This window comes from Peromyscus maniculatus, chromosome X (assembly GCF_049852395.1).
Source record: "Peromyscus maniculatus bairdii isolate BWxNUB_F1_BW_parent chromosome X, HU_Pman_BW_mat_3.1, whole genome shotgun sequence".
NCBI classification, from domain to species: Eukaryota; Metazoa; Chordata; class Mammalia; order Rodentia; family Cricetidae; genus Peromyscus; species Peromyscus maniculatus.
Window position 1 is genome coordinate 13,751,364 of NC_134875.1, and position 72,089 is coordinate 13,823,452.

The window sequence follows — 72,089 nt, forward strand, 5'->3', positions numbered from 1 at the left end:
AGGGGGAAGAACAAGGGAATCTGTAGCTGATATGTAGCTGATATGTAAAATTAAATTAAATTATAAAATAAATAAATAATAATAAATGCGCAAAACAGTTTACTTGACCTGAAACTAACTCACAAAAAGAAGAAAAGAAAGAATAAGTCCTTGCTTATATTAATCCCCTAAATTTTGAGTTCTTTATCACTTAAATAATAATATCACAATTTATTTTGAAATAATCACCAATTTTATTTAATATTTAGTATTTCTATTTGTGTCATGCAACATAAAATGATGGCTCAAACTCATAATTCCAGGCATTCACAAGCTTGAGTGTGGACAAGAATTGTATCTTGCTTCTAAATAATAATAATAAAACATAGCAAACACTATGTAACATTTTCTATACAAACTTTCCTTATTGATTTGTTAGAATCTGAAATAAATTTTGGGGGAGACTAATGTCTTAGTTTGTTCTCCAATTTCTCTGAAAAAATATTTTAACACAATGTGTTTAAATGAGGAAGAAATTAGTTTGATCCATGTTTTGAAGTTATTGTCTGTCATGGTGAGGTAGCAGTAGCAGGAGATTGAGGTTTCTGGTCATGCTGTATTCCATTTGGGAAGTGGAGAGTGAGTAATGTTTGTGAGCTCAGCTCACCTTCACCCTTTTTGAATCTTTTACATTCAGTTCATTATCCCAGCCAAGGAAATGCCTCTCATCATATGTGGGTCTTTCCATCTCAATTAATCTTATAAGTAATCCCACACAGACAAGCACAAAGGCCGATCTCCCAGGTGTCTCTACAGCACATCCAACTGCCAATTGAGATTAACCATCAAGCCTATGTACTGTGAGCACAGTCTAGTAACTAAATATGCTCTTTAGCCATGAAAGGGCCTCAAACCAATATGTCATAAAATGTCAAAGCACACAACACTGCATTATAATAAATCATCACTTTTGACAACTTGGCTGAACTTAAACTTTTTCCCTCTTGAACTCTTGAATAGGTGATAAAGCCCATTGGACACTGATTTCAACCTAAGAAATATAAGAGAAGTGTTACCTAGGCCAATCCTGGATTTATGAAAACCTTCATCCCAAAATTGTAAAATAGTAAGTGAATGTTTTTAAGTCAGTAACATACTGATAATTTGTTACATAGACATAGAAAATCAATTAATTAGAAATAAAAGTAGTCTTTTTGGGAAATTTAGTGAGTTTCTACAACAAAATATTTAGTTTATGATTCCTATTTTAGTCAGAAAACATACATTTTATTTATAAAATTGTTGTATATTTTGTTCCTACATATTATCCATATCTTTAGTAATTTGTATATATTACAATGTTCATTTGAAACTTTGTATCCTAGGTTTCTGAATACCTGTCATAGAGTATTCTTTCCACTTCTGTGTGGTGAGTTCCTTGAGACATGAAAATTATTTGTTTCCTTTTAGTCCTTATAATTTTTACTAGAACATATCATATCAATTTCCAAAATTTCTATTTAAGCAATAGGAGCTGTTTCTTGTGCCACCTACTATGGTGCTATCACTTTTTACAAACTTTTTCTATTATAAGTGGAAAAAATATATCATGTAAAAATTTCATTTAACCTATTACTAGTGACTTAAACATATTAATAAATATTTAATGACTTTCAATACTTCCTTCTTTTAAAATTTCTCTTTAAATATTTCACATGGATACTTTATTTGTATCGTTTCCACCTTTCTGTCTCAGTCTTGAACTTCATTGCTCCTCCAGTTCTCAAATTCATGGCTTATTCTACAATTTTCACACACACACACACACACACACACACACACACACACACACACACACAGCCCATTTATTGTTGGTATGCACATGGTTGAGTGTTGATCACTTGGATTTGGCTAACATACCAAGGGTCTTTTCTCTAGAGCAAATTTATTATCCCTTTCTCAGCAGCAAGTGGTTTTCTATAGGTCTTCTCCTGGGGGTAGGACATGAAATTTTCCCCATCCACATTGGCATGTCTACTGGTGTTGTTATTTTGCAGGTCTTGTTTAGGCAACAATAGTGTTGAAATGTTATAGACAGACCTTCTCTATCATATATACATAATATCTTATAGCAGGCATCCTAATTCTTTAGATTTTCCACTCTTTGTGCTCCTATTTTACAATGTTCTCTTAACTTTAGTAATGTAGGAGTTGCATTGTAAATGTACCAATTGGGCTGGGTACCCCAATGGTAACAAAATCTCTACATTTTGATCAGTTGTGGATTGACCTGGTCAAACTGGTCAATTTTGATGATGAGGTCCTATAAGTGGGAGATGGAAAGGAAATATGAAATATATAAAAGATAAAAGCTGGGATTGAGAGATCTTTCAAAAGTTATGTCTTATGTCAAGCAAACTTATTAAAAAAGTACACCACCTCATATACCATCTCCAGGGGAGAAATGGGACAAAGTCAGCAGAAACTATAATACAATGTGATGATGTCAGCAGGAAACTAATCAAACAATGTTGCACAGAGGGAACATGGGATATCTCAAGGTCTTCACATGCCAGCACATAGTGGCCTTGGCACTGATAAGCATAGCCCTGTATGGAGGGAGTAGTTGAGTTCTCAGGATCTGAAGCAACAGCTCTCCCAAAGTCCCTGACATCAGGCCATTAAGGAACCTGCCAAGCATGTTCCTGCTATGTGAAGGAGCTAAGTTTCTTCTCTATAAATCAGGATTTCTGGGAATGACTTTTGCAGTCTGGCACTCAAACTTAGATCTCTAGACTAACCCTTGTTTGCCTCAAAAAGAAGTTTCTTTGATGAGGCATGAGATCTATACTTACTGGTAGATTATACATATAGAATACAGGTAGAAATTGCATTGATTTAGGAAAATCACAGTTTTAGGCTAGCCTCTGTAAATGTGCTGGGGATGGCATATAAGATGCCTAATGTGCTGCCAGCAGAGATTGGCAAAAAGGGGACCCAAGATTGTGGACAATGAACCGTCTGTGCACTCCCCTCTGGATCTTCTGCTTAGCATGCCTCTAGAGGGCCAAGGCAGAAATGCCTAGGTGTCCCAAGGTCATGGTTTATGGCATGCACATGTCATGTTCTCCTCCATGTAATTACGTATTGTAATGCTAGACTTTTTCTTCTATCTGATCTTCATGTTGTGTTCCTAGATCAATGGTGATTTCTGTGATACAGGAAAGGAGTGAAATAAATTTCATAGGAAATTATACAGAGAGGATCACCCAGGCTGGGATTTAGGCAGTTATGCAGGTCATGGGAAAAAACCTGCAACCTGAGGAAGCTTTTCAGGCTTGGATAAACTGTACCGAATGTGTGGTCAACTATAGCACATGGTATGATGTGTATTAACACACTGAATTCAAATTGGCCATTTAACACCAAAGCAAGCATAATCAGTTTTTATTATTAATGATTATGCAATCTTCTGAGCACTTGACCCAGAGACTAGCAACATGCAATTTCACAAAAAAGTAAAATTAAGAACAGTGGTCAATGTACCAGACAGTCATTTCCTTCTCACACAGTCTACTCTGACTTCAAGACCCCTGCAGCTGCCTAAGTTCCTCCTCAGCCCCCTGTAAAAACCAAGCCCTGTGACTGGTGGGCCACAATGACCTCAGACAAGAAATCTGTCCCTGCAAGTCAGCAACGTTTGTCTTTCTTATCCCAACAATTCCAAAGAAGACCTGATCCAGTTTTTCAGAGCTTCCTTAAAAGGAAGCTCACCTCTTCTGGCAGCTCTTTTTAATCTAGGAACCCAATAAAACTTGCAGCAATCACTCCAACCATTGCCACATTGTCTCCACACTCCTTCAGGAGGAATCAAAATATCAGGATTAAAGTTGCCATCTCACCTTTCTTGGTGGAGGCCACCATTTCCCTCCTATTCTAGGTTCCCACACTTGTAGTTTGTCATCCCATCTATATGTTACTCCATCCACAGTCTTTAGCCAATACCCCTTAGGGCCTCAAGTTTTACACAATGCCCTTGAAATATCCTCAGAAACTGAATTATTCACCACGATTCAGAATATATACATGCATGAAATAATTAAAGAAGAGGACATAATTTTTTTTAAAAAAGAGCAAAGAAAAGATATATGAGAGGGTTTGGAAGGATGAAAGGGAAGGAAAAAATACAATTTCAAAAATAAAAGAAAAATACAACAATAAAAACATGAAAAATAAAATTAAAAACCACAATATACAAGTAAAAGACAACTAAGTACAAAAAAAATGCCTCTGAAAGCAATATTAGCAAAAAAGTCTTCAAAATATTATTGATTTTGTTTTGTTCTGGCCATCTACTAAGTATGAGACCTACAGTTAAGTGTGATTAATATATCCAATAAGACTTCATTGAAAGAAAGGGCATGGGGTTTGGTGGGTGAGGAGTTGGGGAGGATCTTAGAGGAATTGGGGTGAGGTTAAACTTTGACTATACTATATCATACAAAACTTTTTTTTTCAATTAAAATTAAAAATTAATCCATTATTTGCTCACAAAATAACTTTTAAGAACTTGAAGTTGGGGTTGTGAGGATCAGTAAAAGGAAGCAGTGGTGGATAGATATGATCAAAATACACTGCATGCATGAAACTTTTCAAAAAATTAATAAAAATACTATAAAGTTTTTTAACTCTTGGAAATATACCCAGAAAACACAACACCCTACCATAGGCATATTTACACCCCCATGCTTATTGCGGCTCTAGTTACCACACCAAATAAATGAAACCAACATAGCTCCCCATCAATGGATGAAAGGATAATGAAAACATGGTTCATATAAAATGAAGTATTATTCAACTCTAAAAAATGAAATCATTAAATTTGAAAGAATGTTGATGGTCTTAGAATCCATTATATGAGGCAAGATCAATAAATCTCATAAAGAAAAAAATCCCTGCATGTTCTTCTGTATGTAGAAGTTTCTGTCCTGCCCACCATTTCCCAAATAACTGACATGGAGGCTTACTATTAATTCTAAACACTCAGCTGACACCTCAGGCTTATTACTAACTAGCTCTTACAACTTAAATTAAACCATTTCTATTAATCTACATTCTGCCATGTGGCTTTTACTTCTATCCCATTTTGTGTGTCTGACTCATTATACATCTGACTGGAGACTCCTCTCTTTTCATCCTCCATTTTCCCAGCCTCCTCTGTGTCTGGCTGCCCTATATTTTCTGTCTAGCTACTGGCCAATCAGCTTTTTATTAAACAAATCTGAGTAACAAACCTTCACTGTGTACAAAAGATTATTTTACAACATTCTTCCTCATATGTATACATGTATGTATGTATGTATGATGTATGTATGTATGTAAAGAAATATATGTATAGGTATAATATAACATACAGAAAAGATAACAAGAAAGGGTAATTAAAAATAGGCAAAATACAGCCGGGCGGTGGTGGCACAAGGCTTTAATCCCAGCACTTGAGAGGCAGAGTCAGGCGGATCTCTGTGAGTTCAAGGCCAGCCTAGTCTACAGAGCGAGATCCAGGACAGGCACCAAAATACACAGAAAACTGGCGCACGCCTTTAATCCCAGCACTCGGGAGGCAGAGCCAGGCGGATCTCTGTGAGTTCGAGGCCAGCCTGGGCTACCAAGTGAGCTCCAGGAAAGGCGCAAAGCTACACAGAGAAACCCTGTCTCGAAAAACCAAAAAAAAAAAAAAAAAAAAATACACAGAAAACTGCTGTCTCACCCCCCCCAAAAAAAATAGGCAAGATACAAATGTTATTAGATATGTAGTATACTTCTTGTAAATCCTTTGAATGATCCCTCAAGGTAAAACACATTTTCAATGTATAGTAAGTCTTTAATTGGTAGTGTTTGCATATGGTCCATGAGGGGATGTTTCCTTACTTGGAGATCAGAATTATTATGTTTTTCCTTGTTTGCATATTAAAAACCACAGTTTTTAAAGTACAAACAAAATTAGTGTATTTTGCTCTTTTGTTCCACTCCCACTGCACCAACCCCCCATCACCTCCTCCAACAGGGTAAGGGCTCCCATGGGGGGGACAGCTAAGCGTGGTATATTGAGTTAAAGCAGGAACAAGCCCCTCCCTGCTTTATTAGGGGTGAGAAAGGTATCTGACCTTGGTTATTTAAATAATAGAGTGTGAAAATTGTTAGAAGTATGTCTAAAATAGTGATAATTCCTGAATTTTTTTCATTTAAAATGAAGTAGGAACATGTTTCTTTATTAGGATGCTCAAGAATGAACAACATTATTATCACTCTATTGGAGAAATTATTTTGGCCACTCCACGTAGTTAAAAGGATATTTATTTAATGGCGTAACTCACAAATTAAGTAATGGGTAGGTCGCAGGGACTGGGGAAGGTGTAACGCAGTCCAGCGGTGTTCTCCGGAGCTCTGCACAGTCAATCTGCACCGGTCAGCGTCCTGGCACTGAGAGAGCGCCCAGAGAGAGCGCTGACCCATCCAGCTCTCGGGTCCCCCTCGCCCCGCCTCGTAGGAGTGACAGTTGCCAGAGTCTCAATGGGGGTTGGAACTTCCAGAACCAAGCTGGAATGGCTACCCACTACATCACTCTCTTCATGTGATATACATCTGACCCATGTTGTGGGAGGAAAAGGAAAAGCCTCCCTCCCAAAGTGGGTATCAAATGGCTCCACAAAAAAATCCCCATTCAACCAAGGACAGGATGTCCCTGATAGCATTGTCTCTGCTGTAAATTCCAGCCCTAGAATCCTTTATTCCAGCATGAACTTACTATTTTGTCCTTGTCACTCTTCAGATCCAGGCAGTCAAACTCATCCAGGCTGCCCGAGTCTGCAGACCATCCCTTTGACTTGTTACTGTCTTCATTCCCTCAGTAGGGAATGGGGTGAGAATATAAGGTTACACATATCAAAAACACACAAACATTAATAAAGGGCACTTGGACATAGGCTTAACATTATCAAACTTCCTCTACAAATGATGGTAGGTGGGAGGGATTACTCCCCAAAGAAATATCTTCTGTCCTGTTAACATTTATGGAGATCTTGTATGCAAAGGCATGAGGGACCAGTGTTCCTTCATTTCACCCTGCACAGAAGAATGAGTTTGCAGGTGAAAATAGACACTATCCCTGGCTTAGGTTTTTCCTGGTTATTCCTGCTGTTAAATGGTGACATTCTGCCTCTCACCTGTCTTAGGTATCATTTCACTTTTTTAAAAGATGATTAAAAAATGGTAGAAGAGAGGATGAGGAGATGGGGGCAAAACAACTCTTTAAAACAAATTAAAAATACAAAAACCGAGCCGGGAGGTGGTGGCACACGCCTTTAATCCCAGCACTTGGGAGGCAGAGCCAGGAGGATCTCTGTGAGTTTGAGGCCAGCCTAGTCTACAAAGTGAGTTCCAGGAAAGGCACAAAGCTAAACAGAGAAACCCTGTCTCAAAAAACCAAAAAAAAAAAAAATACAAAAACTGGATGGAATACAATATTCATGATAGAAACTGGCTGAAAATACCACATGCTAACAGACAATATGATACACAAGTGGGGTGGGAGTAAACAGGAAAGGGCAGAGGCCACAGGCCTACACCAGGAGCCTTTCAATAGACTGCTAGATGGACTGGATCTGCTGCTTTAGCTGGGACCTTTCTTTGATGGTAATCAAACAGGCAAAGACAGGTCTGGAGACCCCACAGGCCTGTCCCAGGGCCTACTTGGAGCACACAAATACATAGGGGACATACTTGTCTTCACATAGCAGTGGGAGGTGCAGGATGATCTCCAAGGGCTCAGTGTCTGCTGCCATCACAATGAACTCAGAGATGCCCCTGTTGAGGGTTTTGGTGGCTTCGTTGGCTCCTTTCCGAAGCTGCTTGTAGTTACATGACTGAGGTCCAGCAGCTTTTGGTGAGGTGGGCATCTGCGAGGGGATAGGCCTCTGTCATGGCTGCAGTGCGCCTGAGTCGCCGCGATTCGAGAACAGCCCACCTCAGACAGGCCCGAAACGCGGCACAGAAAGAGGAGCAGAAATCACTGCCTGTGCGGGAGGAAGCAGAAGTCAATTCCTGAAATGTTAATAATTCCTAAGAATAGAATAGTGGGAGATCTCAACAACACCCCACTTTCACCACTGGACAGATCTCCCAAATTGAAACTTAACAGAGAAATAAAAGACTTAACTGATGTCATGACCCAATTGGACCTAATAGATATCTACAGAACATTCCATCCTAACAAGAAAGAATATACCTTCTTCTCAGCACCCCATGGAACCTTCTCTAAAACTGACCACATACTTGGCCACAAAGCAAATCTCAACAGATACAAAACAATTAGAATAACCTCCTGTGTTCTATCAGACCACCATGGTTTAAAGTTAGATTTCAACAACAAAAACTACAGAAAACCTACAATCTCATGGAAACTGAATAATGCTCAACTGAATCACCAATGGGTTAAGGAAGAAATAAAGAAAGAAATTAAAGTCTTCCTAGAGATCAATGAAAATGAAGACACCACATACCCAAACTTATGGGACACTATGAAAGCAGTGCTAAGAGGGAAATTCATAGCACTAAATGCCCACATAAAGAAGTTGGAGAAATCCCACACTAGTGACTTAACAGTACACCTGAAAGCTCTAGAACAAGAAGAAGCAAAGTCTCCCAGGAAGAATAGACGCCAGGAAATTATCAAAGTGAGAGGTGAAATTAATAAATTAGAAACTAAGAGAATAATACAAAAAATTAATGAAACAAAGAGTTGGTTCTTTGAGAAAATCAACAAGATAGACAAGCCCTTATCCAAACTAACCAAAAGACAGAGAGAGAGAATCCAAATCAACAAAATCAGAAATGAAAAGGGGGACATAACAACAGACATTGAGGAAATCCAGAGAATTATAAGGTCATATTTCAAAAAACTCTACTCCACAAAACTAGAAAACCTAAAAGAAATGGACATCTTTCTGGATAAGTACCACATACCTAAGTTAAATCAAGACCAGATAAACTATTTAAATAGCCCAATAACACCTAAGGAAATAGAAACAGTCATTAAAAGTCTCCCAACCAAAAAAAGCCCAGGACCAGATGGTTTCAGCGCAGAATTCTACCAGATCTTCAAAGAAGAGTTAATACCAATATTCTCTAAATTGTTCCACATAATAGAAACAGAAGGAACATTACCAAACTCCTTCTATGAGGCTACAATTACCCTGATTCTTAAACCAAACAAGGACACAACAAAGAAAGAGAACTACAGACCGATCTCCCTCATGAACATTGATACAAAAATACTCAATAAAATATTGGCAAACAGACTCCAAGAACACAACAGAACAATTATCCACCATGATCAAGCAGGCTTCATCCCAGGGATGCAAGGGTGGTTCAACATACGAAAGTCCATCAACGTAATACACCATATAAACAAACTCAAAGAAAAAAAACCACATGATCATCTCACTAGATGCAGAAAAGGCATTTGACAAAATCCAACACCCCTTCATGATAAAAAGTCTTGGAGCGATCAGGAATACGGGGAACATACCTAAACATAATAAAGGCAATATATAGCAAATCAACAGCCAACATCAAATTAAATGGAGAGAAACTCAAAGCAATTCCACTAAAATCAGGAACGAGGCAAGGCTGTCCACTCTCCTCATACTTATTCAATATAGTACTTGAAGTTCTAGCCAGAGCAATAAGACAACATAAGGAGATTAAGGGGATACAAATTGGAAAGGAAGAAGTCAAGCTTTCCCTATTTGCAGATGACATTATAGTATACTTGAGTGACCACAAAGATTCCACCCAGGAATTGATAAAGCTTATAAACACCTTCAGCAACATAGCAGGATACAAGATCAACTCAAAAAAATCAGTAGCCCTCCTATATACAATGGACAAAGAAGCTGAGAAGACAATTATAGATACATCACCCTTTACAATAGCCAAAAATGACATAAAATACCTTGGGGTAACACTAACCAAGCAAGTGAAGGACCTATATGACAAGAACTTTAAATCCCTGAAAAAAGAAATTGAAGAAGATGTCAGAAAATGGAAAGATCTCCATGCTCATGGATAGGCAGGGTTAACATAGTAAAAATGGCAATCTTACCAAAAGCAATTTACAGAATCAGTGCAATCCCCATCAAAATACCAACACAATTCTTCACAGACCTGGAAAGAATAATACTCAACTTCATATGGAAAAACAAAAAACCCAGGACAGCTAAAAGAAACCTGTACAATAAAACAACTTCTGGAGGCATCACAATCCCTGACTTCAAGTTCTACTATAGAGCTACAGTAATAAAAACAGCTTGGTATTGGCATAAAAACCGACATGTGGACCAATGGAATCGAATTGAAGACCCTGACATTAACCCACACACCTATGGACATATAATTTTTGACAAAGAAGCCAAAAGTGTACAATGGAAAAAAGAAAGCATCTTCAACAAATGGTGCTGGCATAACTGAATATCAACGTGTAGAAGGCTGCAAATAGTTCCATATCTGTCACCGTGCACAAAACTTAAGTCCAAGTGGATCAAAGACCTCAACATAAATCCAGCTACTCTGAACCTGCTAGAAGAGAAAGTAGGAAGTAGTCTTGAACGCATTGGCATAGGAGATCAATTCCTAAATATAACACCAGTAGCGCAGGCACTGAGACAATCAATCAATCAATGGGACCTCTTGAAACTGAGAAGCTTTTGTAGAGCAAAGGATATGGTCAACAAGGCAAAGCGACAGCCTACCGAATGGGAAAAGATCTTCACCAACCCCACATCTGACAGAGGACTGATATCTAGAATATATAAGGAACTCAAGAAATTAGACATCAAAACGACCAACAGTCCAATTGAGAAATGGGCTTTAGAACTAAACAGAGAATTCTCAACAGAGGAAACCCAAATGGCTGAAAGATATTTAAGGAATTGCTCAACATCCCTAATCATCAGGGAAATGCAAATCAAAACAACTCTGAGATACCACCTTACGCCTGTCAGAGTGGCTAAGATCAAAAACACTGAAGACACTTTATGCTGGAGAGATTGTGGAACTAGGGGAACTCTCCTCCACTGCTGGTGGGAATGCAAGCTTGTACAACCACTTTGGAAATCAATATGGCGCTTTCTTAGAAAATTGGGAATCAATCTCCCCCAAGATCCAGCTATACCACTCCTGGGCATATACCCAAGAAATGATCAATCATACCACAAGAGCACTTGCTCAGCTATGTTCATATCAGCATTGTTTGTAATAGCCAAAACCTGGAAACAACCTAGATGCCCTTCAACTGAAGAATGGATAAATAAATTGTGGCACATATACACAATGGAATACTACTCAGCAAAGAAAAAACAATGACATCATACGGTTTGCAGACAAATGGATCGATCTAGAAAAAATCATCCTGAGTGAGGTGACCCAGACTCAGAAAGACAAATATGGTATGTACTCACTCATAGGAAGATGCTAGATGTGGAACAAGGATGACTGGACTGCTACTGACACCACCAGTGAGGCTACCTGGAAAACGGGACCCTAAAAACGACACGGAGAAATGGATGAGATCTACATGAACAGCCTGGTCATGAGTGGGAACAATGAAGGGCGACGGTCGAGGGAAAGAGAGTGGGAGATCCTAGCTGGATCAAGAACAGAGAGGGAGAACAAGGAATAGGAAACCATGGTAAATGAAGACCACATGAGAAGGGGAGGAAGCAGAGAGCTAGGGAGGCCCACGGAGATCCACAAAAATACCCCCACAAAAGACTGCTGGCAATGGTCGAGAGACGGCAGGAACTGACCTACTCTGGTGATGGGATGGCCAGACACCCTGTTAGTTGTGCCATAAACCCCATCCAAGGAAGGTCTAAGGAATCTGGATGCAGACATCCATGGCTGGGCCCCTGGTGGAGCACTGGGAGTCTAATTAGTGAGAAAGAAGAGGGTTTATATGAGCGAGAATTGTTGAAGCCAATGTTGGATAAAGCACAGGGACAAATAACCAAATGAATGGAAGCACAGGATCTATGAACCAAAGGCTGAGGGGCCCCCAACTGGATCAGGCCCCCTGAACGGGTGAGACAGTCATTTGGCTTGATCTGTTTGGGAGGCAGCTGTGTGTTGGTGCTGGGTCCTGGGCTTGTTGCATGAGTTGGCTGTTTGAATCCTGGGACTTATGCAGTGACGCTTGGCTCAGTCTGGGAGGGGGGGACTGGAACTGGCGGGACTGAGTCTACCAGGTCGATCTCGGTCCTCGGGGGAGACCGTTATCTGGAGGAGGTGGGAATGGGGGGTGGGGTGGGGGGGAGGGGGAGGGGGGCGAGAGTGGGAGAACAGGGGAATCTGTGGCTATTATGTTGAACTGAATGATGTTGTAAAATAAATTTACTAAATAATAATAATAATAATAATAATAATAATAATAATAATAATAATTCCTAAGAATAGGATGTATCTTCCCAGACTCTCAAAGAGCAACTTGGCAGGAATTTGAAAACACAGGCAACTTTTTTTTTCCACTGTAACTTATCATTGTTGATAATCAAAATTACTTTAAAAAAAGAAATAAATGCTCAGTATACTATTGAATTTAATATGAATAATATATGAACATGAGTTATTAAATGTAGTTAAAGATTTTGACTAGATGAATAGACAAATCCAACTGCTACATATATACATAAAATGATTTCTGGTATTACCAGTATTTGGATGGTGTTGAAATTTTTTTACTTCATTATATGTTAATTTTGATATATTTTTATCAGACAATTATTTAAATTGAGACTTTAGAGAAATAGTCCATATTGAAAATTAATACTGGTGATATTGTTAGAAACATAGAAGTGACAGTTAAAATAATAGACGTATATTTTCATGTACTCTTGAGTATAGTCAAAGATGAGAAGATCTCTAAGTATGAGATATGGATATTTGCAATATTAACAGTATATAGAAAAGAGGGCCCAAGGAAGAAGAAAGATGGTAAAATAGCCAAAGGGGGAATGGATATAAGTATTACCATAGGTCATGATTTTTATGTAAAGAAACCATAAAAATGAAAAAAAGTGACATGATTGAAAAGTGAATAAAGGGGACAGAGAGTATCTTGGTGGCATAACCATAGCAGATCTTTCAGAAGAGCGTTGATAAGATCATACTTGAAAATAATCTGAAAATAATAAGAGAAATGTATATCAGCAGGTATGAGTAACTGAAGAAGACTGACTTTACAGGGCAGCAGAGGTAAGTAAGTTCACTACTACATATTTTATGGGCTTGCTGTGAAACTCCACTGAGTTATCACATTTGAAAGAGGGCTATAGAGTATCAAGCATTAATTATCAATGTATCATCTTATGTTTTTTAAATTATAATGAAGCAATTTTTACCTCAAAAATCAATCTATGTGGATGTAAAACACCTCGTTGTTAATGAATAATCTTATTTCCAAATTACCTCACAGTAATGCTAGTTCAATCTTCTGCTTATTAAATCATTGTATTTTGGTGGCTGGAGAGATGATTCAGCAGTTAAGAGCATTGTCTGTTAATGCAGAGGGCCTGGGTTCTGTTTGAATCTCCCACACAGCAGCTCACAACTATCTGTAAGTCCAATCCCAGGGGACTGGACACACTCTTATGAAAAATACCATGCACACATGTGGCACGGAGACAAACAAGCAGGCAAAACACCCATATACTTAAAATTAAAATAAATATTATTTTAAATGAAAAAAATCTTTGAAAACAGCAGTAGCATCAAAAAGATTGTAGTCTTTTATATATGTATTTACCTTCTCAACTAGTCTTGTTCTCCTTACAGGGAGAATTAAAGTTAGGTCATATACTTACCATTACTGCCTTGCACATGATCAGGTATTAAGAATTTCTACAATAACTATTTACTGAATAAATTAGTGAATGATGTAGTGAATATTATTGCAAATATGACTAAAAGGATGAAGACTAAGTAGGCACCTTAGTATCATACTGAAGTTTTATAGTGTGTGGTGATGTTTTATTTGTGCTAAAATGTGATTTTATTTGTTTTGTTTTGTTTTTTTTTTTTTGGTTTTTCGAGACAGGGTTTCTCTGTGTAGCTTTGCGCCTTTCCTGGAACTCACTTGGTAGCCCAGGCTGGCCTCGAACTCACAAAGATCCGCCTGCCTCTGCCTCCCGAGTGCTGGGATTAAAGGCGTGTGCCACCACCGCCCGGCTTTATTTGTATGTTAATAAATAAAGTTTGCCTATAGATCAGAGTTCATAGCGAGCCAGGAACAGAAGTCAGGTATTGGTAGCCCATGCCCTTAATCCAATCACATGGCAGGCAGAGTCTCTGTGTAGTTAAGGACACAGGCAAGCATGGTGACACGAGCCTTTAATCCCAGTACCAACCATAGAGACCTGGAGGTCTGTATAGACAGTCAGTGACGAGGATATCATGTGGCTGGGCTTACAGCCAATGAGAAGGCAGAACAGGAAAGCAATAAAAGTGCAAGTTAGACAGGAAGAAGTGCTCTTGTGTGGGAAACTACGGCTTGACTGTCAGTGGCTCTTTGCTAATTCTCTGATCTCTTTGGCTATTATCCCTGTATTTGGCTCTGTGTTTCTTATTTACTAAGATTGTTTAGTATTTCAACTACAATAGTGCTTTTGTTTTCTGTGATGATATTGGATGACTGTTGGCATCTTAAACAGCTTGCCAATAAAACCAAAATATGCTTGCACAGTTTTTGTTTGTAATAATCTCAGATGAACATGCAATAAATAGTGCCACTCCAAATCAATGAAACTTGCCACAGCAAAAATTACACTGCCCTTTCCTTGTATAACACAAAGTAAGTTCAACTAAACTTTAAGGAAATACACTATTGTATCCAGATATAATGTCAGACTTCTGATCAAAACATTATACAGTTGCCACTGCTATTTCTACTTGAATTCCTTTTCCAGTAGTAAACACAATAAAATATGGTACCGTTGGAATATTGGTTGTGATTTGAGATAATATTTGTATGATGGATTTGGCTATGCCCCATATCTATCAACCCAACTATTAAAATTTATTGATTAATACTGAAAGTAGTGATATTTTAACCATTTAAACTACAGAATCATTCAATTTTGAGAAAATTTTATAAGCATTAATTTTAATAATTTTCAGTGTGTTTATAAGTGGCTAATGCCAACTACATAGTTCTTTTCTTTTGTTTTGGCAAATAGTTACTTCATCTCATATGAATACCTGGAAATAATTTATTCGTAGGCTGGTAAGAAAATTTCATTTTCTCTACATGAAAGTGAGAGATAAGCTGCTATACATTTCTTTTCAACACCAAATTGAAAATCATGGCCAATTTTTCTGTGTGTCATTTTCAGAGTCACCTCTAACTACATGTCCCTAGTTTACTTACCATGTATCAATTATTTACCCTAAGGAACAAATCCACTAGCCAAAAATCCATATTTTCTCTTAAGCTTTGGAAATGTTTTCTGTGATTATGGCAGTAGGTATTACCTCAAAATTTTGTTTCTTTATATCTCTTGAATATGCCAACTGGGAAAGGGCAGTCAGGTCTATTGAAGAGAGGATTACAAATGAACTCAATTGCTTCAGAAAAGATGGTGAGAAGAGAGTGTAAAGGAGTATGCATCAAATAGAAGTAACTTTAATTTGGTAATTGGTAAAACCAGGTGATATGTACATATCAATTTTTCCTACCCTTTTATGTGCTTGAAATTTCAAACAATGTTATTTTCTAAACATGTAACCTGTAAAGTACAATATGCATGTTGATATGTGTTTGAGCACTTATAATTTTCCAGATCTTGTGGGCACCAAGGAAAGCTAAATAAGTGAATATATCTAATCCAGAAGAGATAACAGCATTGCAGGTTTAATTTTAAAAAGACCTCAAAACTGCTGGTGGGAGGATTAATAAAGATCACTGCATAGTAGTATCTCCATCATATACAAAATGATTTAGCTGCTCATTCATCATCACCTACACACATGTATCTCTAACACACACACACACACACACACACACACACACATATAAACACACACACTCATATACATGTACACTCTTGCATCTTCCTCACAGTAAGTTGTACCAAGATTTGAGGAAAAGAGAACATGTAATCTGAAATCAAATGACTATTAGTGACCTTTTATTTGGCCTGTAATAAAAATTTACAATTGTAGAATTTTTTATTCTTATAAGGAAAAATAAAAATCAGATTTTAAAAAATAAATTATAAAACTATTGAATTTAGCAGTTATTATAGAGTTTATCTCATTTAAGGGACACAATAAGTGTTCATTAACTTGTTATTGCCATAACAGAGGCTCAAAACTGACTTTCATGATTTAATACACCAGGTGCTCTGTACCATCAGGATCCTGCTGCATCTCAAGGGCAAAAGCAATGAAGCACGGAATACACCTCTGAAACCATGACCCATGGGATGATCTTTATACCTTTATTTATGTAGGGTGTTTTGTCTCCGCCATGGACATGAACACAAATATACACAATTACAATTATTTCATTAGTAGAACGAATCTAAGGCAAAGAAACACACTATAAGAAACACAAATAGCCATACAGTTTTATGTGTGCTTTGCTCTTTTTAAATCCAGCATAAATCCACAATATTAACGTATTTGATTAAAAAATGAAGACAACCTAGTTCTCATAGTGGACATATATGTCATGGAAGTAAGATAATGTTTCCCGAACGCAAGAGAATCAAATAACCTCTAATTACTCAAGTAACTTATGTGTTCTTTATATCCCCCAAATAAGTTAAAATCCCATCTAAAGTAGAAAATATGAAATCCAACAAATAATACTATTGTTATTATTCATGGTATTTTTCTTATTGTTTTTAATAACCTGAAAACACACCTTGTTCAGTTTCAATCTGTACTTATGTTCTGAAAATGTTTGATTTGAATTTAGTAGACTGTGCTTTCAAACAATACACAAATCAATTGATTAAAAATGTCCTCTTCCAACTAATTCCAAGCCAAATCTTCACAAAACAATAAAATCTTATCAGCTTCTTCCCAGCATAACCATAATTAGAACCACTATCTTTAAAGCACTTCATTTTCTTCTTGTGGAAAATTTTATCTATTATTTAAACATATACACAAATAATATATGTTGCAAACATGCTTTCAGCAACAACAACTGAAAGAGTGTTTTCAAATGTGTAAAGAAAGAATAAATACACGTTAACAAAAAGTAAAAAATAAAATAAAATGAGCTTTAGACAAGATGATGATCAACTTGAAAGTATCAGAAATTCCAGTACACATACAATTGTGCTTATAGAAGATCAAATAACCATAAAATATAAAATAATGTGTTTTTCAGGGAAAAAAAGCATGATTTTCTTTTTAAAATGTGCCAATGTCTCTTTTACAATAAACTCTAGAACAAAAACTCCAAAGATAATATTGTGTATCTAAGGCAGAACATATTATAACACGGTGAAAGTTCTGCATTGGTAAACAGTTCCTTTGTATCCAATATTACAGAACTGAAGCAGCATTTAGATAGCCAGGTTACAATTTCATACAATCCAATGTAATAAACCAGCTTTATTAAAAACACAGCAATCTTCTTTAGCACTTTTAATTTCCATGACAAAAATGTGTTCCACCCACTAGCCTACCCCAACTACTGATGTCATGACATTGAAAGGGAAAGAGATACAGGTAACTTTTTATGAATGTAGAAAAGCTAAATCAAGCACACAACTTCATGCACTCTTGTACCAAATACTGATTAACTTATAAAGGATTTCTCACTATGTAATGTTCTCTGATGTAACATTTCAGTCAATTCCTGTCTCCCATAAATAAAGCTGTTTTTCTTTAGAAGTGTATGCATTCTTTTTCTCAGTTTTCATGAGCATGTATTGTATATTGAGCATACCCCCGCTAAGCCTCTCTACTTTTTGTCCTCACATACCTGTTTATTAGCTCCCTGTAGATGCCTGGACAATTGCCCTTTTACATTTATCTGACAAAGTTCTTGACCATAATATTCTTGTTTTGATTTGTTTCTTTTTATTTTATAATTATAATATAATTACAGAATTTGCCCCTTTCTTTCATATATCTAATTCCTCCCATATATCCTTCTCTGCATCTTTTTCACCAATTGTTATTGCATGCATGTATGTGTATGTATATACATACATATCCCTAAACATAATTTGTTCAGTTTGTATAATGTTACTTGTTTACCATCTCGGGTGACAATTTTTAATGTATTTTTGGCCCTCATCTTCCTCGGCTGTTTTGCACTGGATTTCAAACCATCTAGTCCCCCTACCCACCATGTATGGCACATTTATGATAGATCATTTTTTGGATCTTGATTATATGTGACAATATTTAAATAATATTTACAACATTATTCAATTATATTTCATTTCCTTTTTTGTGAGTACTTTGAAGTCATTGTGATCATTCATGTTGCCCTTTCCAGCTAGTGGTCAGTAGTGTTTAGTGAGGTGTTTAGGTGTCTTGTCTTATACTATTTTAAACAGCATAGTCATTTTTAGCCATTATCTTTTCATATTTTTTTCTGTGCAATTCTCTCCACTCCATTGCAACACATGCATGCATTTGTTTATATTTACTGGAGTTATATATTATATATTATAATTTGAAGAGCTTTGATTTTTTTTTCTTTAAGGTTGCTCTTTTGGAATTTGATTTATTTCTATTGCTCTTTCTTCTTTCCAATGAACCTTCTGAAATCTTCAGCAAGCTTCCAACAGAATAACTGATGAATTCCTGTTTACAGCATTTGAGGGATTTCCTAGGCTGTTTCCATACTCTGTATAGTTCTCCCAGGAACAAATTCCAAAAACCTAAGATTACCTGCTTATGTGTATCAAAGGAATGATCCCACTTCTCTGTACCAATTTTCTTTCTTTTTTACTGTTGCTAAGACAAAAATACTATAACAAACCAACCAAAGAAGAAAGGACTGTTTTTAACACACAATTCAAGTGTAGAATACATCATGATGTGAATATTGGGGTAGGAATAGCTTGGGAAAAAAGGTGACCTGAGCACTGTTATTCATTGATTTCTTTTTGTAAATTGTGGACATGATATGACCAGATGTTTCAAGCTATTCTTACCTTGATATTCCCAGAGAATTTAACAAATCTTTTATATGATGTCATTTATTTGTAATCTGTTGCATACTTAGACCTTACTTAACTTTAAAAAAAAATCTGTGGCATAACTCTTATTGAATATTTAAGACAAATGAGGCCCAATAATTTAAAGTCTGTTTGTTCACAAACTTTCTTAAGTTCTATTTTAATTTCTATCTGGATGATTACAAAGGACATTTCAATAATTTCCATAATGTATGTTTGTCTATCATGTAAGTGCTGATATGTCCAGAGATAGTTATAGAAAATTGTATGGTTGTGTTTCATAGACGATGAGACTGACAAAGATCAGTAATGTTAGATTATATTAAGTAAAAGTCACTATGAAATCTCAGCAACTTGATTAATGAGTGTATAATTCTGGTAATTTTTAAATGTACTTGGAGTTAATTACATTAGAGAACACTTCCATTGATCTCATATAATAATAAAGTCCTGGAATTAATATAATTTTTCATCAAAGGTATCATCTTAATGACAATATTTCAGAAAGTAAGCAATGAATAAATAAAGGGCTTCATGTAGTCAAGTCCTGGCTTAACAGTTACAAGATATAAGATTGATTAATCTAGTATACAAATTGATCACTTTCTTTTGATTCCAAGCAATAGATGTATTGTATAATGTTCCTATAGTAAGTTTATGGAATTTAAGTATATATTTGCAAATCACTTCATTTTTCAAAATATGAATCAAGTAACCTAAAATTTAATTGATTTTTTTAAATAATTTATCAGCAAAACTTATTTTCATAGCTACCAATACTAAGAAAGGAAAAAATTTATCTGGGGTGTAAAAAAAAATCATCCATGCAGAGTACAATTGGGAAATCTATAACGTGATTATTATTTTAAAAGGAAATAGTATTATTAGAGAAAATATTGGTGTTAATTCAATTAAATGTACTAATATTTCCAGTTTCACTTTTGACATGTAAAGTGTGTCAACATCACTTCTGTTCATCCTACAATGAAAACACTGAACAAATTTAAAACCAATAATTTCAGACAAAATCAGAGAACAGAGGTCTCAAGAAAAGCTATCATTGCAAAATCTACTATAGTAGAAGCCTTAATGAAAAACAAGTGACTATTCACTCACCTAGAAAATAATCCCTGTAATTTTTAAGCTGCAATAGTTAAATGGTAACTGACAAATTGAGGACATATGAATACTGACTGGCATTTAAAAAAATAATGCTGATAGGCATCATGGTCCTAAGAGATACCACAGAACTTTTCAAGATTTATAGGAACAGTGTCATGTTCTTTTAATATTTATTTTGATAATAACAAACTTTTGGTGGAAGCATAACGATTTTGAAATATATCCGTGGTCTCTTCTATTTCAAAAAAAAAATAACTCACTAGGATAAAAAAGATTTGGCAGTTCTTTATCCCTTCACAGGAAGAGATTTGTTTTTCTGTTCCTACTTCTTCCACTCTTCCAATCTCACCTAAAAGGGGAACAAACTAGCATAATTGAGATGGAAGAGTTAGAGGAGAATCAGGATATAGATTGAAATGATATGTTCAAGGAATGGAGAACAAGAAGAGGGAAAAAACTACATTGGTATAGAAATACGAAGGCCACTGCCCAGCAACATAAATCTATTAATAGGATAAAATACAAGGCTTGAGAATACGTCAGCTAGTAGAATGCTTACTTAGTACGCATGATACCTTTAGTTTAATCCCAAGTATTTTCATAAGCATAGTGTGGTAGAACATGCTTGTAACATGTCTACAAACCCAAACTCTAGCACTCCGGAGGTGGAGGCATGGGGATCAGAAGTCTGAAATCACTCTCCAGACCTAGAGGCAGTATACAACATGTGAGATCCTCTCCCAAAAATAACACAGAAAAAGGCTGAAGTAAAACTATAATTAGAAAATATGAACGCCCTTCAACCCCACAGTTTTCATTATAACACTGAAATATATTTGAAAGATATGGAAGATAGACTATTTTGGGGAAAGTATCTAGGAGAGAACAAAGTCATCATGGGAAATGAAAATAAGTACATAATGAAAAATCAAAATATGCAAATATATCTAAAGTGAACATTAAATACAGCCTAATTCCTACACAGATAAACTGAAATCCTCATATTAAATGTATGTTTGCTATAATGGTAATAATTCAATATAAAATTTCTGATGTTTAAGTAAATGCTATAATATACATCAAATGGAATATAATATACAATAAATGGAACAGCATGTGCACACACACACACACACACACACACAAACATACACACCACATTCCCTATACAGACATAATTTTCAGAGGCATAGGAAACATGATTTTTTTAGTATGAGACAGAGAATTTAAAATAAAAAAAACATGTTAATGCTTCTATAGGAACCCTAAGAATAACAGACATCAGAAATATTGTAACAGAAATCAAGATTACTTTGACAAGCTCACTGGTAAACATCACATGGATGATTAGAGAATCACTGAAATTCTCCAAATTTAATTGCAAAAATAATTTTACAAAGAAGTAGAAAATTCAAGAATTGTAGATTATATGTTTGTATGTATATTAGGAATTTCAGAAAGAGACTAAAGAGAACATGAGCTAGAAAAAATATTTTTAGCTAGTATACGAAAACCTTGTAAAATTAGTGACAGACACAAAGCTACAGTTCTATGAAGGTTGTGGAACTTAGGAAAAAATGAAGAACAAATAAAACTTGTACTATAAAAAGGCGTATAATATTCAGGTTATAGAAAATTAAAGATGGACTAAAATTCTGGAAAGAATGTGTTGTCAAACAGAAAGTACCAACACTTATAAAAATAAAATTGTCATAATGACATATTATTCACTTCAAAATTCTATGGGAGGTCTTAATACAGGAAAATTTATTCACATAATTTACCACAATAATAAATCAAAGAAATGAAGACAAATGGTAAATCTAACATTTAATGAATCTTATGAATTCATTTATTAAATAAACTCATTGAAAAATACATGGATATTTTACAAGAGAATTATTTTATAAAGTTTTGTAGCTTAAAGTAGAAGGAATAATTTTATTTAAAGATATATTGGAATAATTGTTCTCAAAGTTTAATGTTGATTGAAATCATCAAAGAAGTCTCACAGAATGAATTATTTAGATTGCTCTACTAATGTTTGAGTGTATGTTTCCAGGAGATATTCAGAAATATGTGGTGATATATATTGTGCATCAGAGGACAGAGCCAGCCACTAGATGAGACATAGAGGCCAGATAGTAGTGGCATATAACTTTAATCCTATCACTCCAGATGGATCTCTGTAAGTTCAAGGCCACACTGTAAACAGAGGCAGGCAGGGGTGGCACATATCTTTAATCCCAGCACTTGAAATCTCATGCCTTTGCTTGGAAAACACACACACTTTTAATCCCAGGAAGTGGCATGGCTGGGTGGAGAATGGTATATAAGGCACAAGGAGACCGGAACTAAGCAGCAGTTCAACTGAGATGCTCAGGGGTGAGGACTCAGAGGTGTTCAGTCTAAAGATTTGTGGAAACAGGATCAGCTGAGGAGTTAGTGCAGTGAGGTTGGCTGTGGCTGGCTCTGTTTCTCTGATCTTTTAGCTTTCATCCCAATATCTGGCTCCAGATTTTTTTTATTATAAGACCTTTTAAGATTCATGTTACAGAAATATGTATTTTATTAATTTTCCAAGCGATACTGTCTTAGTGGTATATTTATTTTCTTTGAGACTCTATATTAGAAGCATCACTTTCAGTTATTAGTATGAAAGACAGTTCTGTGTGGTAGTGAAGACAATAGCCTTCAAAGTCAGTTTGCTTATTGAAAATTCATATAGAGTTGTTTAGCAGTTTCATTAAACTAATCCAGAAAACTACTGAGAATAGTGTTGAGCATTTGGAACCTTTCTTAAGAAATATTATTATTGATGTCTCTTTTACTACTCTCCTTTAACATTGTTCTTTAAAATCAGTTATCTATCACAGCAAAATAAAAAGTATTAGAGATGATGAGGCAATATGAACATAAGCACTATTTGGTTATCATATTATGTTGCAGCTGTAAACAAAATAGTAAGCAGTAAACCTATTAGAAAGATTCTAGTACATGTTTAATTTCTAAATTTATACATATAAATTGACATTATATCTAAAAACAGTAATCAAAAAATAAGTATTGACATACATACTCTTTAGAAAAGGAACTAAATAAAGACAATTAGCAATTAATTTACAATAAATGTGAAGAAAAACTTGATATGTCACTTCAAATACATAATCTACACATAAATAAATAGAAATATGTGGTGGTATTGTGTTCCCCAAAATATTGTGCACACTAATAAACTTATCTGGAGTCAGAGAACAGGACAGCCGCAATATTAAACATAGAGGATAGGCAGTGGTAGCACATGCCTTTAATCCTAGCATTCCAGAGGCAGAAATCCCTCTGGATCTCTGTGGGTTCAAGGCCACATTGGAAACAGCCAGGCATGGTGACTCATGCCTTTAATCCCTGGGAGTGATGGCAGAAAGCAGAAAGATATATAAGTCATGAGGACCAGAAACTAGAAGCATTTGGCTGATTAAGCATTTAGGCTTTTGAGCAGCACAGTTCAGCTGAGATTCATTTGGGAGAGGAATCAGAGGCTTCCAGTCTGAGGAAACAGGATCAGCTGAGGAACTGGCAAGGTGAGGTAGCTGTGGCTTGTTCTGCTTCTCTGATCTTACAGCATTCACCCCAATAACTGGCCTCAGGTTTGATTTTATTAATAAAAACTTCTAAGATTCTTGCTACAGAAAGATACACCTTGTCCTTGATCAAGAAGACAGTATATTGCAAAGTTTCATTGTCCTTAATTTCTGAACTGAATTTTGCCTTAAAATGTTAATATAACTGTGAGATGTCTTTAAAAAACAGTATTAAATACTTCTATAATGAGTATGTAAGCATTTATATTTATATAGTTTACACTGAGTGTCTTAGAGTTTAATTTCTGTGAACAGACATCATGACTCTGGCAGCTCTCATAAAGGAAAGAATTTAATTGGGGCTGCATTATAGTTTGGAGGTTTAGTCCCTTATCATCATGATGAAAAGCACAGCAGCATGCAGGCACACATGGTGGTGGAGAGATAGCTGAGGGTTTTACATCTGAATCATCAGAAAGCAGGAAGAGAGAATGACACTGGACCTGGCTTGAACATTTGAAACCTCAACGCCCATTTCCAGTGGCAAACTTCCTCCAACAAGGCCACACATACTCCAAAAAGACCATAGCTCCTAATAGTGCCACTCCCTATGAGATATGGTGGTCATTTTCATTCAAACAACCACATGGAATTTTGTCATAAGGGTAATAATTCTCCCCAGAAGAACGATAGACTACCTAATAACAACCCCAGTGCCATTCATGGAAAACCTCTCTTCTAGTTGTTGGTTGTGAATGTCCAAGAGACTCTTCAAATAGTATTGATTATTGCTTTTTCTCTTGGTTGTTTTTCAAAAAGTGAATAGAAGACCTAATTTTTGGAGACATCATACTCTGAAGATACAGACATTCAAGGAATGAAGCTTGTACTCTCCTGGAAACCGCCTCTCTGGAGACTAGCTATCATAGTATCTGAAGGTGCTATGTAAGCTACCAAGGGATGAAAAAACAATCAGTAGTTCTACCCAGCTATGAAGCATATGAGCAATGATGCTGACTGGCATTACAGGATATCCTCAGTGGTATAAAGTAGGTATAATTATATTGGGTGTAACAAAAAACTTTCTAATTGGACTTAAGTCCTGTTCAATAGGAAGGAACTCATGTCTGGCAATGTAACTCTTACAAGCTAATAGTGACTAGAAAGGTCATAGGCCCTAGAGGAGCGGTTCTCAATCTGTGGGTCACAACCCATTTGGAAGTATACGGGTTGCATAACATATATTCTGCATATCAGATATTTACTGTGCAATTAATAAGAATTACAAAATTATAGTTATGAAGTAACAATGAAAATAATTTTAAGATTGATGATCACCACAACATAAGGAAATTTATTAAAGGGTTGTAGCATTAGAAAGATTGAGAACCACTGGTCTAGAGGACAGTTTACTACTGCTGCTTCATTAAATCAATCTAACTTGTGACTTCTTCTAACTATGTATCCTTATACCCACAGATAACTATAACTCTTCCAAGTCATCAAGAAAGCTTCTTTTGCAGCAAAAAGAAATTAAAGAAAGGAATCAGTGATTGTGTGTAGTGGATATCTTTCCATCTATGACTTGAAATACCAGTCCCTGGGGCATGGTCTCAGAGCTACCCTTAAGACCTGAGAGGCACTTACACTGCGTACTTCTCTCACTCCTGCAGTTGAGTGGGACTGGTTCAGGCAGCAGGAGCAGCTTGGGACAGGACCTCAGCCTTCCAGAACCCTGTGACAATTCGCCTATTCTGTTTAGTGAGTTGTCTTTTCTTATTTATCTCCTAATAAATTCCTTATAACTCTTAGGCAGACTCCCCTGGATTTCTCACTATATCTCAGGAGTGTCAAATTACAACTGATATATCTATAATACTACCTCTACCTGTAAGGCTCAGATAATACCAGAATAAAGGTGGCATAATGACTGTAAGAGCTGGAAAACCAGGACATCTGCTGTGAGATAGTGTCTTATACATATGACAGAAATATAGTACCCATGAAATTTCAGTAAGATCTGCCAATTTGGATAGGGAAAATTTCACAAGGCATCACTTATAGATGAAGATCTACAGGCAATCAATGGTTACTGAGATAGGAAGGCTCTGTTTTCGCCAGGGGTGACCCCCTGATAAGCAGTCAATCTTAAGCACACACATATATGAGCAACAATAAAAAAGTATGTAGGCTTTTTACACTAGTATGTATATGTATATGTTCTTAAAAATAATTATAGAAAAAGAGATCATGAACTTTGAGAGGATGTGGGGAAATGGAGCTGAATGGAGGAAAACAATGGGGGGATTAAATGATGCAAGTACTGTATTCATGAATAAAATCATAAAAAAATTAACAATGAAAGAAAATGTTTTGCAGATATGGCTTTTTTCATAGAATACATGCTTAGGATACACAAAACCCTGTTTTTGATGCCCAGCTTTGCAAAAAATAGGTTTAGTAATGCATGCCTATAGTCCCAGCTCAATTATGGACAACACTAATCAGACAGTGAGTTATTTAAAAGAACATAAAACAGAGTTGAAGTGGGAAGGAAGGGTTGTTGAAGGTATATGGGGGAATTTGGAGGGGTCTAGGTATAGGTTTAGAATTATTTTATTGTATACAATTATAAAATTCTCAAAAATAAGATTTTAAGAATATTAATCCATTATCTCTAGTAGTTTTTTTTTGGGGGGGGCAAGCTGCTCATGTATCAGGTTGCCATAGTGCTCTGACATAGCTGTTGCTTCAATACTAAATTCAGAATCTTTGGGTTTTTTTTTTTTTTTGGAAATGCTGGATGCACTTTGGGAATCAGTTTCTTCACAGTGATAATCCAGGTGACTGCTGTGGGCTTCACATAGTAGTCAACAGAAGTCCAAAGACATACAAGCAGAAGCTCTGTGATTACGTCTCACTTACTCTCATATGTTATACATTATCAGTTCTGCTTCAGTATTCTGAACAAAGTGACCAAAGACTGATACAAACTCAGGAAGATAGAGGAATAGACTCAATTTTTCAATGAAGCAAAAGCTTCCACAATGTGTGAAGAATTCAACAGTAGTCAGCTATCATAAGAGCAGAGCAGCAAATATGAAAGCTGAATGCTCCAATAAAATTCTTTTGGGAGAATCTGTGAAATATTTAATCATGGAATGAAGAACGTATTACTTGCCTTAGCAAAGAAATCACAGAAAGTATGAGAAAGGGAATATACTTCACTAAATTCAAAAACAAAAGTAAATACATGAGATAGGCATAGATTTGGGTAGAATTCTAGGACTATCAGAGGTCACCAATGTAGTATCATCATTGCCTTACTATACCAAGATTATGCTAGGAATTATTACATATTACAGAAGATGGGACTGCATACTGGGATGGAAATGATTTATCCAAATTTATACTGACTGATAGAGTTACATAAAGGAAGAGATAGATGCAATCCTATTTATCATAAGTGTTCAATTCCAAGAGCAGAGTAAGCATTTCTCATAATTTGCCTGTGCTGATATGAAAGAAATTAAATGTTCATAAAACCACAGTTCTTTCAATCCTTGCTTAAAGAAATAGGCAATGGGAGGTGGATCTTAGAGAAGTTCAGAGGAAGAGAGGATGAATATGATCAATATACATTGTATGTATTATATAATATTAAAAAGTATAAGTTATGATTTACAAAGTATTTTTTGTCTAATTTGATTATCAGAGCAAGTCTGTGAAACAGAGAGATTTTCTGTTCAAGTCCATTAGATGGAATTAAATGTCCTAGAAATGTGAATGTAAAGATGATAGAGAATGCTTAAGTATGAATCCAGTATTAATTCATGCCACCTTCAGGATTTTGACTTCATTTCTGCCAATCTTTAAATTTTCAGCCTTCTGGTTACCTTATTCATCTCAACAGCAGAACTATATTTTAAGAGCTTACTTTTCTGACATTAATTTTAACAGCCAGTTTGCTTGAATATTCGATTTTTATTTATTCAATTTTGACTGAAAATTCGTGTCAACAATAGTCTTAATATTCTGAAATTCTTCTTGGAAAAATAATTTCATCACCTGACAAAATTAAGAAACAGTAATTTAGATGGGTATTGATGTCCATTTCAAAATTATGTATTTAAGGTGTAAGAAGGTTAACTAAAAGTTCAATGGTATCCATACTTTGTTCTCTGCAATTAGGATTTATTTTTTAGCACATTTTTTAATTGATTTTTGGGAATTTCACATCATGCATCCCAATCCCACCCATCTCTCAGTCCCACTGTATCTATCTGTCCCTCACCCCTGCCATATCTCCCCACAGAGGAAAACCCAAACAGAAATAATAAAAATAAAACAAAAACAAGAATATCAACTGAAAAACAAACTTAAAAAAAGAATCTCTTTGCTCCTCATTCTTTCACACCTCTCTATCACCTCTTCATTTACCTCAGTGACATTAGCAGCAGCTGTGTATCAAGTAGTACACCCCTTTGTCCAAACAGATTCCCTTGCAAATGTTCATGGCCTCTGGCCTCTGGTACACCATCAATGCTGGACTCTCACCAAAACTCCTCCCAGATATCCTGCTGTTGTCTTGAACAATAGAGTTCCTGTGGCTATGGTTCCATAGGACCAATCCATTCATGTGCTCCAGCAGGTCATAGATGTTGGGGAGTACCAACTCAAAGCCCTGAATCTGTGCCTAGGTGGTAGCCACGCTGGTCATTCCAAGCCGCTGGGACTACCTGCCTCAGGTCAGGTCACGGGCTGAGCCAGTTATAGTGAGGAGTGGGACCTGCCCTCCCATATGTGGGGAGTTCTCTCTCCTCTCAGGGATGTGACTGTGGTTATGAGGCTAGTTAACCCAGGGCCTGCAAGGGGAGGGATCAGTTCTCTGGTTGGGGGTGCAGCTGGCTCTCCCAGGGCCAGTGAGGGGCAGGGCCAGCTCATCATGACCCTTGTACTTCAACACCTTGTTCACATGGGGTCCTGTGGCAATGCAGGCAATGGACATCAACAACCAACACCAACTGAAGCAGGACCATCTTGGGTCAGGATATCACCATGGGCCTGGGTGGCAGCAGAGGCCACCCTGATCTATATGGTCCTGGTGGCACCAATGTGGTTTCAGATGTCCTGCTCAGCTCTTGGTGGTAACAATAGCCAGGGACATCAAGGAAGACCCTGGCTGTTATAGGGCCACAGACCCAGACATGGCCCTTGGCAGCAGCCTGGGCCTGGTGATACCTTGACCCCAGATGGCAGTGCAGACTATTCAGATTGTCATGTCCCCAACAGTATACATTCCTCAGACCACGACATGGCCACAGGTGGTTGCCCAGAACTCAGACATATGTGTGACCTTTAGGGGCAATGCAGGGTCAACACAGGCCATGCACATTAACACAGATCCTGGTCACAGTAGGACTACGGACCCATACAGTGTCCTTGGCAGTAGCCTGGGCCTGGATGTCATCATGGCCCCAGGTGGCAAAATAGGCTACTTGTGGGGGTGCACACAAGCTCCCTTACTCAAAGTCAGAAAGTCTGAGCTTGCTTTAGCCAGCAGGGCTGCATAATAGAAAGCTTTGGCCAAAAGTGTGGTTACCAGGTATTTTGAAGTGTCTTCACTTGTTGATACATTATACCTCGACGTTGAAAAGGGGAGGCCGTAGGCTCCTCCCCTTCCTAATGTATAAAAAGCCCATCATGAATAAAGTCAGGATTTCTGGGAATTGACCCAGGGCCCTCCTGAGGCTATCCTGTGTCTCTGTTTTTCTCTTTGTCTAGGCCTATATTTCTATCTAATACTTCTTCATTCCTCTCTCCTCCCTCCAAGAACCCTTCCATAGGTTGGAGCAGGCCTCTGACAGCTATTCAGATTAGCATCACCCTTGCTGCAGGATAGCCTTCAGTCCCCTAACATGGCCACAGGTGGCAGCCCAGAACCCAAGTATCCTTGTGGCCTTCAATATGAGCACAGGCCATGGACAGCAACAACAAAGATCCTGGCTGCATTAGGGGCACGTACACATATCTGGAACCTGACTAAATCTCAGGCCCTGACATCTCTATGGCCCTAGGTGACAATGCAGGCTACCTAGATCAGATGGCCCCTGAAGCCACATGGCCCTTGGGCACGAATGTAGCCACATGTTGTGACCCAGATCTTGGGTAACCCCACAGCCTTCAATGGAAGCAGTGGCCATGGACATCATCACAGACCATGGGGTCAGGACCATGAACCCAGACATGGCCCCTAGCAGCAACTCAGGCCCAGACGTCATGGCACTGGGTGGCATGCAGGCCCCCCACATCAGCCTTCTCCTCAGCACACCCACATCTCTAGATCTACCTCTCTCCACAGGACATGAACCATTCTAGCTCTCTCTTTTTCCTGTACCCCATCATACATTTGTTCACAACAATTGTGCAGAACCACCTCTAGTCTCTCCTCCCTACCCAGGGCAGGCAACCCTATTTGGGTATGTAGGTAGGTTTCTTCCCTTGCTCGATTCTTATGGCACCAGGGTATGTGGTCTATCATCCCAACCCAGCGTAGGAAGACCCAGGGAAATTTAATTTCTAATCTGTCTCTCTTTTCCTTTTCCAAGCAATCTCATCTACTGAAGCAGAATATCAGAAATATTTGCTAACACTAAGAACATCATCAGAAATCCAGTCTTATTTGGGGAAAACAATTAACATTGGGTAAAATAAGGATCCCACCAAATGTATTCCTTTGTCCAAGGTCTTTCTGCTATTTAGCCATGGAGAGATATCTTCATACCAAAGCAAAATAGAATTGGAATCTAGAGTAGAGCAACAATTCTTATTTAAAAATCAATGAGTATAGAGGTAGAAAGATGGCTCTGCAGTTAAGAGCATTGGTTGTTCATCCAGAGGACAATTCCCAGCACTTACATGGTGGCTAACAATCATCAGTAAAAGTGGCTGATGCCTTCTTATGGCTTCAGCTAGCACTACTTGCATACAGTGCACAGACATACATCCAGGCAGAGCACTCATACACACATAATGAAAGCAAAAAATGGGGAAAAGAAGTGCATAGAGACACAAAATAATGTTCTTTTTCTAAGGAATGAAGGATTTGTTTTAATGAACAGTTTGAGGTTATAGTTCATTTGGAACTCAAGGCAGCTGGTCATTATTGCCTCAGCAGTCAGGAAGCAGAAACAGTGAATGTTTGTTCTCAGCTACTTACTACTTTTTATACAGTCCAAGATCTCAGTCTAGGGAATGGGACTTCCCATAGTAGGAGAATCTTCCACCTCATTTTATGTAATGAAGGTAATCACCTACAGACCTGCCCAGAGCCCCATCTTCCAGGTGACTATATATTTAATCAAGATAACAGTAGATTTAATTTTTTAGCGTATCTTTGACATGCATTGCGTTTTGAATTTTCTAATGAGTAGAATTATATTTTGTTTGAAATATAAATTTGTTCATTTTTTAAGAGAGAGAAAAAGGAGGAAAAAAGTGAGTGGGTAAGAAAGGTGGGAGGATCTAGGACAAATCTGGAGAGGAAAACACATGCTCAAAATATATCTTATGAAATTTTTTAAATAAAAATGTTCATCAAAATAATATTTACTAATAACATCACTTTGATTAAGATCTAGATGTTTGAAAAGAAAGAGAAAAATTCATAGGCATTTGGTTAGTGCTAGAATGATTCTAGCTCCCAATACCATCACATTTCTCATATCCACTCACCAGTGCTGTGACAATTCTTAAACACAATAATGCCCTGTTCAGGTTCAGTTCAGGCATGAGAAAAGGATACATTTTTGGTAAGAGAAAAAGCAGTGACCTCAACTGAATAAGACTGATCCCAAAAGACTCTCACATGGGAGCCCTGCAATAAATACTCTTAATATGTGATGTAAGTCTTACAAGTCTATGTAAGAAGGTATGCATTAATCTTCTCAGTAGGTACAATAGCCTATGTGTAATAATAATAATTACAAAATTTCAGCTCAACAGAATCAGTATGGCAATCCAACTTATATTTTATTGATAAGTCTGGAACTTTAATAAAATGCTTTTCAGAAATGCAATTTAACACATTAAATAGCTCTCCAAACAGAGTCACTATGAGCATTATTGGAGTTTGTGATAGACAGAAAGAAACCTTTGCCTTTGCAATGTATCTTCTTTTGGGTTCTTGTCAGACTTTCTATCCCTACTAGAAACCTCTTTTAAATCCATAAAACTCAAGCTGCCTTCACATGCTCATCTGCTAAAGAATATTAGAGGATTAAAAAGTTGTTCTTTACATAATTAATTTGGCTTATATACATTGCTTAAGAAAATAATGTTGCCCCTGTTGTCTAAAACATGGATTCATTCATTCAAAAACATTTTATAAAGTATTTATTAATCCTGTAGTATTTATCAAGAATATTGTAAGATTTAAGGATGCAGCATTCCAACTAGTATGATAGGTATGGCTATAAAAGATGTGTTATGTACTGAACATATGTGGCTGGAGAGAAAAAAATCTGAAATTATGTGGTTTGACTGTAAAACTAATTAGTCTCAAACTAATAAAGAAACCTATAGTCTACTTTGTCTAACCATAAAACTTAATTTTAATGACCCACTTTAATTTAATAGACATAAAAGTATTTATAGAATATTCAGTATATTAATAATATGGTTATATATATATATATATATATATATATATATATATATTTCTTTAATTGAGGTCAGGAACATTATTTGATTTGAACCTTAAATGTAAGTTTTGCCTGGGTAATAGATTCTAGCAGAGGAAAGGATACTGAGGGAAGCTCAAAGCAGGACACTTTCTTTGGGATTGTGGAATCTCAGTTGTACTTTATAAGACAATTACCTGCAATGCTGCAAAGTAACATGGGCTAAGCAAATGGGATTTTTATTTATTTATTTATTTATTTATTTATTTATTTATTTATTTATTTATTTATTTATCTATCTATCTATCCATCTATCTATTTCTCTCTCTCTCTATTATTTTATATCTGACCACAGTTTCCTCTCCCTTCTCTCCTCCCAGTCCATCCCCCTCACTCCCCTCTGTTCCCATAAACCAATCCTTGCCTCCTCCATTTCTGTTCAGGAAAGAGCAAGTCTCCCATGGATATCAACAAAACATGACATATCAAGTTGCAGTAAGACTAAGCACAACCTTTCATATTAAGGCTGGACAAGGCAACTCAATGTGAGGAATAGGGTCCCAAAAGCTGAGTAACAAGGGCTTAAGCAGTGAGAGGAGACAGAAGATGTGTCATGTAAGGGAACAGAGGGAGGAACTTTTATTTTTAGTTTTTTATTTTTATTTTTTTTTTTTAGTTTTTGTGTTATCATCGGTGTTTTGTCCACTTATTTTTTTATTTTTTTTATTATTATTATTATTTTACAACACCATTCAGTTCAACATAATAGCCACAGATTCCCCTGTTCTCCCCCTCTCGCCCACCCCTCCCCCCAGCCCACCCCCCATTCCCACCTCCTCCAGATCAAGGTCTCCCCCAAGGACCGGGGTTGCCCTGGTAGACTCAGTCCAGGCAGGTCCATTCCCCCCTCCCAGACCGAGCCAAGTGTCCCTGCATAAGTCCCAGGATTCAAACAGCCAACTCATGCAACAAGCCCAGGTCCTGGCACCAATGCACAGCTGCCTCCCAAACAGATAAGGCCAAATGACTGTCTCACCCGTTCAGGGGGCCTGATCCAGTTGGGGGCCCCTCAGCCTTTGGTTCATAGATCCTGTGCTTCCATTCATTTGGTTATTTGTCCCTGTGCTTTATCCAACCTTGGCTTCAACAATTCTCGCTCATATAAACCCTCTTCTTTCTCACTAATTAGACTCCCAGTGCTCCACCAGCGGCGACCATTGCCAGCAGTCTTTTGCGGGGGTATCTTTGTGGATCTCCGTGGGCCTCCCTAGCTCTCTGCTTCCTCCCCTTCTCACCTTCTCATGTGGTCTTCATTTACCATGGTCTCCTATTCCTTGTTCTCCCTCTCTTTTCTTGATCCAGTTAGGATCTCCCACTCTCTTTCCCTCGACTGTCGCCCTTCATTGTTCCCACTCATGACCAGGCTGTTCATGTAGATCTCGTCCATTTCTCCGTGTCTTTTTTTGGGGTCCCGTTTTCCAGGTAGCCTCACTGGTGATGTGAGTAGCAGTCCAGACATCCTTGTTCCACATCTAGCATCTTCCTATGAGTGAGTACATACCATATTTGTCTTTCTGAGTCTGGGTTACCTCACTCAGGATTATTTGTTCTAGGTCCATCCATTTGCCTGCAAACCGTGTGATGTCACTGTTTTTCTCTGCTGAGTAGTATTCCATTGTGTATATGTGCCAAAATTTATTTATCCATTCTTCAGTTGAAGGGCATCTAGGTTGTTTCCAGGTTTTGGCTATTACAAACAATGCTGATATGAACATAGCTGAGCAAGTGCTCTTGTGGTATGATTGATCATTTCTTGGGTATATGCCCAGGAGTGGTATAGCTGGATCTTGGGGGAGACTGATTCCCAATTTTCTAAGAAAGCGCCATATTGATTTCCAAAGTGGTTGTACAAGCTTGCATTCCCACCAGCAGTGGAGGAGAGTTCCCCTAGTTCCACATCCTCTCCAGCATAAAGTGTCTTTAGCCACTCTGACAGGCGTAAGGTGGTATCTCAGAGTTGTCTTGATTTGCATTTCCCTAATGATTAGGGAAGTTGAGCAATTCCTTAAATGTCTTTCAGCCATTTGTGTTTCCTCTGTTGAGAATTCTCTGTTTAGTTCTAAAGCCCATTTCTCAATTGGACTGTTGGTCCTTTTGATGTCTAATTTCTTGAGTTCCTTATATATTCTGGATATCAGTCCTCTGTCAGATGTGGGGTTGGTGAAGATCTTTTCCCATTCGGTAGGCTGTCGCTTTGCCTTGTTGACCGTATACTTTGCTCTAAAAAAGCTTCTCAGTTTCAAGAGGTCCCATTGATTGATTGTTTGTCTCAGTGCCTGCGCTACTGGTGTTATATTTAGGAATTGATCTCCTATGCCAAGGCGTTCAAGACTATTTCCTACTTTCTCTTCTAGCAGGTTCAGAGTAGCTGTATTTATGTTGAGGACTTTGATTCACTTGGACTTAAGTTTTGTGCACGGTGACAGATATGGATCTATTTGCAGCCTTCTACACACTGATATCCAGTTATGCCAGCACCATTTGTTGAAGATGCTTTCTTTTTTCCATTGTACACTTTTGGCTTCTTTGTCAAAAATTATATGTCCATAGGTGTGTGGGTTAATGTCAGGGTCTTCAATTCGATTCCATTGGTCCACATGTCGGTTTTTATGCCAATACCAAGCTGTTTTTATTACTGTAGCTCTATAGTAGAACTTGAAGTCAGGGATTGTGATGCCTCCAGAAGTTGTTTTATTGTACAGGTTTCTTTTAGCTATCCTGGGTTTTTTGTTTTTCCATATGAAGTTGAGTATTATTCTTTCCAGGTCTGTGAAGAATTGTGTTGGTATTTTGATGGGGATTGCATTGAATCTGTAAATTGCTTTTGGTAAGATTGCCATTTTTACTATGTTAACCCTGCCTATCCATGAGCATGGAGATCTTTCCATTTTCTGAGATCTTCTTCAATTTCTTTTTTCAGGGACTTAAAGTTTTTGTCATATAGGTCCTTCACTTGCTTGGTTAGTGTTACCCCAAGGTATTTTATGTCATTTTTGGCTATTGTAAAGGGTGATGTATCTCTAATTGCCTTCTCAGCTTCTTTGTCCATTGTATATAGGAGGGCTACTGATTTTTTTGAGTTGATCTTGTATCCTGCTATGTTGCTGAAGGTGTTTATAAGCTTTATCAATTCCTGGGTGGAATCTTTGGGGTCACTCAAGTATACTATCATGTCGTCTGCAAATAGGGAAAGCTTGACTTCTTCCTTTCCAATTTGAATCCCCTTAATCTCCTTATGTTGTCTTATTGCTCTGGCTAGAACTTCAAGTACTATATTGAATAAGTATGGGGAGAGTGGACAGCCTTGTCTCATTCCTGATTTTAGTGGAATTGCTTTGAGTTTCTCTCCATTTAATTTGATGTTGGCTGTTGATTTGCTATATATTGCCTTTATTATGTTTAGGTATGTTCCCTGTATTCCTGATCGCTCCAAGACTTTTATCATGAAGGGGTGTTGGATTTTGTCAAATGCCTTTTCTGCATCTAGTGAGATGATCATGTGGTTTTTTTCTTTGAGTTTGTTTATATGGTGTATTACATTGATGGACTGGAACTAAGGCTTTTCGGCAGAAGCATTCCTTTCAGCTAGAAGCCATTTCAGCTGGAGTTCTTTCAAGCTGAGGAATTGGGGAGGTAAGAGGTGGAGGCTGTGGCTTGCTCTGCGTCTTTGATCTTTCAGGCATATTTTATTAGGGTACACAATATATCACCACACAATTGCATTTTATTTAAAGAGAAGGGAAATAGCTGCTGTGGGATGTTCTGTATGTCCTGTGGGAGCCCGTTCTTGGGTTCCTCGTGGCTTTACCCAGCAGGTCCGCATAGAGGATGATTAGGACCACTGGCCTAAGTGCAGGTGTCTGAGATAGTCTGCACTTGGCTATGCTGGGGGATGGTCTGTATGTCAAGTTGCTCTGATTGGTCAATGAATAAAACCTGATTGGCCGTGGCTAGGCAGGAAGTATAGGCAGGACTAACAGAGAGGAGGAAAAAAAAGAACAGGAAGGCAGAAGGAGACACAGCCAGCCGCCCGCCAGGACAAGCAGCATGTGAAAATGCCGGTAAGCCACAAGCCACGTGGCAGGGTATAGATTTGTGGAAATGAATTAATTTAAGATATAAGAACAGTTAGCAAGAAGCTTGCCACAGCCATACACTTTGTAACCAATAGTAGTCTCTGTGTTTACTTGGTTGGGTCTGAGCAGCTGTGGGACTGGCTGGTGACAATTATTTGTCCTGACTGTGGGCAAGGCAGGAAAACTCTAGCTACAAATAGCCTACATGGTTGTAGAATGCTACTCCTAGAAGCTATAGTTACTAAAAAGAAAGACCACTGTCACTTGTGGAATGCTTCTATATTCACTGTTGCTTAGGCAGGTCTAGTAGCACTCCCCCCACACAAAACAATACAGACTCCTGCTATTCTTCTTAGTTCTCCACTAGAACTAACTGATAATACTCAGCTTCTTAAGACACTATACACCCTGGTTGCAAGATATAGAGAAATTGAGATGTGACTACATTGTGGAATATTAATTAAAGATGTGTTATATTATTTTATGTTCTGGAATATTTGTTTAGTGATGCAAAGATGTGTTGCGTTTTTTTATGTTTCATTTGCTTAACTCTCTCAAGCTGTGTTACTTTGACTTCCTAAAACACCTCATTGGTCTAATAAAGAGCTGAATGGCCAATAGCTAGGCAGGAGAGAGAAATAGGTGGGACTGCCAGGCAGAAAGAATAAATAGAATAAAAAGAAGGGAGGAATTATTGTTGTTTGTTGGTCTTTGGTCTTTTGGGGGACCTGCCACCCAGCTTCCAAATAAATCACACACAGAGGCTTATTCTTAATTATCAATGCCCAGCCTTAGCTTGGCTTATTTTCTAGCCAGCTTTTCTTATCTTAAATTATTTCCTCCTACCTTTTGCCTCTGGGCTTTTCCCATTCTATAACTTTTGTAAATCTTACTCTTACTCCCTAAAGTCCTCTTTCTTCTCTGGCTCTAGCTCTTAGATCTATCCTCCCAGTTTCTCCTTCTATATATACTCTCTGCCTGCCAGCCCCACCTATCTTTTCTCCTGCCTTGCTATTGGCCTATTCTTTATTTGACTATCAGGTGTTTTACACAGGCACAGTAACACAGCTTCACAGAGTTAAAAAAAATGCAACATGAACAAAAGTAACATACCTTGAAATATTCTACTACAGAGGATTGAGAGATGAGAAAGAGGAGGATGCAAGGGGCCAGCCACACAGCGAGACATGGAGTGAGAAGGAAAGAAGAGTATATAGAATAGAGAAAGGTAAAGCCCAGAGACAAAAGTTAGAAGGGATAATTTAAGTTAAGAATAACTCGATAGAAATAAGCCAAGCCAAGGCCAGGCATTCATAAGTAAGAATAAGTATATGTGTATTTATTTGGGATCTGGGTGGTAGGCCCCCAAAAAGTGAAAAGTTAAAAAAATGCTACAGAATTGAGCAAGAAACTTCTTTTATTCTCGCTACCTTTCATAGTGCATGAAGATGCTATGCAGGCTTGTGGGGGAGAAGAGGCATAAATGGTATGTAGCCTTTTAAAATCTACTTATCACTGAACACTGAGTAAACAGCCAAGAGACACAGAAAGTGTACTTTTCATTTCCTTCTGCTATTAAATGCCAATATTCTTAATGCTGTGGAAATAGCACTGAGTCTTACATAAGATGTATCTAGGTTCAAATAACCATCTTCAGTGTCTAATTATACAACTTTGTAGAAAGAAATACCTTAAGTTATTTGCTTCAATTTTTCTCTGTGTACTAGAATTATAGTACCTACATTAATTTTCTTGATTCATCGTGTGCCTCTACATTTTTCATTTCTACTGAAGGCATCAAAAAGTAGATTAATGCTTTTTTGTTTTGATCTATTTTATTTATTTATTCATTCATTCATTCATTCATTCATTCATTCATTCATTTTACATCCTGACTGCCATTTCTCTTCCCTCTTCTCCTCTTGTCCCCTCCTCCACACCTCTTGTCTGCCCCCCACATCCACTCTTCCTCTGCTTCTGTTCAGAAAGGGGTAGGCCTCCCACGGATGTCAATAAAGCATGACATATCAAGTTTATGTAGGAATAAGCTCCTCCCTTTGTATTAAGGCTGGACAAGGCAACCCAGCATGAGGAATAGGGTCCCAAAAGCCAGTGAAAGAGTCAGAGTCAGTCCCTTATTGTGGAATATTATTTTAAGATTATGTTACATTATTTTATGCTGTGGAACATTTGTTTTAATGATGCTAGGATATGTACCATTTTTTATGTTGCATTTGTTTAACACTGTGAAACTCTGCTACTTTGCCTGTCTAAAACACCTGATTGGTCTAATAAAGAACTGAATTGGCAATAGCTTGGCAGGAGAGGGATAGGAAGGGCTGCCAGGCAGAGAGAATAAATACAAGAATAATTCTGTGAAGAAGAAGGAAGAGCAAGAATAGGGAAAGGAGGACACTAGGGGCCAGCCACACAGCCACACAGCCAGCCATGGATTAAGAGTGAAAGTAAAATATACAGAAGCAAGAGAAATGAGAAAGCCCAGAGGCAAGAGGTAGACTGGTTAATTTAAGAAAAGCTGGCTATAAATCAGTCAAGCTAAGGCTGAGCATTTATAATTCAGAAAAGCCTCTGTGTGTGATTTATTTAGGAGCTGGCTGGCCCCCAGAAGAACAAAGACCAAAAGAGCCATAAAAGGTGAAAAAAAAATAGCTCCTGCTCCCATTGTTAGGAATCCCACAAGCAGACCAAGCTACACAACTGTCGTATACAGATCGAGGGCCTAGGTCAGTTTCATGCAGGCACTGGTTGTCCACTCAGACTCTGTGAGCTACTACATGTCAGGTTAGTTCTTTCTGCAGGTTCGTTTTCTTTTTGTGTCTTTGACCCCTCTGGCTCATACAATCCTTTCTTACTCTCTTCCGCAGGATTCCCTGAGCTTGGCAAAATGTTTGACTGTGGGTATCTATATCTGTTTCCTTGTGTTACTGGATGAAGGCTCTCTGAGGACAATTGGGGTATTCACCAACCTGATTACAGGAGAAGGACATTTCAGACTACATATCAACTATTGCTAGGAGTTTTACCTAGGATTGTCCTTGTAGATGTGTGGGAATTTCCCTTGCATCAGGTTTCTACCTGACCTCGAGATATACACTCCCCATTTCTAGTCATTTCTTTGAGTTCTCCCCCCTCAGTACACCCCCAACTGATCCCCTGAGTTCCCATGTCCTTTCACATCCAGTCTACCCAGGAGATCTGTTCTATTTCCCCTTCCCAGGGAGATCTGAGTGTCTCCCCTTGGGCCCTCCTTGTTACCTAGCTTCTCTGAAGACTATGGATTATAACATAGTTATCCTTTACTTTACAACTTATGCTTTTTTAATGGAGTAAATGATGATACTCAATAACTCAGTAATTTATATGATTTAGTTGCCTAATAAACTTAAAATCACATTTTCTTCAGTCCTCTTAAAAGTGCAGCTGCAACATTCTGTTCTTTCTATTCTAATTTCTTGTATCAATATTCCTTACAAAGATACATGCTGTCATTGGTGGATTCACATGACTAGCTTGTAAAGTGAAAAGATTAGGAGGTGCTGTAATAAAGTAGCATGGACTTGGAAATCACAGTCGAGAAAAGAATAAAACTAATTACTATATTTATTCAGCAGGGTAAGAGTATTAAGCTCTCCCCTAGAATCTATGATCTCTTGTACCTGCAGTTTTCAGTCCAGTTGCTCATACCAGGTATGAGTTCTTTCTTTTGAAGTGGTCTTTAAATTCAATCAGGTGGTAATTGGTTATCTTTATAATATGTAAGCCACTTTTGTGCCAGTAGGCAAACTTCAGCAGGCCAGTTGTTACTGTAGCTCTCAAAATTCATAATTGGTAATGCAATTAATTACTTTTCTCCCATGGTAGTGTACATAGAACCTCCCAGGACTAAGAAAACTAACTGGCAGAGATGAAACTAAGTTCTTTCCTTTATACTCATAAGTTTGTTGATCTCTTAACTCCAGTCAATGAAGTTGCTTGGTGTAATAGATAGCAATTATTCCAAAGACCCACAGCAAGTCAAGGTACAGAGAATAAAATATTGAGGGCAATCATCTCTAGATTGGACATCTGGCTCAAGGACTACCATGGTAGAGGGGTAGAAAGAAAGATTCTAAGAGCCAGAGACAGTGAACATTTACAGTACAACAGTATTTGTCAGACCTGTATAAGCACCTGGATTGGAACACTTGAGCACCAGTTGATGATGCTGATTAGGGAGGTTTAGGAAGTGCCACCTTACTGGTGGAAGTATGTCACTGGAGGTTGACCTTGGGAGTTTTAAAGATTCACTGCATGTCTAGTTCACTCTCTCTGCTTCAAGTTTTTTAGCAAGATGTGAGTTCTCAGTTTTCTACTCTGCCATACCTAGCACTTGGTATCATGCTTTTCCACCATAATGAACTTATACAGTATCCTCCAGTAAATGGTCCTTCAGACATGTGCATACTGACATCATTTAGTGGAGCTGGTGCACTTTAAAAAGAATACATGGGAGCTGGAAATAACTTTATGGTTAAGAATACATACTGTTCTTTGCAGAGGACCTATGTTTAGTTCCAGGCACTCATGGTATTTGCAGGGCATTCTCTCTTCTCTATAGGTACATGTACTAATATGCACATACTCCCACAGACACACATTCCAATCCATAATAAAATCTTTAAAGATTTTAAAAGAGCCTGTGAAGATGAGAGATAAAATTGTTCAGGAACATAATGAAAAAATTAGAGGAAAGGAAGTGGGGTCAATTTCATTAAAACATATCGTATATACATATGATACAAATTCTCAAACATAAAAGATATTTTAAGAAGAGAAAATAGTACAAAAAAACTAAAAATCACGTTAATTTTGAATTTAATTTGATCCGATCTTAATAAAAGATTTATTTCTATTTAATGTGTATTAGTTTTTGCCTGTACATATACATGTATGTGTATGTGTGTGTGTTCCCAATGTACACCTGGTGCTGAAGAAGATAAGGAAAGGGAATTGGATACCCTGAAACTGGAGTTACAGACAGTTGTGAGCCACAATATGACTTCTGGAAACTGTACCCAATTCCTCTGTAAGAACATCAAGTGATCTTAATTGCCAACCCACCTCTCCAGGTCTTTGAATGGTTCTAAAAAGCATACCTTCTGAAAATCTCAAGAGTAGTATACTACTGCTTTTTTTCATGTAAGTCCCTTTGGCTTCCTGTGGAAAAAAGACAGGGACAAGTCCAATCCCATTTAATACAGGATGGATGGCTACCAATATATGAAACTGATTCATTTTATTTTGAAGTTACTGTTCCTGCTTTGTTGTTAATCACCATGAGCCCAAACTATGCATTCAAACCATTGTTTTGTTTTGACTCTCCTTTCATAGCTAACCAAATGTGCCTAGTGTTCCATTTAGGCCTGATTATCTTCTATGACTAATTAACAACCACTTCAGTGTAACTGAATGATCAATTGATTAGGGCTATTGAGCATTATAAGCTTCAATTTGCTAAGTGCTCTCACAGGATTGGAGGAACATATAATTGTTTCTCAATAAACAACTAATACCTGTGTTTCTCCTTTATTATACAAACTCCACCATACCTGCTATGTGCTTATGGAAAACTTACAAATAATGATTCTGTGTAAAGGTAATAATATTAATAGTGCAAGGAAAGTATAATACATGGGATAACAAGGATCATTTTGAAACTAAAGAATAATTGTCTTCCTGACAATATATATTTTAAATCATAGCAGAAGAAAGGTTTATTTTCCCATATTATTGTATTACATTTCATGATGATAGATTATAGTTATTTCAATAAGAAGAGATACATGTCAACAAAAACATATGGTGCCATGTAGATGAACAATCTTATTAAATAAGAAACACAGAGCCAAATACAGAGTTAAAAGACAAGAGGTCAAAGCAATAGCTAAGAGCTGAGACTAAAAACCTTACCCTTCACTGCCACGGCTGTCCTACCTCTCCGCAAGAGACCTACTTCTCTGTATCTGTCTTTTTATAGACTTTCTGTTCTGTCTTCTCATTGGTTGTAAACCCAACCACATGACCTCCTCATCACTGCCCATCTACAAAGACCTCCAGGTCTTCTATGGTTGGTATGGAGATTAAAGGTGTGTGTCTCCATGCTGGTGGTATCCTTGAACACACAGAGATCTGCCTGTCATATGATCAGGATTAAGGGCATGTGCTACCACTACCAGACTTCTGCTATGGCTTGCTATTAGCTCTGACCCCCAGGTAACTTTATTTATTAACATACAAATAAAATCACATTTCAGTACAAATAAAATATCACCACATTTCCCCTTTTCTATTTTAATAAATAGAAAAATTATAGCTAATATAATAAAAACTATATACAAAAGTACAATAACTATATACCATATATACAAGCAATAAATACCTAAAAAAAATCTAGTCAATTGTATTTGACAAATTCAGAGAAAATAATTCCATTATCTATCCTATTTTGGTAAGTCCAAAATGTACCTGATTCACTTTCTATCCTAACTTATATTACGAACAGAACTATCTTACAATGTCTTTCAGATTTATACACTTACTCTTTAGTGAGTTTCTTTTCTGAAATTCTTAACAAGGAAAACTATAACTATAACTAACTAATCTTCAACTCCCTCAGAGACCCAAGAAGGAAATAATATTACCTAATAAAAAATAAAAACAGGAAGTGCATGCAAGCAGCTTCCAAAAAAAAGTGAGTTGATAGAAACAGCCAGCTGCTTAGACAGTCACCCAAGGTTTCTCCACAGCGTTGGGGCATCATCTTCAGCCTATAGGCTTAGTGTATCTGACAGACTCATTTGTGAAGAAGGATGTATACAAGGTCAATAGTTCGACCTCACATTTGGTGAGAGCAGTCCATGTACCAGAAACATCTAAATTCCATTAGTGTCATGTCATGATTCAGATTTTAAATTCTGGAAATTGTTGATGTTTTTTTTTAATTCAGCTGTCCATTCTTCTTGGCTGTGTATATGTGGCTTCATCTCAGAATCTCATTCTTCTTCACATCCCTCTATTAAATGCCAATCTACTATTGAGAGGTGTGAGCTTGGTTACTCTTCAAGAATAACTGTTTCAACTGTGGTTCCACTGCACATCAGAAGCCATCTGCCCACTGCCTGTTCAGCTGCCTTTGAAAAAAAAAGGCACGGTACCTCTTCCAGCTTGCAAAGGCCACTTCAGGGATGGTGCCATATTGTCCTGGGCTCAGAAGATGCCTTTTGATAAAGCCATAACTACACTTGTTTTGGCAAGCATCAGTAGTCCTTTGTTTCGTGTCCTGTCTGTCCTGTTTGTCAGCAGTTGATTCGAGGATACTTTGTTGTCCAGTGGCTAACTTTTGCCACAATGAAAGTTAACTCCATATGCAGTTTCTTCAATGCCCATATTTTCTCTGAAGTAGATTGGTACTGCCAGGAGCCGACATGTCTCATAGTAATAACAAAAAAGAAAAATTTTCTAACTTATTAAAATATTTTAAATGCCATATTCTGTAGATCTCTGAAGGGTTTGAAGATGACCTGTCTATCTAAAATATATCTGCTCAATCTTGAAAACATACCTAATGTGACTACAAATTCTATTGTAATGTCTAACTACTAACTTTCATTTCTTTGTATTCTAATAGTTGGTAATAATAGCATTTAAGGATCAGCAAATTGCATTATGTTGTTAAAAGGATTACATTGTTAAATAAGTATAATATATTGAACAAGATTAGAATTATATATATGGCATTTTCTAACAATATATATATATAAAATTTGTATACAATATAAAAAATCCAATCCAATGTAAAGTATTTAAAACTAGTAATTGTCTTTTTCTTCTTCATTTGTTTTAAACAAGAACTTTAAATCTAATCTCCTTTGTTTAGTCCTTTTCCTAACCCTTAACAACAACTTGTAACCAACCCTCCTAAACAATGAAAATTATCCCAGACCTAAAACCCATTAAAAGACCAAAAACAAAAAAAAAAACAAAAACAAACACACAAAAACACCACCCATCCCATACCACCTCTTTGGGAATGTGGGCATCGTATTCTTAAAATTGCTTCCTGCTGGGTATGGGCAAAGGTATCTTTATTCTGTGTGGGGCTTTTACCCACCAACCCCACAGCTTCCCAGAGTTTTCTTGAGTGCGAGCAGCAGGAAATATTAGATATAAGGATTTATAGTGGAGAATCTTGTGGAGATAAACAGATAGAAAATAAAGGATAGCCTTGAGAAGACCTGGTACCTATTCCAACGGGCCCTGACTTTCTCTGCCCCAGGGTTTTTATAGAGAAGCCAAGGGGTGGAGCAAAAGACCTCCTCCCCCAGCACAGCCAAGTGCAGGCCATCTCAGACACCTGCACTCAGGCCCGTGGTCCTGATCATCCTCTATTCGGACCTGCTGGGTAAAGCCACGAGGAACCCTAGAACAGGCTCCCACAATTCTGAAAAGAAAAATTTTGGGTTAATTGTCAAATTCTAGGAAAGGTAACTGTATCCTTCATTGTCCAGTCTGTGCATAATGCCAAAGTTCAGGGTTTATCTCAAGTCCTAATTCAAGTAGTCTTTGAAACTGGATCATCTCAGCTAGCCCTCTCAAAATTGTTCTGAGCATTTTGTAGTCCAAAGCTGATCTGTAGATGATGTTTGTCAGCTTTATGATATTATTATTGTCCACGTAGAAGTGTTATTTTTGTGGGGCCCCTCTTCTTCCTGGAGACTTCAGTTGATGTTAGGCCTGGCTGTGATTTCCTGCAGAAAACTGATAAGAGACTCAAACACAAAGACATGTATAGGCAGCTAATTGAAGCCCCCTTTTTTTAGAATTAGTTAGTACTCTATATGGCCATTAATATCTTAACAAAGTTTAAAATGTATATATATGTATATATATTAATTTGATATAAAATTCATACTTTAAGAAAAGTTTAAAGAATCAGAATAGAATCAAAGAATTGAGATTAGTAGTAATAGAAGAGTCCCTTAATTAATTTGTTTTTTCTCCTCTCCCATGTCAGAAGAGTGCCATAATCACAAACTAACATCAAATGAAATAGAATGTTTTGTTTATTAGAGTCATGATTGTCCTAAATAGTGGTATTTACTGAATAATAGACTTTAGTACCAGAAAAGTACTGACTTGTACTTACAAAACTCAGAGATCAACTTAACCTGGCTTCATTATACAGAAATTTTATTTTAGGGTATTAGGTTCACAATAGAAACCACTAGAAAGCATAGTTTATTTTTAAAGCTTCTATTGCACAGCACATACAAATTCTCACTATGGCGAAGCATGGATAGATGAGCCCACTTAGGATATATGCAAAGTACTATTGTGTTTAAATTTGAGTACATTGTCCTCATAAAATGTGGGCAATATACGAAGCTGTTTCAACATAGTTGAGTTGATATAATGAAGTTACCTGGTAATACATGTTCTCCAAAGTCTCAACAGACATAAAATTCACCTTCATCTTGGACTTTGCCATGTCTGGATTAGTGCCATGGACAATTCTGTTGTTTAAAAGCCACTCATTCTGTTAATTTTTTTTAAAGCAGTCAACATAATTAAGGCATTCTTGAGACTGTGTTCTGCACTATAACTTTTAGGCAAAACTATACCAATTCTTTCCAATAATGTAGTTTCATATGGTATAATACATATTTTCATATCTTCATTGATGCTGTCTTCTTGCAGAATTTGATAAACTCATGGTCAGTAAAATATCCTTACTTTAGTGAAAAGGTTTTAAACTTTAATTGGAGTTCGAGAGATTCCTCCATGATTAAGGGAACTTGTTTTTTCCAGAGGACTTGGGTTTGATTCACATGGACCCATATTCCACTTGTAGGACCCACATCAGGCAGTTCAGTAAGGCCTGTAAGTCTACTTGCAAGAGATTTCAAACCCTCTTGTAGACTCCTCAAACAACTGTATACAATTAGTACACCGTATGTACATTCAGGCATGCATGCACACATACACACATGTACAGGTATATGTGTGTGAAAAATAATACTTCTTTAAATGTTACTTTATTCATTATAAATTGTAACGTGTTATATACATTTATATTTTTAATTGAATAAACAAAATCCCTATTACCAGGCATGAGATGTAGCTTTTGAGTCATTGGTGAGAAGAATCCAAGAAACTCTTAATACGTTATAGGATATAAGTTTGTTCACCTAACAAGAGGGAAAATTATGCCTTTTACTGGAAACTTAGACAACTACTCAAAGATGGGAAGTCATGGATCTTGGAGAACATACAACTGCCACTTTACTAAGCCAGCATACTTCCTAATTGCATTTTAAAACTTATTCTTGCACCCATATATAAGCATATGTCACAAATCTCATCAAAGAAACTCCTTTTTGTAGTACAGCACTACAGAAAAATCCAACTTGTTAAAATGCATAGCCAAACTAGTTGAAACACATGAACTATGAACCAATAGCTGAGGAGCCCCCAACTGGATCAGGCCCTCTGGATAAGTGAGACAGTTGATCAGCTTAAACTGTTTGGGAGGCCCCCAGGCAGTGGGACCAGGACCTGTTCTTAGTGCATGAGCTGGCTGTTTAGAACCTGGGGCCTATGCAGGGACACTTTGCTCAGCCTGGGAGGAGGGGACTGGACCTGTATGGACTGAATCTACCAGGTTGAGCTGAATCCCCAGAGCAGTACTTGCCCTGAAGGAGATGGGAATGGGGGGTGGGCTAGAGGGAGGGCGGGGGGGGGGAGGAGGGAAGACAGGGGAATCTGTGGCTGATATGTAATATTAAATCAAATTATAAATAAAATAAAATGCATAGACCAATAATCATAGGGTGCCCAGCCTCAACTAATACATTTACAAACTACTGTTGCACCCTAATACTCAGAGAACATCACATAAGAAAGCTAGAAAGAGTGCGTAAGGTAGAGTACCAGGAAATCTGCTATTAGAATGTACGTGTCTTAGTTTGAGTTTATATTTCTGTCATAAAACACCAACACCAAAAGCAACTTTGTGAGAAAATTTGTTTTATATTTTTAGTCTATAATGAAGGAAAGTCATGGCAAGAAAATACAGGAAATTGGAGTCAGGGACTGAAGCAGAGGCCATGGAGAAATTCTACTTACTGGCCTGTTCTTTATGACTTGCTCAGGCTGCTTTCATAACAACCTGGGAGAGATTAATTCACCTTCTCTCAATAGTCATCAGTTACCTGAATTTCTTTGTGTAGGGTTGGTGTGCCCTGAGACTTCCATCTTCCATGTTAGCATATCTGCTGCTATTGTCATTTTTCAAGTCTTGTCTAGTCAGTCATATTTTGAGGTATCTCTAATATAGCTTCCCTGTCATTTCTAGGAGATACAATCTCACAGCAAACGTCCTGGTCCTCTAGCTCTTAAAAATCTTTCAACCGTTTTCTGTGATGTTTCTCAAGCCTAGACTAGTTAATCTCTTCATTTTAAGCAGTTATAGTTTTCTGTAATGGTCTGTATCTGTTGCAAAGAGAAGTTTCTTTGATGAGAAATGAGATCTACATTAATGTGTGGATATACGAATATTTTAAATGAATTTAGGCCTTATGCTGAACTTGTAAAGTAGTACTGACAATGGATTCTCCTCTAATATCTAACCTTGATAGTTCCAGCTTCTTGGATCAATTTCAAATATAAGGCATGATTTCCTTCCTTTTGCATGTTCTTTAAATCCAATGATATAGCTGTTGGTAACTGCCAAAACATTAGTACCATTATTGTATCTTTAGGGGTATCTTAGAATGCTAGTCATTGTAGTTTATAGCCACCACAACTGGATGAGACGATTACTTGCTTTCATCCTTTTTCCGTCCTTGACATTGTGCACAGAATCTTCTTATACTATGAAAACTAGTTCTCAGGTATGAGGCTTTCAGGATATAACCATCTGGAATCTTCTGGGTCCAATGTTCAAAGTGAACAGAATCTCTGTAATAGGAACTTATCTTCCATTTCAGGGTAGGATGCAACCAAGGACAACAGCATTAGCCTATATTGTTTGGGGAGTTTCTTAGACTACCCTGACGAACAAATAAAAGTTTCTCATGCCTGGTACTGAGGTTTCTGTTAAATACTCTATGGCTCTTGTAGGGAGCACTGTTAGCCCAAATTCACTTGATTTGTCTTACATTTTTGTCATGTGTACTTACTGTTGTCTGTCCCTCCTCCCTCCCTCTCCTTTATTGATGAAGTTTGATACAAGTAAACATTGTATAATGAACATATCAGTTTTATTAACAAATAACATCTGTGTAATTATATATTTCTGGTTCTGTTGATGTTGCCATAAATTTCATGAGTATTGGTTGTATAGTAGTGGTAAAATACTTTTTCTAGGAATTCTTTTCATATTTACACATACCAGCACCTACATGAATGATTGCATGTTATAAAAAGGAGATAGACAGAATTCCAAAGAACTATCTAATACTGAGTGTGCATAATATTTGAATCAGGCAGAAAAGTAAAATTTTACAATTATTATTAGATATGACATGCAGATTATACTTTATCAGATATAAACTGCACAGGATTCATTTATAATATGTGGAGAAGTTAAAAACTTGTGCTGTTATTTTTAGTTCTATTCAAGCATAAAATCTGGCTCCAGACATTACTTTGGAAGAAAAAAGAAATTCTCATTCAAATTGGGGTACATTTTCCTTGAAAATTGTCAAGTAATGATCTCTGTGTTTCCTTTCTAAATCATATTAACCATGAAGTTATTTATGAATTAAAGTGTCTCTAGCATATTAAAAAATATTATTTACAAAATATTTTCCAGTTAATGAAATGCATTTTTTACTTTCATTTTGATAAATAATTTTATATAACAATCTTGTTTTAAAAAACATTGATGCTAAATCTAGCTTTTTTTCTTTAAAAACTTTATGTATGTCCTATTTTCATAATCCACACAAGAAATCATATACAATTTCATGCCTTAAATTAAGTTTCTCAGTGAAAATGATGTTCTATATATCCAAACAATTGGCAGAGAAGAATAATTCCATGAAAAGTATGAGGTTTTTTTTTCATAAATTTCTCATCAAAGGCTCAATGATAAACATCTGCATCATGTGTTCAATATAATCACAATTGTTAGGATTCCTCTGCAACAGTTACTATAAAAGTATTCTGTTCAATACTAATTTTAAAGGTACGTGATATCAGAAGGGCAACCTAATCTTCTTGTCTTTTCTATTGGCATGTAGTCTCTGGAGTATACAAAGGTCCAAGCACATTTGGAAAGATTAATTCTTTTATCTAACTGAACAATGAGTGGTAAAAATTGTGAGTGCTCTGTGTGTGTGCTCGTGCCTTATTGGGATGCATATAATAACTTAATGTATTACTTTTCTATTGCTGTTATAAAACACCATTATCAAGGAAAATTATAGAGGGAATAGTTGATTTGAGCTTATTGATCCAGATGGGTAAGTGTCCATAATGGTGAAGCAGAGGCAGCAGGTGACAGGCATGACAGTTGAAGCAGAAGCTGAGGACTCACATCCTGAACTACAAGAGCAAAGCAGAGAGAAAACTCAAAATGGAATGAGTGAAGTCTCAAAGTCCACCCCTAGTGACACACCTCCTCCACGAGACCACTCTCAAATTTTCCAAACAGTTCCACCAACAGGGCATTGTGGTGGTATTGTGTTCCCCAAAATATTATTCACCCTAATAAACTTATCTGGGGTCAGAGACAGAACAGCCACTAGATACAAAGGCTAGAAAAAGGTGGCACTCACACCTTTAATCCTAGTATTGCAGAGGCAGAAATCCATGTGTTCAAGAATACAGCCAAGCATGGTGACTCACGCCTTTAATCCCAGAAAGCAAGCCTTTAATCCCAGGGAGTGATGGTAGAAAGGAAAGGTATATATATATATATATATATATATATATATATATATATATATATATATATATATATATATATATATATGGCATGAAGACCAGAAACTAGAAGCATTTGGCTGACTAAGCATTTGGCTGGTTAAGCTTTCAGGAATCTAGTAGCAGTTCAGCTGAAATTCATCCTGGACTCAGAGGCTTCCAATCTGAGGAAATAGGACCAGCTGAGGAACTGGTGAGATCTTTTAAGACTCATGCTACAGGGCACCATGTGTTCAAATGTCTGAGACTATAAGGGGCATTTTCATTCAAACCATTGCATTTCACATCACTGTTTTTGTATGCATTTATGTGCATCTATATTATTTCCATCTTCATAATATAAAGCTGGAAAAGGTTGTTCTTCCTGGCTATAGTATTAAAATTTTCCATAGGGAAACACATTTCTCTTTTTGGCAAGAAATCCTAGTACATCATTCAAGGTCAAATTTATTAGGAAAACTCTTGAAAAGAAGGGGGAAGACAAGCTAAAGAATGAATAAATAAATAAATAAATTATATAGATAGATAGATAGACAGATGAGAGAGAGAGAGAGAGAGAGAGAGAGAGAGAGAGAGAGAGAGAGAGAGAGAGAGAGAGAAGAGACAGAGAGAGAATATAGCTTGAGAAGTGCTAGGCCCCATGATGGGGGAACTTATCACTATTATTTAGCTAAATTTCTACAGTGTCAGACTGTCTTCTCAATATTTATGTTACTTATCTTTATTTACTCAAGAGACCAAAACTTTTACTTTCCCCTTTCTAATAATAATGTATTAGCCTTAGCCTGCTGACCAAATTTTAGTCTCATTAATTGTCTTCCTCCCTACTATTCATTAATGGGGTTCAAAAGGTTAATTACTTGTATGCCAAATACTAAAGTATATAATGGAGGTAATCTAACAAGACAAAATCTAAAAGCACACCTTTGGTGAATTGCTAGATAGATAGTTATTATGAAGAACTGAAGATCTGACAAGTTTCATTAATAGTCTTTTAATATATCAAAATTAAATTTAAAAGTAAGCTTGTGGTACTTTATTATAAGCAGCAATTGGTCATACTTTAAAGTTTAGATGCCATTTTAAATAAATGTCTTTAACTATCAAGATAATGAATATTTCCAAACATAATGAACGTTAATATACTGTCTTTGAAATTATAATAAATTGTTAGAAAGGGAATATTGCAGTTTTAGTAACTTAAATGGAAATTATATTAGGTCCCTTCTATATTTTAACATTGAGATAGCATTTGCAGTTTTGAACTGACATATCCCAGCAGAAATTATTTATTACACATGCTATATTGATTCATTTATTGGAAGTTAATTCATATTATACAAGAAAATAATTTTATACATAGCTATTTAGAAGTAATGTTCTCCAAGACAAGGCCTCCCATAGGGAGTCAGCAGAGCCTGGTACATTCAGTTGAGGCAGGTCCGAGCCCCTCCAGGAGACAAGTCGAAGAGAGAGAAGAGGGATTCTATGAGCAAAGGCCATCAAGTTCATGATGGGGAAATGTACAGAGACAACCAATCCAAATTAGTGGGAACTCATGAACTATGGACCAATAGCTGTGGAGCCCCAATGGGACTGGACTAGGCCCTCTGCCTAGACTAGACAGTTGTTTAGCTTTGACATGCTGGGATCAGGTTCCAGCCCTGGTGCATGACCAGGCTTATTGGAGCAGGGGAAGGGAGGTGGGAATGGGTCTGGGCTGGGGAGCGAAGGCTGGGGATGGGAGAAGAGAGGAGAGGGGAATATGTGATTGGTGTGTAAAATGAATAGAAAATTTCTTAATAAAAAGGGGGGAAAGCAAAACAAAAGTAGTGTTCTCATATTTTAATTTCTGATGTATATTTTTTGGTTATTTTAGATACATTTATTAAAGGTAAAAAGTAAGATTATAATAGCAAAAATGTGAAAATATTAAGTATTGGATGACAATATTAAGTAAGTTTAGTACATGAACCTTTCAGTGAATCTCCATTAGTTGGCCTCTAGGAATGAATATTTCATTGTAGGATAAGTATGAATTTTTTAAATTGCTTCACACCACACACATACCCAAAATATACTGTCATATTTCACATAACATTGAAGACAGATTATGAAAAATGTGTTGTTAGGCAAATTAGACATTATGTAAACTATCATAGGATATTTAACTTTTTGGCAGGTAGTAAAGGTTAAACCCCAAGAGTATAGGATAGATCCTATTCTATTAAACTACTATTCTGTATAGGATATTATGGACTAATGTAAGCCAATGATAAGTATTGGTATCTATAAACATGCAAACAGAGAATAGGTGAAAATCTTGTGTCAAATATAAGGTATATCTTCTAGCTGACTGGGTGAGGGAATAAGGAGTATGAAACTATCAGATATTACTATATACTGTTCTATACTTTATAAACACTGCAGTTAGGAAACAGCGAATCATTTTAAATAATTTTATGTATTTAATAATTAATACAAACTTAGGTCGAAAAGTAAAAAACTGAAATTTTAAAAGTTCATCAAGTAAACATTATAGTTAAATTATGTCTGAAACTAACACACACACACACACACACACACACACACACACACACACACACACACACACACCTGAACCTACACGTGGATGAATATATATAACCATCTTCTTTCTTTCATCTCTTTACATTGGAACTTCTTCAGAGTGAAGCACATGTGGTGCTGTCATATCCTGTTATGACAAGACCTCCTTCTGGATCACTCCTGAGGACCTGCTTGAAGTTATTGCTGAGCAGGTGTCACTGTCTTGAAAATGATATTGAAGGTTAATTTCTTTCTTTCCTTTTCCATTCCGTATTTGCTTGTAAATTTACAATGACTATTGAGAACATCTTTCTCAATTGAGGAGACTCTTTCTGTGTTGAGATATATGTTTGGGAACTTTGTAGGAGGGCTTGTTGAGGTATAGGAAACCTTCTGGTAACTAAATTTTCTACAGGTTCTTCTTCATATTTTTCCTAGAGTTCTCTTTTATTTTTTCATTTCTTCATTTATGTGTTCCCTCTCTAAGTTCCAGCCAGTCCTTAATTTCTTAGGAAATATGTTCAGGAGCTACTTATTTGAATTATCTTCCACAACCAGGCTAAACTTGTTTACCATTTCACTCACAACATTATCAAATTCATATATCTCTACTCCTTGGAAAATCCTTTGAACTCATTGAAAAATCCAAGGTTTTTTCCCCCCAGATGTCGTTCATGTACTCTTCTATGACAGTGTTCCATTCCTCTGCAAGGTTATAGAGGTAATAGTAATATTTAAATCTATAAATGTTACATCACTGATTTCTCAATGTTTTTCTTTTCAATTGAATAAGTAGCATGGAGAAATATCTTCATACAATAGTATACTTAAAGGTTTATATGCTGGACAGGTGATACATAACTGTAGTCTGAACACTTGAGAGGTTGAGGCAAAATGATTGCAACAAGTTGAAAGCCAGCTTGGGCTACATATTCCAACCCCATTTCAGAGAAAGAAGAAAATAATAATGCCTTGATCCATTGATTAGACAAAAGGAAATGTTTGTAGAGTTTAAAGGTAGAAAAACTCTTTGATATGCAGGTAAAGAATAATCAATCAAAAACTATGTTCCTAAGCATTGTAAATAATATGCAACACTGAAAAACAGATGTGATTCTGCAGTGTACTTCTCCAGTTCATTGGCATAGCAAGAAAAGAAGGCATCTTAGAAGAGACTCTCCATCCTCATTGACTTTTAGTTGTGTCTACAGTATGTTAACAGTGTACACTTTCTGTTATCATTGAATTCCCTGAGGTTCTCTGTGTACAGACCACATAGTGTTTCAAGTTTTAATTTGCAAACTTTATCATTCAAACTGGATCATGTGGTGTTAGTGTGTTCACCAATATATTGTGCACTCTAATAAATTTATCTGGGGTCAGATAAGAGAACAGCCACTAGACAGACATAGAGGCCAGAAAATGGTGCACTCACACCTTTAATCCAGCCTTCATGAGTTCAAAGCCACACTGGAAATAGCCAGTTATGGTAACTCATGCCTTTAATCCCAGGAAGTAATGGCAGAAAGCAGAAAGGTATATAAGGCATGAAAACCAGGAAACTAGAGCTGGTTAAGCTTCTAGGCTTTTGAGCAGCAGTTCAGCTGAGAGGCATCCAGTGTGCGGAAACAGGATCACCTGAGGAACTGGCAAGGTGAGAAAGCTGTGGCTTGTTCTGCATCTCTGATCTTCCAGTATTCACCTCAATACCAGGCCCTGGGTTTGTTTTTATTAATAAGAACTTTTAAGATTCTTGCTACAGGATCATAACTTGGTCTTTCATGGATGAAAGTCCTATCAAGTACTTGTTTAAAAACTAGGGAGATTTATAGGGTATTAATCTACCCTGAAGATTTTCCCTGGTAAGTAATTTTCTACAGTATGTCCAATTTTTTAAAAAGTTTCTCTTGTACATGTTATGAGTTGGAGACTCACCATTTTCATATTATTTATGATTAAAAACACAGACCATGAATCTCAACAAGCATGACAGATACATCTTTTTTTTAAACAGATAAAACATTTTTGTCCCATTAAGATGTAAACAAGTTGCCACAAAGTATATGCTCTCTTTTTATTCATTTCTTTTTTGTGGAGGGGGTGTTCAATCTAAGTAATTATATATTTAACTGTATGTGATATAGGCACTCATTTTGTTTAGTCTTATTATCATCAACATCACAGATCATTTAGTATCTTCCATTATTGTAGCAGGAATTGTTAGAAGGTCTTGTTATTAAAAACAAATGTGAGGCCAGTTATTGGGGTGAATGCTGGAATATTAGAGAAGCAGAACAAGCCACAGCTACCTCACCTTTCCAATTCCTCAGCTGATCCTGTTTCTGCAGACTGGATGCCTCTGAGTCCTTATCCAGAATGAATCTCAGCTGAACTGCTGCTGCTTGTAAGCCTGAAAGCTTAGCCAGCCAAATGCTTCTAGTTTCTGGTCCTCATGCCTTATATAACTTTCTGCTTTCTACCATCGCTCCCTGGGATTAAAGGCATGAGTCACCATGCTTGGCTGTATCCTTGAACACATGGATTTGTGCCTCTGGAATGTTAGGATTAAAGGCATGTGCTACCACTGCATATCCTCTATGTTTAATATTGTGGCTGTTCTGTCTCTGACCCCAGATAAGTTTATTAGCATGCACAATATTTTGGAGAACACAATACCACCACACATTATCTTTGTTTGCATTCTGAATGTGGTATCTATGGTGCACTGGGACATTCTTGATTGATAGCAAGCAAAGAATGTCACTGACCTTCTCACTGTGCTTTCTTTAATCACTTTGTTGTTTTTTGGTTTGTTCAATTGCTGTATTATATCACATGGCCATATACTGGCAAACTTTGATGTGTATTGTGTGTACTTAGCAACTGTGAAGTTAAATCAAGCACAAGAGAAAATGAGGCAATTAGGAGACAGTAATGCAATGTATATTATTATTTCCCAACTACAAGATACAGGCTTTTTAAATAAGTCTAAGGTTATAAACTTAGAACTCAAACTACATAATTTTATACAGCAACATCATCAAGAGATAACATTATCATACCCATGTATTATGTAGTATGCTCTATTGCAGGTGCAATAATGTTATATGATTGAGAACACATTATGTTTGCTTACACAGCCATAATGACATATATATGAGTGATATATTGTGCTACAATAGTAAGATGTATATTATGTCCCTGAATAATAGCAATCTCTCATTCCCATTATAACTTAATTGAATTACACTGATATATGTATAGTCTGCTCTTGATCAAAACATTCTCATGTGGCTTGTGTATGTATATACATGTTTATCTTTAAATGAATGACATAGTTAGATATTGTTATACAGGTTTTCAGCTTATAGTTTCTTTTATCATAGCAATAATGACACTGTAATTTTAAAGAGGAAGAAAGTAGCTACTTGAGTAAGGTGAGAAGGATGCCTATTTTGTGTACTTTAATAGAACGTTTTGACAAATTTCAAAAAAATTGTATTTATATAGAAATAGAAAAACTATGCAAATTAAAAATATGCTGACCACAATTTTATCAGTGTTTCCTAATATCCATGGAAGAAAAAAAAACCCAGTATATAAAAATTCCTATTAGAAGAAAGAATGTTGCTATTTCTCAAGAGATAAAATTATCCCAGCAGCAATAAATTTAAAGAAATTTCTTATGCAGTAATTCATTTACAGGATCTGAGTAATATAAAAAATAAACCTAAAATTATAATGTATGAAAAATAGGCATTAAAATTCACATAGCTGTTACTCTAAGCACAATAGGAGTGAAAATGTCACATCATATCACATCATCCACTTTCTTGTTGGTTTCACTTGTTTTCAGTTACACAACATCAAGAACCAAGTGTAATACACATGAAATCTAAGATCCTTGAAATGCTTTGCCTAAATACTACATTTGACAAACAATACATAACTAATGGATTAAGTAAATTAAATGTGACATTCTTAATGATACTAAGCAAACACTAGGTAAAATATACAATACACATGGAGCCACCATATAGCAATTGAAAATACAATAAATGAAGCATATCTGCACTTACCTAAATGAAATGTTCTTAGAATGAGCTATAAAAGGCTGACATTCCCCTAAGACTCAAAGGAACACTCAACTTACCTTGAACAGGTGTCCATTAAGCCAATGACTTAGAGCCAAGCTTCATGAAGAAGCTGTCAATTTTCACTAGGTTCTCTTCCTCATTTCCAACTCACTTTGCACATTGACTCATTCCTTCACTGCCTTAAATAAACTGTTGTTAAAGGAACTCATGTTCTCTCTTTTGCTAAATCAGTGAATACTTTTAACTTCCATCATGCTTACTTCATTTGGTCAACAAATAATTTTTTAGTGGTTAGCCATATGCCATGTATTAAGCTCATGGTTAGCAAAACAGACATGAAATAATATAACTAACATAATAATAAGTATATTGAAAAAGTACAGTATTCTGTAAGAGTGAATAATAAAGGATATCACATAATCAAACATAATTAGCTTTTTTCATCAGTCTTTGTTCTCTGTAGCACTAAAGTCCCCCTTTCCTCCTTCTTTCTTACTGAATACTTTGTCCTTTATTGTCTTGCAAAAAAATCTCCTGTGTTTAAATATTTTCCAATGACAAACAAGATTTTCATTTTGGTTTCCGCTTGCCATCCTGGAGTAATTCTTAATAAAACACCATACATATGTTTAAAACTATCCAGGTTTGGACCATAAGTGACATGTATTCCTCTAGGTAACATCTAATTGACTAAATATTGTGTGTAAGTATATACTACTGACTTCACAAAATCTTTTCTCCTACTTGACACTGTTTTGTCTATATGTTTAAATGCCTTCCAAGTAAATCTAATTCTATGAAATTCTGGGAGTTCATGTTTAGTATGATCAAAACTGAATCTCATTTGTAGTACCTACAACACACCAACTCGTTAAAATGATATAATTGACATTCAAACTTAAATGTTTCCTGTAGAGAAATTCTTTACTGTCAACTAATCACTATAGTCTCTATTTTAATTCTAAATGTATATTAAAGAATTGTGGCAATGGTTTCCTAAGCTTGCTAATATCATTCCCATACATGGGTCAGTTCTTCTTTCACAAAATTGTCAGTGTAATGTTTATAATTATCAAGTCACTGCCTTATTGAAAGCTTCGGTGGCTTCAAATTGATACAACTAATTATAGTCTTCATACATTTCTCCAAGTGCAACAGGTATTGATAAATGGGAGAAAACAGAAAAGATGAATAAAAACAAATGTTTTGCATGGTCATGTGCTGAATACTGTTAATGTCTACACACACACACACACACACACACACACACACATATATATATATATATATATATATATATATATGAGAAAGGCCTTATGAGACTTTATGGGAAAAGATCAAATACAACCAGTTTAACCAATGACACTCACTTTTTGGTTTGTGAAAACTAAGTGTGTGCTATATTGGCTACTATTTAGTAATAAAGTTTATTGTACTCAGGTAATTCCTCCATTATGAAAGCACAATTTAAATAATCAGCTAATTTCCATATTTCTTCAATTAGACTTAAGGCATATGAAATGATGAAAGGGCAGTACACCAAATTTAACAAAATTGCTCAGGGGTATGGAATATTTATTTCTACAGTAAATTTGCACTCAGCTAGAACTCAAACTGAGTTCATGTTTCTTTGCACAACACTGAGAGTGGTTCACAGCACATATAACAGCAAAGTAAGTTTCTTCTAAACTCCCATGGCAAGACACTCATCATTTCAGCTGTGGATCTTCTTTCTGTACCTTCAATGAAAAAATACTTCCTATTACAATGGACTGTGACTATTTGACTGTTTATGAAATTAATGGCACAAGTTGATAACAGCAGCCTCTTTACAAACTATTTCACCTTGGCAAAAACTTTGAATGTAGTACTAAATATATAGAGACACTAGGAGCATAGGCCAAAGATAGATACTGTAGACCAGGATACATAAGGCAAACATGTAGAAGCTAATAAATTTCATGTTCTGGGTGTCTGAAGTAAGACAAACAGTCAATAACCCAGTGTTCAGAATGGCATCGCAATCTAGATTTCAACATGATCAAATGTTGTTATACAAGTAAATGAATACATATATGTTTTAGAACAGTGAGTGTGTGATTACATCCTGGTGTGTGATTAATTTTACATGATCCATCTGGTGTAGGAGAGTCAAGCCATTCCTTAAAATTATATAGCATGGGAGCTCTCCCAAGCATTGAAAATTAATTTCATCTTAGGTGTAATTCAAATTGATACTCGAAGATGTCTCCAGCAATGATTTGAAAATTTTTACAAAACCACACCATGGCTCAAAGAACTGATTATTAACATCTGCCATAGGTTTACAGCATAGAAAAAGGGCATGAAAAATATTTCTACAGTCTTGGCAAGCACAACCTTTAAAAAGAGAAAGCAAACATTTGAGAGATTTTTATTGCTCTCCTCCTATTGAGAATTGTCACTTCCTTGTCTTACTTGATTTATTATATGGGCCATGTCTTGTTTTAGGCTCTATCAGTGGTGCAGTGAAGATGCCAGACTGTGTCTTTGCTCTCATGAACTCTACTTGCAATGGAAATTTGTAAAAAAAAAAAAAGCACTATATGTGTTGTATATTAAACTATAGAAGTTGAAGACTGCTCTTTGATAGGAAAGGAGATCAAAAACTTTCCAATAAAGATTCTGTACTCAGAAACCAGAATAACACTAAGGAGAAAACTAAACTGAACCCTATTAAATAATCATTCTAGATACAGGAAATTGCTCAAGGGGAGAAAACTGGTAGTTTTGAGGAATAGTAAAAAGGCTGAAATGAAATAAGGAAGAGAGTTGTGGTTACAATGAAAAGTAGACATGGTTACATCATACCTAAATAGGGAATGGTAAAGAGTGGATTTTACTATGTGTGAAATAGAGTACAGCTGAAAGTATCTGAGCAATAGAGACATGATCAGGTTTTAAGAGTTTGAGAAATTTTTCTTCCTGAAGCAATTAATTTAATGCCCTGACTGATGAAGGTAAATAACCACAGAATGGGAAAATCATTTTAAAAAGCAGATGAAATTAAGTGAACATTGAGTTCAACTAGACTCATATAAGTGGGTAGAAACATTTTCGTGAATATGGCTATAAGAATGGGCATAGTAATGTGTGACTGTATTTCCAGCATTTGGCAGGAGATCACAAGTTTAAAGTCATTCTCAGCTACAAACTGAGTGTTAAAGTCAGCCTGTTTTACACGAGATTCTACATCAACTTAATGAGAGTAGATCAATAAGTAAATAGAGAAATGTAATTTAAGTCAGTTTATAAATTTGATATTTTATTTAAAAATACATTAATAGTAATCTATTATTAATTAGAATTTTCATTTTACTGGCAGTAAGTATACATATACTATAATTTTTAAAATTCCAATGTTTAATTTTTTAATTTTTTGAGTTTTCCAAATGCATATTTTATTTACATTATTTCTACTCTCCCCACTCATTCTTTGTGCTGTACACTCCTTCTTACATCCATTACATTTCTTCTTAATTATTAGTATTAACACAATAAACTTAAATTATCAATAAATTCAACAATAATGATTTTACCTAAATATCAAGTTCCCAAATATTTTTGAAAGACAAAGGTTATCATCAAAGAATAAATGATCACACTGTTTACCCCCAAGTTTCAGGGAGCATTGCAGAAGAGGAGGTAGAAATAGTTTAAGAGCCAAATATTTAGGAGGACTGCTGAAAGATAATGGATTCCGCATGCAACAAGGCCATTGAGTGCATGAACTAACAGATCTTGTGTAGCCAGCCACAGTCACTGTTAGGTCCAAAGTGGGCCCTCAAAATGGCAGTGCCACTGACAATGTCGCAAATGACAGTCCGGGCTCCATTCAGGCCAAACTCAAGCAGAAGGATTAGTATTGGGGAAACAAAAACTTGAACTTCGCATTCCTCAGAAATCAGTTTCTGTTTGTCAGAAAAAGAGATCACATCCTTTAACCACCACCAACTACTTCTGGCAAAGAACATCTCCCTCCTCACTAACCCAAGCATTCCACACTAACTCCCAGGCTGGCTCTTCTGTCCTGCACCACTCTGTCTGCCACTAACTGTCCCCATAAAACTGACAAGGTTTTTCCTTCCAGACTCTTCTCTGCCCCCTCACCCCAAACACTGCCCAGAAGCAGCTCAGCAGTGTGATTCCCAAAATCAGATTTTCTTTCTATCCATGCTGTGGTCTACATTGGTGACCTGGAAGGAGTTCGAGTGGGCAGTAAAGTTTGGATAGGATATTATGCATGCATGCATAAAATTCTCAAGAAACAAATTTAAAATACTATATTTTAAAATAAATTATTTTATCTTTTATTTATTCACTGTATACTTGTGTTTCTTTGAGAATTTTATACATGCATATTATATGAATTTATACTATATGAAATTATAGATATGTGATTTAGCTTGATTTTGGTAATCATTTCACAGTGTACATATATCAACTCATATTTTATACTCTAATCATAATAATTTTGGAGAACTATACCAAGATAAAGCTAGGAAAAAAGCATAAATGGGAATAAAAAAACATAATAAAAAGCATCCTATAAAAATATAGGGGGGGATGGCTGGGAAGATAGTTCAGGAGTTAAAACATTTACCTTATAAGCAGCAAGAATGAGAACCATATTTCAAGTCCCCAGAACCCAAGTAAATGTCATTTCAGTACTTGTGATATTTTACTTGTGCTCTAACAAATAAAGCTTCCCTAGGGATCAAAGGAAAAAGCCAACCACTATATTAAACATAGAGGCCAGACAGTGGTGAAACACAACTTTAATCCTAGCATTCGAGAGGCAGAGATTCACTTGGATCTCTGTGAGTTCAAGGCCACACTGAGAACAGAGCCAGGCATGGTGGCATATGCCTTTAATATCAGTTCTAGTTAACCATAGAAGTCTGGAGGTCTATAAGACAGACAGGAAGTGATAGAGCTGGGCGGAAAGAAGTCGTCATGTAGCTGGGCAGAGAGAGGAAGTAAGATGCCAGGGCAAAGAAAGGTAGATAAGGCGTGAGTATACAGGAAGTAGCTCTCTCTTGGGCTGAGGTAAGAACTTGTGGCTGGCTTGTTCTATTCCTCTGATTTCTCAGCTTTCACCCCAATATCTAGCCCCAGGTTTTCTATTAATAAGACTTTTTAAGATTCATGTTACAAACACTCACAATGCACATATGGTGTGATACTCAGAGTAAACTGGATAGCTATACTAACAGTATTAGAGGGCTGAGGGTACAGTGGAGAGATCCTTCCTCAATGAATAATATGGATAGAAATCAAAGACTACTTACATTAGTCAACCGAAGGCCCTAATATGAATGCAAACATACATGCACTGGCACACATGTTTCTACACACATGTACACATATGAGAACATGTGTATGCAAATGCATGTGCAAAAACACATACATACACTTAAAAAAGCAAAAAGAAAGAACTTAGGAAGAGTAAAAAGCAAACAATATCTAAAAACCTGTTACATTCTTAGAAAAATAATATTCTGAGTTTTTTATTTGTTTGATCCTGTGATGAGCAAATTATAATGAAGAAATATATGAAATACATATTATTACATAACAATTATACACAGAAATATATGGAAAGTAAGCAGAGAAAAATGACAGTCAGATACAGAACTATATGTAACCAAAATAATCACTTATATCAATAAAGTACATAACTTATAATGAAAATATTCAATTATGAAGGTTTATGTGCTATCATTACATCAAAGCATAAGAACATGACAGAAGTTCTAAAAAATTTTATGTAGTATTATATGGCATGTAGTAAGGAGGTGCACAATAAACATTTTTTATATTAGTGAAAAATTATAAATATGTATAATATATAAGCACACACTTATTTTATCTGATCATAAAAAACATTTACCCATTACACATGATGTTGTAAATTTATATTATTAACAGTAAGGTAATTTTACTTAATATTTTATAAATATAACATTAAGAGTTAAAAGTCAATAAATATAAAAATACAAATAACATGTTGACCTCTGTGAAGGAAAATTTTATATATATATATATATATATATATATATGCAATAGCATCACTGATTTGAGTAGTATTTATTCAGTTAATATTTCCATATCTGCCAGATTTTCTAAAATCCACAAATATATTTAGTCAGATAAATGCAGTTAATAAAAATTGATAGGGATATCTAGAGTAAAAATGTTCTTGAATCTATTGTAAACATTCCATGGCTTACATGCAAAGCAGAAATAGGGCATAGTACACATATTGATAAACAAAACCGTTTCTGAAAGAGACCACTAAAATATCCTTAACCCTAATCAATTAGATTTAATCATTTACATTGATTTTATTCTGTTGTAATAGTCATCTGGAACTATACCTGAAAAAGTTTGTCTGGCCACATACAAACTCTGTTTAGAATACAGTGAAGGTTTTTTACTTGCTCATATTTAGTGCAAGAGAGTAAGAGTATGCTTGAAATCCTGGATTTACTGAATTGTTAAAATAATCCATTTTATAACCCATTGCAAAATGGATTATCTAAAAGAAGTTTGTCAGAGTAATATTGTGCAGTAAATATAAGGTAGATAATCCTTATAAAAACTCTAAATTAGATATCAATATTGCCACTTGGTTACATATTAGTTAAGGCACATTTCTAATGCTAGCAGCTAGGGCAGGAAAAAAATAGACTCCTATTTTAACTTACAAATATTTCAAGCCATAGCCCCAGAGTAATGGAAGCCAAGTGGTAATACAAAGATAAAAAAATAAAATAAATGCTATAAAACCTGTAAATGGCAAAAAAATATAGTTTGGCAAGAAGACAAATTAAGAGGCTGATAGGTTTGAGTGTATGAAGGAATAAATGAAAGATGATAAATACTGAGCAGATGTGAGGTGAATGAAGATGAACAGTATGCTGGGCTCAGTGACAATCTGACATGAAGCAAATGGGAAAATGAGAGCAGTTTGATGGAGTGTTTGGAAAATTCTACCTCCGACAATATAAAACAAAAGAGATGATGAGACTGCCTAAGCTCACTGGGTGGACATAAGTAGTTAATGAAATACAGTTCACAATGTCCTCAACCTTAGTAAGTAGAAAACTCTTAGCCTCATAATGGCATTGCAAGAGAAGACTGGGAAATCATCATTTCTGCTGTTTGGTGCATGTCACTGCCAGAGTGGTTTAGAAAATTTCACAAGTTATTACAGGCTGGCGGATTTTTCAGTGCCCAGCATTTTAAGCTGAATAGCATTGAAGAATAAAGTAATCATTTTTGGTCATATTGTGATTGGCTTTGAAAATGAAGTTCTTGTGACTAGATCTCAAACCAATGTCATGTGTGTTCTCTTGAGGCTCAGAGGAAACTAAAGATGACTGCATTGAATACTGGTGAAATTATTGCCTTGGAATCTTACCAGCAGCAGATGGGAAAGAAATCATATTTTAAATACTATATCATTTCAAACCAAAAGTTGTCTTTTTAGCATCAAATGTTGTTCCTTAAATGTTTTATTCCCTTCATTAGTGGATTTTTTTTCTGAATCCAACAAAAGAAGATATACCCATTTTAGCATGAATTTTAAAATCTTAATCAGGGTTTATAGTGGAAGGTTGAGACTCAAAAACACAGAAAGTGGTATACATATACTCCATCTAAACTTGACAAATTGTTAGATGTTAGTATGAATGCTGGATACTGTCTTTATTTTCCCCTAGTAGTTTATCTATGTTCCTTGTTCTGAGGGAAGAAAAAAAAACTGACTACATCTTCATCATTGACACTATTACTAGCTGCTGAGAACAATAAAAACCTCACCCCTTAAAGAACAATCAACTCCCTTTGTATATTTATTATAAATGGAAGTACTGTCACTTGATAATCAAAGAAATTGAGGGTTTTGATTCATTATTTTGTGGGCTAAAAGAAATTTAATTTTATAAATCATTAATATTCAAATTCAATTGACAGCATTTCTGTAATTGTTAGGAAAAGAGATTTGTCAAAGGTACTAAATGTAGCAGAACATTTTTAGAATGTACAAGTGGAAAGCATTATAAAATCTTTATTATTTTGTTTAGCTTCTAGAAGGGTGAAAAATATTTATGCTACCTATTTATAATTGAACTAATATAAAGTTCCTATCACTAAATCTAACAAAATAAGATTTTTATTGTGAGATATGTGATAGAATCACAGTGAAGTATAAGTAAAAACAATAACTAAAGTTTAACAACCATACCAAAGGCAAAATTAAAAACCACTGGATAATATTAGAAATCAATATTTAAACAGCAATAATAAACTGTCTAATAAATATATAATCTGAAACCAAATCATAAGCATTATCTCTTTAAGATTAAATAGCTTAATTATAATAAAACATTAAAAGCATTAATCTCTAAATATTAGAATTAGGGAGAAAAGAGAGAACTTATGAAATCAAAAAATAACTGTGTATGTAACATAGAGAATAATAATAATAATATTTTTCATATCCAGATAGGCTAGGTAAAAAGAAGGTTGTTTATGAACAATATTAAGACATTATAGACCTTATATAGTGACATTTCTAAAGTATTTTTAAAATTTTACAACTTAAGATAAATTGTTAAATAATACATTAAATAAGGTTGAAGTAATAGAAATCTAAAACTTCAGGAAAGAGTAAAAGCTAAGTATTACAGTCAGAAAAAAATAAAAGTAGTTTTACACTTGTTAAATTGAAGGACTATGACATTTAAACTACTCCAGAGACTAGAGAGAAAAAAATCTTCAGAATTTTTTGTATCATAACCCTGCTAACAAAATCTGCTTAAACAGACAAGAAGGAGGATAAAGCCATCTCAGAATAGATCTACTATTTCTGACATGATAGTACATACCTATTATTCTAGCACTCAGGAGGCTGACACTGGAAGATTTCCACAAATTTGGCTAGTCTGCTCTAAATAGTGAGTAGCATGTTAGTTATTACTACACAGTAAAATTTTGTCTTGAAATAAAAAAAGGAAGAAATAAAGAAAAATGCTACATACAAATTAAGCCTTTGAAATTCTAAATTATATTTAAATTAAAATGCATAGAAAATGTATGATTTATTTTCTTTAAAAATAGAGCAGGTTAAATTTAAGGAAACCTTTCCATCTTTATCACAGTATAATTGCCAAAGAAAATTCAATATACATAAGTTATATAAAGTGATTATTTAACTTGCATATAAATTGTGAAATGATTAGCACAATCAAGTAAATGCAACCCCTCCTACAGTTATATTTCTTCAGTAATTAAAATTATGATTCTGTTGCTTAGCAAATGTCAGTTGCATAATAAAGTATTACCATTGGTCATCTAATTGTACACTGTCTCCTAGATCTTTTTCCTATTATATTTGAGTTTACACTCTGATAAAAAGCCTCTTTTACCTGCATGTGGGTACCAGCATTCTACATGCTACCACAAGAATTAAAATACTTTAGATTTGGGGACCATGTTGGTGCTTGAGGGCCACACTGCTGCTGGGGCCATGCTGGTCTGAGTGACCTGCTGTTGCCACCTGGAGCCATGGTGACATCTAGGCCCAGCTGCTGCTGAGGGCCCTGTCTGTGTCTGTAGTTCTGCTGCAGCTGGGGTCTATGTTGATGTCTGTGGCCCATGTTACCACAGGGGGCCATAAGAACCATGCATGATTAAATCTGAAAGTCCAGGCTGAGCCAGCCCCGACTTTCACTGGCCCTGGGAAAGCTGTCTCTGCCCCTTGCTAGACACTACAGCAAGAGAGCTGGCACCAATCCTCATGAGGGTGATGGACCTCATGACTCAGTACAGGAGATCTGTCCCCCTGCACTCTGGGTAGATGATCCCACCCTTCACCATGGGTGTGGGAGAGCTGGCCCTGAGAGCATCGGCATAGGAGAACTGTCTCCAACCCTCATCTGAGGAGGGTTGGCACTAGGGGCCAGATCTGACCAGCTCAAATACCAGGCCCACATCCATGGCCTTGGTTTTGCCCACCCTAACATCTACCACATCTATGACCTACTGGGGCATGTGAAGAAACTGTTCCTGCAGAATGACATCCACAGGATCTCTATGACTCAGTGTATCCATGGGATAGCTGACAAGTGATTCAGAGAGGGTCCAGTGAAATGGTGTAGCAGAAACAAGAGGCTTTGAACCAGACCAATGGCTCATTACAATGAACATTTGCTAGTAAAGCTTATTGGACAAAGGGGATACTGTATGACACACCATGCTGGCTCCCAATGCCACTAAGATGAATGAAGAGGTTGGAAGGTGGGAAAGATAGAGGAGCAAGTTAGTTTTTTGTGTGGTTGTTTGTTTGGTTTGGTTTTAATCTTATTTAATTTTTTGTGTTTGGAGGGGGATGCTGTAAGACCAGATACGGAGAGACTAGGAAATGAATGGAATTGGGGTCATGATGTGAAATTCCCAAAGAATCATAAAAAGGTATGCTAAAAATACTTTAGATTCCAAATAACAGGGAGATGATCATATTTCTACTAGTCATTTTGTCTTACCATGTGCCAAAAGTATTGATTTGTATATAATATCAATCTTCCCTCATTACATATTTAAAATAATTGCTATTATAATTCTCATTAAGTACTATGTATCAACAAATCATTATAGTTATGTTTCTTTTAACAGGTTTGATCTTTAACTTTTTGATTTTATTATTTTTAATTTATTAATTATGTATATAGTGTTATGTATACACTGTCTGCACATATCCATATAGGTCAGAAGAGGGCACCAGACCTCATTACAGATAGTTAAGAGCCATCATGTGGTTGCTGGGAATTGAACTCAGTGCTCTTAAGTGCTGAGCTATCTCTCCACCCTCTGACCTTTAACTTTTATACTACAGTTAAAAATGATTTGCTCATTGCCACATTTGAGAACTATGTATCTAATTACATTTACCACTAACTTCATATTTAAATATGTTAGTTTGAATTTTTCCTGGAAATGCTTCCTTTAGCATTTTAACTAAGAGTGAATAAATAAACATGCTGTTAGATGTCTTTCTGTATGCTGTGAATATGTGTGGCTCTCACTAGATTAAAAAATAAAGCTGCATTGGCCCATGGCAGGGCAGGATAAGGTTAGGCAGTATATTCAAACTGAAGACAAAGAAGGGTAGAGTCAAAAGAGATGCTAGCAGTTGCCCAAGGAGCAACAAGATGCCAGCAGATGGCCACATGGCAGCATATAGAATAATAGGAATGAGTTGAATTAAGTTGAAAGAGCTAGCTAATATAAGCTGAAGCCCTAGGCCATACAGTTTGTAATTAATATAAACCTCTGAATGATTATATTATAAGTAGATGCAGGTCTATAGCCCATTTTTTAATTGGACTGTTGGGTATTTTGATGTCTAATTTCTTGAGTTCTTTATATATTCTGGATATCATCCCTCTGTCAGATGTGGGCTTGGTGAAGATCTTTTCCCATTCTGTAGGCTGTCGTTCGTCTTGTTGACCATGTCCTTTTCCCTACAAAAGCTTCTCAGTTTCAAGAGGTCCCATTTATTAATTGTTTCTCTCAGTGTCTGTGCTACTGGTGTATATTTAGGAAGTGCTCTCCCCCAGGCAGTAGAACCAGGACCTGTCCTTGGTGCATGAGCTGGCTTTATGTAACCTAGTGCCTATGCTGAGACACTTTGTACAGCCTTGATGCAGGGAGGAAGGGACTGGACTTGCCTCAACTGAATCTACCAGGCTGGGCTGACTCCCCAGGGGAGACCTTGCATTAAAGGAGATGGTAATGGGGGTTGGATTGGTAGGGAAGGCTGGGGGGTAGGAAGAGGCAGGACAGGGGAATCTGTGGCTGATATGTAAAATTAAATTAATTATAAAATAAAAATGTTTTTAAAAAGAGAAAAAAAAGAATAAGTGGCTGCAGGAAAGCAGGTGGGAGAGATTTGTCCCGACTGCCAGGCTGGGCAGGACCAGAGAAACTTCTTACTACATAAACAAATTAATTAAATTAAATTCATATGATTCTTGTGGAAAATATGAGAGAATATTAAAGGGACACATTCAGTAACCATTATTGAAATGTGATATTAAATCAACCAAAAAATAGTATGCAAACAATAAAATGTAGCAAGAAGTGTGCCATAAAACTCCATTTCTAGGAATAATAGGTGAATGGTAAAAGGAAGTATATATGTTGAAGAATCTTCAATGACAAAGTTAACTCGACTTCAAGACATTCAGAGAACCCAGTTCTAGTTGTGTCTGTGGAGTTATTTTCAGAAACATTTAGTTGAAGCTAAAAGTCCAACTTTTAGCTAAATGTTTCACTAAAGTCTAACTTGGTGAGATTGATGGATTTATTGGTCATTCTGTATTGAAGAGATATTTACTCCATATAATCAGCCATTACTTACTGATTTCATCTAGTAATGGAGATTAAACATCTCCTGAGCGTCAGAATTCCTCTTGTTGCTAACAGTGTCATTCAGTTGTTTCTACCATATCAGAAGCTGAGGTACATGTTTATCTTTATTATAACCTTATTTATATTATAGTTTAGCCACCTCCCCTTATGGGCTTTTCTGGAAGCTTGCAGGAAGAAATAACCTAAAGTGAATATCTGGTCCATGACATTTTGGGAGAGCAGAAAAGTGTTACCTTGCTCCATGAATATACCACAAACCTCCAAAATATTCATAAATCATGTCAAATCCACAATTCAGAACCCACTGAATGGCCCCCTGTTTAGGACAGCCCACTACAATCTTTGGAGTGCTTTGCTTTGCTTAATCAAGTTCTGCTTAAACTGTCAAAAAATAAGGCCTTACATATATTAGACAAGTACTCTATAAGTGAGCAATAGTCTCACAGCCTTATCTGGCTATTTTTAATTTTATTTTGAGACATGGTTTTACTAAGTTACCCTGGGGAACCTTGAACTGATATTGTGTATCCCAAACTAGCCTTGAACTTGTGAGCCTCTTAATTCAGCATCCTCATTAGGTCTTGCGCTGGATCTGTCCATTTGAAACAAGCTAGAGGCATCTGAGAGAAGATAACCTCAAATGAGGAAATGCCTCCATAAGACATGTCTGTAGGCAAGTCTATGGGGGCATTTTCATGATTAATTGTTGGCATGGGAGGGCCCAGCCCATTGTAGGAGGTGCTACCCCTGGGGAGATTGTTCCTGGAATGTATAAGAAAAATTGAGCAATCCAGGAGGAGCAAGTCATTAAGCAGCATTCCTCTAGGGCCTCCAGGTAACTGTCTTAAGTCCTTGCCCAACTTCCCTTCATGATTGATTGCAATGAGTACATGTAAAATAAAATAAATGCTTTCCTCCCCAAGTTTCTTTTGATCACGGTGTTTTACAGCAGTCTTCAAAACCTAAGAAAGTTCATAATGCAGGTGTACATTACCATGCCAAATATACTTTTTAAAAAACAATTACTGCCCTTAATATGTTGAATTTATGTTCTCAGAATCACTTTTAACTTCACTTTGTACCATGTCATGATTTTATTCATGATTTTATGTATAAATATAGAAAAAGAATGCTTAAGCAAATAAGCAACTTAGAGAATTGAATGATTTTAAAACCTAAAATGTCAGAATTGCATAAAAGCACATTCTTTGTTTTTCTACATGTTACACTTTTTTTTTTACTAATTACGTTAAAGGAAAGATGCAGTAGGTGATTTCAGAAATCAAGATTTTTTTCATATGTTTATTGGATATAATATTTTGATACAATATATTTTAATCATGTATTTTTCCCTTCCCCCAATTCATCCCAGATTCTCCCCAGTTACTTATCTGCCCAATTTTAAAGTTCTTTTTATTTTTTATTTTTATTTTTATTTTTTATTATTTATTTATTTATTTATTTATTTATTTATTTATTTATTTTGTTTTTCAACACAGGTTTTCTCTGTGTAGTTTTGGTGCCTGTCCTGGATCTTGCTCTGTAGACAAGGCTGGCCTCAAACTCACAGAGATCTGCCCGGCTCTGCCTTCTGAGTGCTGAGATTAAAGGCCTGCACCACCACCGCCAGGCTGTTCTTTTTTATTTTCAAAAAGAAATAAAAAAAATAATGAAAAGACACATTTAAACAACAGAAAAAGCACAGACACATTAATAACATGGGGTCTATTTGCTATTGGACACCTAATCCTGAGCATGGGTACTGCCCTGGAGTGTTGGTTGATATACAAAGCATCACAGTATTGAAGAGAATTGATTTTCCAAATTTCAGCAGATATCAATTGTAAATGCCCTCTTGGTTAGGCGTGCAATTTTGTCCCTACTTTCCCTTATCCATGTTCAGATTTTATATGGTTTGCACTTATAAGTTTCTTGTGATTGCCATTACAGATTCTGGAGTTCATATGTGCATAGCACCTCTGGCTCTTACAATCTTTTGGCCCCTTCTTGCACATAGATCTCTGGGCCTTTAAGATTTTGACAAATGCATCCCATTTTTCACCTAGCATTCCAATATGTCTCTCTGAACATTGTCCAATTGTGGGTCTCATGTTAATTGCCATCTACTGCAAGAAGAAGCTTCTTTAATGGAAGTTGACAGATGCATTCATATGAGCAGCAATATGACATTGCAAGT

The 72,089-nt window shown here is 36.3% G+C and overlaps 1 pseudogene; it reads right to left on the minus strand.

Moving 5' to 3' along the window:
- Positions 1-7,514: 7,514 nt before the first annotated feature.
- LOC102924398 (NHP2-like protein 1 pseudogene) lies at positions 7,515-46,308 on the minus strand (annotated as a pseudogene).
- Between the last annotated feature and the right edge of the window lie 25,781 nt (positions 46,309-72,089).